Source organism: Sander lucioperca, chromosome 7, assembly GCF_008315115.2.
Source record: "Sander lucioperca isolate FBNREF2018 chromosome 7, SLUC_FBN_1.2, whole genome shotgun sequence".
Classification (NCBI taxonomy): domain Eukaryota; kingdom Metazoa; phylum Chordata; class Actinopteri; order Perciformes; family Percidae; genus Sander; species Sander lucioperca.
The window spans coordinates 13248401-13320489 of NC_050179.1; the positions used below are offsets into that span (position 1 = coordinate 13248401).

At 39.2% G+C, this 72089-nt stretch overlaps 1 protein-coding gene and 1 long non-coding RNA gene across 5 annotated transcripts; one reads left to right on the forward strand and one right to left on the reverse strand.

Annotated features, from left to right (window-relative positions):
• Positions 1-40434: 40434 nt before the first annotated feature.
• Positions 40435-46445, reverse strand: LOC116038326. 2 transcript variants are annotated; one of them, XR_004102089.2, is made up of 2 exons: positions 46051-46445; positions 40435-44150 (listed from the first exon to the last, which is right to left on the reverse strand). It is a non-coding gene; the product is annotated as an uncharacterized LOC116038326 (long non-coding RNA). The 2 variants fall into 2 exon arrangements; XR_004897793.1 differs by having other exon boundaries at positions 40435-42425; positions 46051-46423.
• On the forward strand, positions 45332-55229 carry nr2f2 (nuclear receptor subfamily 2, group F, member 2). Of its 3 annotated transcripts, none has more exons than XM_031282610.2 (3): positions 45332-45707; positions 50132-50659; positions 52791-55229. In XM_031282610.2, exons 1-3 carry the CDS (start codon positions 45671-45673, stop codon positions 53063-53065), a joined length of 840 nt encoding a protein of 279 aa, XP_031138470.1. In that variant the 5' UTR covers positions 45332-45670; the 3' UTR covers positions 53066-55229. The 3 variants fall into 3 exon arrangements, with proteins under 3 accessions (XP_031138470.1, XP_031138468.1, XP_031138469.1); XM_031282608.2 differs by lacking the exon at positions 45332-45707 and adding an exon at positions 47851-49116 and having other exon boundaries at positions 50114-50659; XM_031282609.2 differs by lacking the exon at positions 45332-45707 and adding an exon at positions 47852-49116.
• The last annotated feature ends 16860 nt before the right edge of the window (positions 55230-72089 follow it).

A 72089-nucleotide genomic window follows, 5' to 3' on the forward strand; every position in this document is an offset into this window, starting at 1 on the left:
TCAACCACTGTTCAGGATGTTTTTCCCCTTAAAGGTTCACTTTGATAAATGAACTTGTGTGTGTGCAGCACTAAAACTATGTTGAAGGAGAGATCTATACCATACAATCCTGTACAAACACCCCATTTGTCAGCAGCTGCAAAGGCCTTACATTATGTGTTTGTAATGATTTTTATTTGCTGCTGAAAAGTCATAATTGCATTTTGTCAAACTGACTCATACTAGCATGGCGCTGTGGCAGTCCGACACATTTGGCACAACAGATTACAAATGTTTACACCAAAGTCTTGGCTTAATATGGATTTACTTGATTCCCATAGTTTAGTATGGATTGCAAGGCTTTCCGATTCATCGTAAGTAAATTTCTAAAATAAGTCACAGCTTTGCTGGCATGTCACTGGTGATGGTGTTTTGTAAACACTGGGATGGAGGCAGGCGGGCCATGTGCCTCGGCTAATGATGTTGTAGGAAGGGAGGGAACACTATGGGAGGCCCCATGCTGCTGCTTAACTCTCTCTTAGCTGCCAGGTCATGTGTGATTAAGAGGTTTGTGTTACCTGGAGCCCTGCTGAGGAACTTTCCCCTGGAGGGGAGTTTGTCCCATCCACCTAATCTGAAGAGGCCACGAATGGATAAGGCACCATTTACCGCTAGTTTTATCACTGTTTTCCCCAGGGGAACTCTCTCAGGCTTCATATTCAATTTAGTAACCAGGCAGGAGTTTGCTAACCACTGTAGATTAAATGCTGGTTATATGTTGGACTCAATTTTACATTACAGATAAATGATCTGTGTGAGGTACATTTCTGTAGGTTATATGGTAAAAGGAAAGTGAGCATACACTGTATGATTCACTGTCTGAAATAAACATTCTACAATGTAATTAGAATTCAAATTGTATTGGAGTGACAAATCAGGAGAACATGAAGAATTTTCAAATGTGTTCATTCAGAATGCACACAATTAATCAAAATAGAAAAACACATAAAGACTACACGTGCAGTAATTACTATCTCAGTGATCCATTCATAAACCTGTCGATATGTTTCAAATGAACATCCAGAAAATGCTTGTCTCCTGTTTTTTACTGACCAAGGATAATAAATAGTCTTCAAATTGTCCCTGAAATTGTGTCCAACAGTGATTACAACTGGCATCACGCTGTTTGTGTGCAATGGAGCAGGGGTGGAGATGAGCGCAGGGTGGTGGAGGGGGATAGAGCTGAGACAGTAGTGGGTTAGGAGGTGGCATGCAGGACAAAGAAGAAGTATCACAGAGAGAGAAGTATAAGCATGACCATGCTCCTGTCCTTGTTTGCAAAGTGATGAATGAGAGGACTGTGCGGTGCTGGAGGCACCATGGTATTTGAGAGTCTTTTAAAGGCGCGATCTGTGATACATGTAGAGCAACGGTAGCCCCTCCTCCAATATTCAAAACAAAAGCTATGGAACCTGCTGTCCTTTTCAGAATAATTGTTAGTCATTAAAGTGTTCTGATTCTGTTTGTTTGCATTAGTAAAGTTTGTAATGGCAGCAGTAAAACAGGCATACGTTTCCAATTATGCTCCTTTGAGTAACACACAAAAGAGTGATTACCTATCAAAGATGTATGCTGTTCACTAATGTATGAAAATCCAGCACCATTTCATCCTTGCTTAACTTTATCAGTAAAAGTAAATCAAAGAGTCCAAATTACATGTTTTAAAAACCAAAGCAGACACCAAACAAAAGTTGTTTTTACATTAGTAAAGTTTGTAATGGCATGTTTGCAATTATGATCATTAGAGAAATACAAAGTGATAATTTCCTTTCAAAAATGCAAGCTTTTACCTGTAATTTTTATGGTAAAAAAAACAAGCAGATTGCATCTTTAAAATCCAGTGCCATCTCATCTTTGACTTATGAAATAATAATGTATCAACAAATCCAAAACAAACCGAACAGAATTTGATTTTTTTCAAACCTTTTACAGCCACTCATTTCTTATTTCTATTTTCTAAAGGCTGCACATTCTTACCTTTTTATTTTTAGGTTTAATGTGGAACACTGAATTGGTTCAGTGTAACAATGTCAAAGGAATAAAAATTAATGATGACTCCAACCCTTCAGCCAGACCTACTCTGCCTCTGTGCCAAAGTGGTTGTGGTTCAAATAGAGAGCATTGAGGAGACAACTGATATTGTCAGCATGTTGAGTTGTTGCAGTGTTTTGAGTGGGAGAGGGAGAACCAGGGGAGCCCCAAACAGGACAGGGCCACGAGTTCCGCCAGCTGCACCCTGTCTTTGAGGAGGGGATGGAGAGCTTCTCATTGAGGTTGGCAAACGCTGGCTCATAAACTTTCCCCTGTCTCTCCCTTTGATTTTCCTTGGACATCTGCCTGGCCCTCCCATCAGGAATGTGCAGCAGCTGTTTGCTGCAAGTGTCTTCGCCGTGTGAACTCGGGCTTGTGCACGGGCCCTGGCTTAATGAATTGAGCCAATTCAAACTGGGTCGCCTGGGACACTGGGCCCTGCTGCATAACTCTTCTCCGGGGATGACAAGCGAGCTCAGAGAAAGAGGCTGGGAAATGTATATTATAGAGGTTAACCATTTGCCCTCATACTGTAATTGGCTTAGATTGTCTAGCAACCAGATTTGCAGGGGCAGAACCTGCGCCATGCTGCAGTGCAAAAGTTCAGCTGCAGCCGACACGATTGTGTGATCTTATGAGAGAAAGAGAGAGAGAGAGTGTGAGAGAGAATGTGTAGACTTAAGTCAAACACATGGACAGACAGCAGATACACAGTAAGAACACAACAAGGTGTGTGAGGCAGTTATAGTTTGTTTTACATTGCAGCTTGTGCTAGAACTGGGTAGACAGGTTGTACAGTTGCCCATAAAAGTTGTAAAAGCATTATGATTTCATTTTCAAAGGCTGCAACTGTAGAGATCAATATTTAATCCATTGGAGCATCATAAGCGATTTTACTTTATAAGTCTGTTCTTGGGGATGGATTTCATTCTAACATTTCATGTCTCTTCTGCAAACTGACAAACGTTTATGCTGGCAGTGGAATTCTGTCATGCAAAAAAAGGAATTCCTTAAACCAAAGAAAGGTCCAGACTTTACTCACAATGCTCATCCAGACTTTAGACTACGACAGACAAGAGGATTACTGATAATGTGGACAGTCTTCATTCAAGAAGAGCTGGCAAACATGACTGAGTTGACCGACGGGGAGAAGAATCTGATGCTGCTTGTTTGTTTGAACGAGGAGATTAAGGAGAGTGAGAACACAGAATTCGGGGAATTATATACCACTGAGAGATTGCCATCTTTGTCAAGCAAGTGAGGCCCCGTCTTATGAGCAGTTGGACCTTTTGCTTTTTTGCAACTAGAAAAGGATTTCTTTAAAATTGGTTGAAAACTCTCTTGAGTACTTGCATAAAAAAACATATAAGCATGTAATTTATGATATTTCATGAAAACCATGTCTGAATACTGATGAGCCCTCCATGTTCATTTCTTTTTAGTCTTGGCGTTGTTATTTTTTTTCTTGTGTATTCCTGTATGACTGGCCATGCAGTGCATTGAGGGGAACTTCATGAGCCATGATGAGTTGTTTAAAATCTAATCAGAAACTAACAAGTCCCTGGTTATTTGTTTCTGCCTCAATACTTGAGAGTTCCCAGATGTTGTGGAAGGTAGGGAGTCGATTGTTTATACAGCAGCGAATCTCACCCAAACACACACATTCTATCAGCCTTCATGGCTATCTATCAAGGGAGGCACAAGTTACAGTTTTTCTGAAGTCAGGCAGGCACAAAAGCCCTTCAGCAGCAAATTACAACTCCCACCCCACCTGCTGAAGCCAGCGTGCTGGCGGCGCAGTGTTCAGACAGTAACCTGCCTCCGATCGATCGGTTGTTGTTGCAGCTGTGCTCTGGTTGATGGTTTATTTAAGCGGCTCCACATGCTTGTTGAGGGAAAGGCAGCTGAATACATAAAACAGGCTCTCAGAACCACTTTGTGGTCCGGCTAAGAGTAAATGGAATAATAAAAACCAAATGGTTTCATCCCATGTTGTAGGCTCATAAATCCAGGAAGTTGCTTTTTACCTTTATGATCCAACACATGTAGCATGTTAGGTTTTGTGGGATGAGTACTGACTTTAAGACTATATCTGTGCATTCAACTGGATGTGCACCTAATGTAGATCTAGTTAACTGTCCCGGTTTCATTTGTAATAACCTACTAATACTGTGTTAAATTTAAAGGCATCCTTATAAACAGAATGAAGTGACACCAACGGTTGTGCTTCAGTGAAGAGAATTTAAGATAATGATCGGTAGCTGCTTCAGTAACATTCATGCTGGCACGAATTTCAAACCATATTTTAGCAATCTGTATTAAAATATTTTTTTTAAATACAAAGAAATAATGAATAAATGCACAGTATCAGCAGTATCAGATCATAAACAAACTGTGCTGGAACTGTGCTGCTGATCCATGTTCAGCCCCGAGTGATTTAAGTCCTCTGTTTAGTCAGCTAGGCTTCAAGGTCAAGCCTTGGCTCTCTTCAGAGAGGTCAGTGACATCCCCTCTCCATTCACACTGTTTCCTTCCCTTCAGCCAGAGGGGAGGATGTATCTCTAACTTCCTGCTGCCATACACACAGACAGGAAATTAGCAATTTGCTGTGCTATGCCTGACATTTCAAGTGTGTTCAAAGTTACATGCTGCAGGACTGTAAGGGTTGCTTTACTGCACGCTATCAACTTAGAACTTTCTTAACAGAAACACAAATATCATCAATCTGAAAATTACTGTTTGAAAAAAGGTTAAAGGAGAATCAACTCTTCATTAGATTTTAGTCACTACTGATCGTTAGAAATCAATTGCTTTGTTTGAAATAGCCTTTCCTTTTTTAGCTATAGTACCATTACAGCTATATACCAGATACTAATATATGGTGTTGTAGATACAGCTGCTATGAAGCATTACTGCTGCTCTGCTTTCTGTCTCATTATTTCCTGACTGGCTTTTACATTATCAACACAGATTAACTTGTGTAGTGAGTTGATCGTGTTTAGTCGAGCTATACTTTTGTATAACAGAACAACCGGTTATTAATTAATATAAGTTTATTTATTTAAGTCCATCCATCCATCTTCTTCCGCTTATCCGGTAACGGGTCGCGGGGGTAGCAGCTCCAGCAGGGGACCCCAAACTTCCCTTTCCCGAGCCACATTATTTATTTAAGTGTTACAGTATAACAGGTAACTTTGGTTCTGGAAATTACATTGTCATATGTTATGTGACTGTTCTAGCACTTTTAACACTTGGATGGACATAGCTAAATCATCAGTTTAAATAGGGAGGGAACTGCATTGAAAAGCAGGACAGAAAGTCAGGTATAAGTCCTAAAAAAGAATTGCAGTTAAAATGCTAGAACTCTGGCTGCAGGAGCAACTCTAGGATGTATTGCCATTTAACTCACCAAACTGACCAGAAAACTTAATTTGTCATCTTCAAGGCCATCAGTCAGCAATGTTAAGAAAACTTGCTGCCATTCTTGCATTTTACAGGAGATCTACTGAACATGTGGAATTAGATGTGCAAAACTAACACAGGCAAATCTAATTTTAGTTTTTATGGCCCCTTAAATTGAATCAAACCCAGGGAAACAACAGTGCATACTTGTTCATCTCATTCTAAAGGTTACCATGCATAATTACAGAACAGCAGACGAATGTTCTGAACCAGATTATGTATCAAAATCCCTGGAAATCACACCTCAAGCTTTCATGTCCGATTACAGTAATGGCATTGTAAGAATGTGGAGCTTTAATTTGATTTTAAGGTAGATTTAAACTTTGGGTGAACACATCTGACATCTGGTTACTTTAACATGATGTGTGCTATCATTATAGACTCTTATTCGATCACTTAGATTTACAGTGTAGATGTATTATTATTATTTAATATCACTGATTGTACAATTGTACCTTGTATGATTTTGAAAAAATCAAATGGATTGATTGTTGTGCGGTTTAGAAACATTATATTTTTTGCCCATGAACAACCTATAAAGATAGTATGTTAAAAAACAAAAGGTGCAAAGTGCTGCCAATTCCAAAAAGTTACAAATAAGAGGGATTTCATAACCTTTTGTTGTCAGATGTTGAGTAGCTCAGGTTGACTTCTGTGGGCCTTGGAAACAACAAAGGTGAGCCTCAGATATAAAACAGCCACTCTGATATTGTGGATATTTCTGTAAACTCCCAGGGGTCCGAGCTTGCCCTAGAAATGGCTGAGGACTGAAAAATATTGTCGGAGCAGTGCTGTTTATGCGGAGCACAGGCTCATTGTTAAGGGACAGGGAATATTCAGAAAACAGTTTGGCCCTCTTTTACTCCAAGATATTTTGGCCCATGTCTCCCTGAGAATGACCTGAAAAACAGTGACCTACATTGTAATAATCCAATTAAATTAATTCAAGAAAACAAGCCTAGAAACAATAACAGCTGCCGTTGTATTTTAATGATGAATCATGCAGCACCATGTACATGTTTATTTACTTTGTGCAACGTTAAAACAGGGATTAAACTTGATTGTGCACAGAGTGGACTTTAAGTACTTTTATTCTATTAATGCATGTTTGTTAAGTTTAAAGTGCATTACCCTGAGATAAATCATGGGCCGGTCCATTTTAAAATGTCCACAAACTTGAGTTATAAGGTCATTAGCTGTAATACAACATATGGAATATATCTCAGCAAAACTTCAAAACCATGTCCCTGTCTATTTGGCACAGAGGAAATGCTCCATAGAAGCTCACATATATTAACAAAGCATTATTATCATGTTGTCTTTACACTGAAACAAATGTTTAGCATCCATACAGCATGTAGCATTTCTTTTTCAAAGTACTTCTCTCACTTTAACTGCAGAAAACACTTTGATCTTTGAATCTTCTAACTGTTGAACTGTATGATAACACTTCCACATCTGGCGCTGGGTCCAACAACACATCTGGCATTGGGAAAAATTCTTAAAACAGTAACAAACCAGTAATACACTCCTCAAGATGATCTAATAATCTGTTCTGCTCATTGAGGGATTTTGCCTAACACCCTTGAGATAACTTGGGCCATCAGTTATAGAATTGGTTGCTTTTTTTTTTTTTTTACCTGAACCAACAGCACATTTCTATTTTGACAGGCTCTCTAATTACCTCTGCTATTTATGGTGCACTAACCATCTGCTACTGATTCCTTCATTATCTTGAACATGACAAAATGATTAGGGCATCGTTGGAGAGAGTCATACCTGTGCCAAGGTTGGGCACTTGTCATCACAAATTGTTTATCAAAAGTCACCAAACACTCCCAAAATAATTAAAATTACTAATCACTTTATTGCTAAACTTTTTAGTGAGAGACACCCCCATTTGTTTTTGGTTATTGAGTGAGCCAGACACTTTTTAGCTTCCTAAACGAGGCTCACTTGGATCTCTACCTTGCTTTGCTTAACAGTCTTGAAAATGGTGTATACTGTTAAACCCTATTAGAATAAACTTATTTTTTGCTCTTAATGATTTACTTCATATTTTTCAACTCAGTTTTACTTGTAAAGTGGTTTGTTTTCCTGTCATCAGATGTATATCACTACAGTATATACTGTATCAAATTGAATTCCCTGAACTCTGGACACCATATGCTTCAAAAACTCATTTGCAGAAGTTAGAATAGTAAAAAAAAAGTGAAGTGAAAATTTGTGAATGTGCCATTTACACGTAATTGACAGGTTTGGATGCTAGTATTTTTTTTTTTTTTTTTTTTTTTTTATAGCAGTCACTGGTTTTTAACTGAAACTGGCAGTGTCAAAGTGTAATACATCTTATGTTTTTAAATGTAATGCAGTGTTTATTATCTTAGAGCATTCATAATACCAAAATCACAAGCACATTTGAATTGAAAAGTGTCCTCGTCATAGAGACAACAGCATTTGTCACTTCTTAAAACACTTAAAACGACACATGTTCATATTTTCCTAGTAAGCAACCTCTTGCAGTTGTGTGTAATTTCGAGAGACCACAGTCAACATTGGTTCCCTTTAAACCATGACTATGACTATTTCCCTCTAACCACCAACCAGCTGCTGTGTCATACTTGCCACAAGGATGATTTGTTGTTGTCAGGGCAGCTGTCATTCCTTTTGATCCTGACTGATGTAGCATGTAGGCATTGTTTCATAGGTTCATAAAGTAAATTTGCTTTTTTACCTTGTCCGTTGCTAATACAATGCAGTTTAAGTCTCAGTCTGCATCAGGTTGCTTTGCTATACGCAGGGTTTGTCATTCAATTTGCATGTTTGCTCTTATGTGTGCATGAACTTTCCTGACCTCTACTAATATGCTGTACAGTAGCAACAGATTCTGCCTGCGCTACCAACAATTAATTTGCTTGTCATGCTGGGAAACAAGTAACACAGCCTTCTGACTGCATCCAAATATGATCCGCTCAATTATCTTGACATGTTTAAGACCAAATATAAACAGGCCACAAATATCAGAAGAGGTCACACTGACACTACAGTAAGTGCATTGTTACTCATATTGAAATTCAAAAGGACACTCGTGAAAACACTTGAAAGCATGACCACCTATCAAACACTGATGTGAATTTTTCTGCCAGCTCTCATTAATGTTTGAGTATTGTATGCTTCAGCATCATTTTATCTCTATGGTTGACTGTTGTTTTTAAGTCTTTAAGTCTGGACATAAACAGCATGTTTGGTCTTTTTCCCAGAGAGGCTATTACCCATAATTTCACTGTCCTCTCTGGGCGTTATTGTCAGTATTCACATTTGATTAAATTCCTGTGGCATAAGTGACCAGCGACATTGATTTGCTATTCTCCTTGTTGCATTGACTCACCAAGCCACAAGAGGCTTTTTGAAGGCTGCTGATCCCCATTATATATTTGTAACACATTTGTTTTAATTAAGTGTTCACACAGCATGGAAATTGGATACTTGACTAAATGACTGGAACCAACAGTAATACGACTAATTGCGGTCACTGTTGCAGCCATTGTGCCTCACAGATCAATATTTAGAGTAGCTGGGTATTGATTTCCAAAAAGTGAAAGTAGTGATCAAATAACGGTGGAATTTGATAGCAGATTGTTTTCTACAGTAATCTGTGAGGACATCTGTAGGAATTTTTTTACTATTAAAAATATTTAGTTTGTTAGTTAAATAAATGTATCAAAATGTAAATGTGCCTTTTTATCTTTAAAAATGTATAGTTGGTCCGACAAACCCTGCCCTTTTGGATGTATTGTAGTTGAGCCAAAGCATATGCACAATCCAAGGCAGCGTTTTTAAACTACAAAACCGAATGAAATAAAACACTCAAAGGATTAGAACAATTTAGAAAGCAGACCCCCTTCTTTTCCATTGTGCCTCTACCATGCTGCGGCTATTTCTCTATGCCCAGCATGGGCTCCACTTTGTGGCTTTTAATAACCTACCCCTTCAAGCTTCTACCCCCTGAGACACATTTTTCCCTACTTTATTTGTGCCGCTCTGTTTCTACCTACCAGCAGCTGCAGCGAGGAGCAAACAGTGGAGGCAGCAGCAGCAAATTTCTTCCAGTTGCTCAACACGCTAATACTCCCCTTTTCTTTGCAGCTCAAGCATTATATTGCAGTTTCATTGACTGGGAGGTGTTGTGTTGCAGTGGAATCAATAGCTGAGGGGATCCCAGCCCAACGATTAGCTTGTCAGTCAGGCCTCTGTGGTTGAAAGGAGGGGAGGCAGCGTAAATCCCAGAATACCAGGGGCCACCAGCATGGAAAAGCTGGAATGCTGGGAGCCGCCGATCGTGCTGCACCACCTGTTGTAAGAGGCAACATGTGCTGAGTATATTAACCTTTCTGCTACTGTGGTTTAACCGCTGACTGCTACCACTGGTCCCTCCGTACAGTGCTGAGCACTTTTGCCGTGCGAGTAAAAGATGTTGCTGTTATCTAATCAAATTAGCTTGAGGTGTTTTAATACCAACTGTGTGCTCTTGTTTGGGTTAAGTGGGAAATGAACTCTAATAAGATTTCTCTTATACACCGATATGTCTCTCTGGTTGCTTACTGACCTCTGTCAGCTGATTGGAACCGGAGAATAGTTTAAGTTTTAGTTTAGATGCAGCAGAGAACTGAGGTAATCTAGGAGTCCCCACTTTGAAAATCACTGGCCAACACAATGTGAACATTCACTGAATTGAATCCAGGTTAAGGGTTTGTCTACATGATGCAACACCAACGTAACACCACTACATATTGTCCCTTTTTTAATTTCATTAATTTCTTTTATCTCCATTCTCTGGCTTTAAATTAATTTTATTAGAATATTTTGCAGTTTTAATACGGTACCATTATTTTCTTTGGAGCTTTAAATCAATTATCCAGGGTAACTCGCCGCTGACAGTAGACAATGTTTCATTTCCTCAAGTGCTGAGACAGAGCAATTGTAAACTGTTTGTTTTTGTTGGAGTCACTTTTAGAGAAAATTTAGACAAAGTAAATCTTTGACCTTTTTAGAAGGATTTGACTCTCGTCCTGGGGTCGCCACACAGTTCACCATCAATAGAAAGCTATGTGATATTAACAAAAGGCAGCATGCTGCTTGTGATGTTGCTTTAGCTATTATTCCCCATATGTTTCCTTGTGACCTTTTTTCCAGTAGCTCAGTTAGAGAATGTTTACTATCATATTCGTACCCATTTGAAATCTGGCCTTGATGATGAGCACAGCTATATAGCCGGTACTATTAGAGTCGTATTAGCAAAAAGACAACATATGTGCAATGCTGCAAACAACTGTGGTCTATAAATATTGGTAGTAAATTTTATGACCATGTAGTTGTATGCAGACTATTATTATTATGATCTTAAACACTTTATTTTACAATTAATATCTGACTTGCTTCTATTCTTCTTCTATTTCTCATTAAAAAAAGAACATCTGATTTAATCCTTGTTCCTACATCAGTGTGTAATTTCAGAGAGATCATTTCTTAATGGTATTACCTCTTCCATCTGTCCAAAAGGTTTATGGATGATAACATGTTGTTTTCAGTACTCACATTCTTCCCCTCATAATACATTGTCAACAATAAATGAAATCCTGACTCTTTAGTAGCCAGTCCTGAGAATCCACTGAAATACTGTTTTTTGTAAAAAGGTTTTAGACTGGGGTGAGAGAGACCACATCTTAGACTGTGAACTGATATTACACTGTTGAAAGTGTCATTTTTCACCTGCGCTCTGCAGTTGTTCAGTCTCAGAGTACAGTTTCTAGATAGCGGAAACGGAAGGCCATTTCTTCCTGTGAGCAATGGAGGATCACTAACAAGCCTCCCACTGGGGGGCGTGCTCTCATACCGAGACCGGTGATCACTTGATGCCCCTGTCGTCAGACCAGGCTTAGAAAAAGGCAGCTTAAGTTCGGGGCTTGGAGAGAACTGTCAACCAAGGGTCACACTAAGAGAGAGCTGATGCCCATCAAGCTGTAGCACCAGAGGAGGAGTCAAGGGCAGTCATGGACTGTTTGTCTTTAAAAAGGATGGGAGGGGGTAAGGGTCACTGCAGGAGGATTGAGAGCCCATTAGCAGTGTTACACTTACTTCCACTAGCTTAGCTTCTGACTTAAAGAGCAATTTTCCGGGTGAAAATCTGACTGAATTTTATTGATCTGGTTTTCTTCATTTTGGTTCTTTGGAATTTAATTTGGATATTCTGTTAAAAAAAATATTTATATACTGTATAGATTTTATGGGTACAGAAATACAGCAAAATGATCTAGACTGACAGCTGTGCAACAATGCCCTGTACATGTCGAAGATGAAGGTGAGACTGGTCAGTGGTGATTCAAGTGTTTTTTGCCACTTTGTGTTTTTGCAGAGAGACAGGACACTGAGCTCACACTTTTACCAACAGTTAAAGGAAATATGTGAGATATAGTTACTGTTTTGTGTGGTGATGAAAGGGGAATTTACTGCCACATTATGGATGAAAAACACGGTCAGGTGCAGCCCTCATTTTAGGAAGGAAATGTTTCCGGCTGGTATTATATGTAGCATAAGTAGGTTGAGTTCAATGAAAGCAAACTGTTCTATTTCCCAAGTGTACAGTAAATCCCAGTTTGCTAGATATTTGTAATTCTTTATAAATGTGTTTACTAAGTTGTCAACCATAGACTGTAAAAATAATGGATGTAGCATCCCATTGGTTTGTGGACTGCCTGTTTTTAGCTGGGAGTTTGTATTTTGGCTGTCGCTATCTTGGTATTTTGGAACCAGAAGTGACCATATTTGGACAAAAGGGCGGAGCTGGGGAGGATGACGCATCAAAGCCAGTGTTGTGTATTTTCTGCGCTAATCTATGTGCTAAAGAGGTGGAAAGAAGTGAATGTAACAACCACAATCAGAGTATTATAAAGAGAAGTTCAGTTTTAGACCGCTCAACTATGATCCTCTCTTCAGTCAGTGTAAAAGAAAAAACATTTGAATGTCAGTTAGAACATCAGTTATTGATTATTTATTTAGAGAAGATATAGTTTTCATTTTACTCACTGGACCGAAAGTCCAACTAGTGGCAACTATATCACAAAAAGTGTTGTTTGCCAATAACAACATATCTATAACATAACATCAATATATATATATATATATATATATATATATATATATATATATATATATATATATATATATATATATATATATATATATATATATATTAGGGCTGTCAATCGATTCAAAAATGTAATTATATACTCTGTGATTAATTAATCAAAATTAATCGCATATATAATTAACGGTGCCTGAACCGATACTTTTTAAGAAAGTAAAAAAAGAAAAGAAAAAAAAAGGGTACTAAACAACAGTCGGTGACATTAAAGAACGGCTTGTTTATTGCTATGGCCATATGGTCACAATTAAATGATTTAATAATAATGTATAACAATAACAATAACTTATTTCACTAATAAATTGCTGTTGAACGACAAAAACAACCACCAGATGGGAAAAGGACATTTACAATAACTTCAAATGCACCACGAGGCTGTAGTTTACCAGTTTCATTGAAATTTTTCCGACGGCAGTTGCAGATTGTTACATACCGGTGTTGAATCCTCTACAGTAAAATACAGTCAAACTTTACACCGTTTAGCATTAGCTGTCAGCATTTTACCCATGTTTAATCTAGCTAGTAGCTAGCGGTAGGCTAACGTTAGCTGCTGTTGAGTATAGTGTTAACTAGCTAGCGGTAGGCTAACGTTAGCTGCTGTTGAGTATAGTGTTAGCTAGCGTCATGTGCAGCGCTGTTTGTGTTGCCTGTATTGTCTGTTTCAGAGCATCAGAGAGAAGAGCAGACATATCAGTGGCACCAGATTTCGGTAGCCAGGGTTGGCAGGAAGAAGATTTTTACAAGTAAATGTTCCAATTAATGATCCAGGCAGCACATTCTCGTCTCCCTCCTTCATTTTACAGTCAAATGGTGGCTAGAACGGCTCCGGGTCAAACGTCAATATGGAATGGATTAATCTGCGTTATTTTTTCTCAGATTAATTAATCGAAATGAACGCGTTATTTTGACAGCCCTAATATATATATATATATAACTTTGTCTTCTGCCTTAATTTGAAACTGCAGAGTACACAAACAGGAGCACAAATGTGGCTTAGCTGATGACACATGTAAATCTCACTTTTTCAAAATAGTTTGTCTTTTTTTCTGTTGTGTGTGTGTGTGTTGAGCGTGTGTTTATGCATGTATGAGAGAGAGCGAGACAGAGGCAGATAAAGAGAGGGAAAGTCTTTGTAAAGAATTTGGCAAGCTCAACAAAGTCCCTCAAGAGTCCTTACCAAAGGATCTGGGAGAATGTCCTAGGTTCTAAGGAGAAAGACCCCTCAAGAGTGAAAACACACTAGCGTTAAGTTATTAGCTCCACTTTGAGCTGTGTATGTGAAACAAGCTCTCACAAGAGCTGGTGAGAATCCCTTAACTCACATTACTCCACCCCCTGGCTTTGTCTCTTTTTCAGAATCAGACTAGGAGGGTTATTCTCTCCATGTGGATAGGTCCTCGGGCCCAATTATCTGGCTACAATGCTCAATTAGCCATAATCCCTCTTTTGAGGTGACAAGAAAGGGGTTTTAAGTTTTAACTTATAAAATAAGTACCACCTTAACTGAGATTAAATAAGAAATACATAATTCTTACCTTTTTTATAAGGGGGAGTTATTCATTTAGTGTGAGAGAAGTTCACTTAATTTTGTGTAGATGACACAAAAACACTGTGTACTTAAGAAATATGTTGCTGCCAAATAAATACAATTGGATGCAGACATGCACACGCAGGAGTGGAAATATGAGCGCCATTAACTGAAAAAGATCAAGCAGCGATTTCAAACACTTATGCTTTTTTCTTTTTTCCCGTATTTTAGCCCCAAAAAGCCTGACCCATGGTTGGATGGAGTCGTTCAGGTAAGTGTCACCACGAGCAAGGTTGTATTCTGTCACCAGGTGCTCAATTAAAAGGAGCATTAACCTTGTTTACTAAATACAAGAGCAATGCGGAGAGAGGCAGTAAATTTATTGTCATTAAACAGTAGGAGGCCGCTTTCTCTTGGCCGCTTGCCTACGAGCCCCATAAGCTGGGCTGGTTAGCGCACACACACACACACACACACACACACACACACACACACACACACACATTCTCTCTGCATTTGAGCCAGCACAAGGGCTACATCTGGGGCACCCCTCCACCACAGCCAACTAATGACAAATGTTTTTGCTTTACTTTGGCTCACATCTCAACAAACGAGTTCAAGCATTCTTGAAAAGTAGATTTAGGAGCAGGAGGTGCCGGGAGCAGGGGAAAATATCTGCCTCAGCTTTATGATGTGGTAACTAAAGGCGCTGAATAAGGTGACTGCAAAGTAAGCCTCGACATAAAAAAGTAAAACTCTGGCACCTAAAATGTCATTGTGCTGCTGCTTATGAGGCTACCACGCACCCCCGCTCTGTTTATTTACGTGCCAAAAAGTACACATGATAAAACCTTCCTTGCGAGGTGAAATAAAACATTTCACTCTTTATTTTTTACGAGTTTCTTGTGTAGATATTTGGCCAGAGACGTAACCTCTGTCTGGCTTTAGTATTCCAAAAAGTCTAAAATAATTTGGATAACACATGTATGTGGAAATAGACCAGACTATCAGCAAGTCAAGGTGTTTAGCCAAGACCCCTAGCTCTCCCCTCTCCTGACAGTTCAAATCCAACATAATCATATACTCAATATCCAAAGGAAGAATGTCCCTGGTCCCCTCCCTTTCCATAACAACACCTAATTCCATGCCAAATTTGATACCAAGTGTTACTCCTAAGCTCTGTCACAGGTTTCTGCCAATCTAGGTATTACAACTGTCTGTGTTATTCTTAGAGGAATGGCTCTCAGTTAACCTCAAATCAAGGGCTGTAATTTGTGGTTGATGGCACACTTTAAGATCTGTCTGATCTCTGTGCCTCAGGCGTCGAGGCACAGGACTTGATTAGAGACAGTTACATGTGGGAACTACTGCGCTAACCACAGCTCGGAGTGAATGTCAGCCGCATGCATGTCATGTGTCTTTTGCTAAGATTTATTGGGGTGAGATCTGCAGTAGGAGGCTGCAGTATCTTTGTAGTTTTAACTACAAAGGTAAGAGGGGCAGTCACTTCACAAGGTATTTTGACTTTCTCTTTCAAGGTTTCAGATCTTGGAATACATTTTCTGACACAGAGGAGTTGATCCTAACAAACAAAAGATTTATTGCATTGAAAGGTTTGTATGGTTTCATATTTACACATCATGTTGTTCTTTGTAAACAGAGAGAAATTAATTTGGGAAACTTTTTTTCAAATGATTTGCTTTGAAGCTTTCTTATTGATGATAGACTGTTTTTTTTCTTTTAATGCATGTATGGTCTTTTTTTAACTTTAATGCAAAGTTGTCTTTTCAGTACAACAATACAGCTTATAAATAAGCTAATAATCATATAATAAAATATAATTTCATCAAATTGTCTTAATTTAAGTTGAAAAAAATAAAAGAAATTTGCTTAATCTCTAAAGTTAACGTTTTTTTCTTCATTTAACAACATGCAAGCTCTCCTAATTTTCAAAATTCTCCACATCCCAAAATCACTATTTCGGGACTATTTTTTATCATTAACGTTCACTCTCCTCTCTACCTCACAAACAATACAGATTTGAACAGCTTTATTTTGGGGGTTATGGCCACTGCTGCTCGCCCACCCACCCACCCCCCACTACACAGGAAAAGATTTTGAAAAGGGCGAAAAGAAAGAGAGAGGCACAAGGAGAATAAAACACAGCCACACCTTTCAGCGCCTGTGCTCTTGAGGAATTTGATGAGCGACAAAAGCCGAACATTTTGAAGCCCCATTTTGCCTAAGTAGCAGTGCATATAGTGAACAACTATTTACGCAGTAGCAGAGCGGTGGAGTTGCCTATGGATTCATTAGCCTCTTTGGGGCCTCCCCACTCTTCAGTCTCTACCAACTCTCTCTCTCAATGTCTCTTTTCCTCTCTCTCTCTCTAACGCCCTCAAATGCCTTACTCACGCTCTTTCTTTCTTTCTTTCTTTCTTTCATTGCTGTCTATAAGAGGTTTTTAAGCCTAGCCAGTGTTTGTAATTAGCTCCCAATGCTGGAATGGAACATGTTGAGGTGGGTGTTAATGGGTTGGCCAGGCCCTTACTCGCACAGCAGGCTGAGAGCAGAAACAGAAACCAGTCTTTGTTCCTTGGATAGAGAGAAGACAAAAAAGTGGGCATTAAAAGTGTGTAGAAGGACCTCTGGAAAAAATTAACTGGCATTCATATTTTAAAAGAACACTTGGACCGAAGCACAAGGCCGTTTATAATGACTGTCACCCTTTCTATATGTGCTCAGCTGGAAACTCTTTGGCAACTTGGTGTATACAATTTCAGGAAAATGATGAGTTTCCTAAGTATTGTTTTAAAATTTGTAGTGTTTTTTTAATACTTTCAAGCTTTCTTTTAATCAATTTTAATGTTAATTGTTTAAAACATTTTATTATTGGACATCACATTATCATGTTAACGCAGATGGTACAACTGCAGCACAGTGCTTTACAGTCACTTTCAAAGGAGAACAAGCAAAGATTGTAGCTTTGAACGTTCAGTCTTTCAGGTCAGAGTTCAAATGCACTGGGAAAGCAGTGGGCGTTATTCTGAAACCTTTCAAGATCTTCCCTTCTTTTTTTTCTGGCATCTTCACATTAAGCGGCTGCTGGAGCAATCCATTACTGTGTCAAAGTTCTTGTTCTGCTTTGGCCTGGAAGCATAGTGAAACAGCTTGTTTTCATTTCAGTAGGGGAAAGGCAGGGCTCTGTTGCAAGTCCTGTTCCCCTCCAGATGTGCCTTGATCAAGGAAAGTTGACTATGTGCTTTGTGTTCTTAAAGACACTAATGTGATTATGTCACATGTTTTCAGCTGATTCCCATTGCTATTAGTCTTGGTGTGGGGTCTGCGTTTCAATGGACTCTATCAGGATGGGCGTTGGAGGGATTTTTCTTTCACCAAAGTCAGATTCCTAGCCAACCAGAGAACACTAAGAACTGTGTGTGTGTGTGTGTGTGTGTGTGTGTGTGTGTGTGTGTGTGTGTGTGTGTGTGTGTGTGTGTGTGTGTGTGTGTGTAAATCTCCCTGTCTTACTATAGCATAATATTTAAGCTCTCCAAATTCAGTCTAAATAATTCACTTGTGTTTTGGTGCTTTGTTTCCCTTTGACAAAACTCACAAACAGTAAATTTCAATTTCATTGCTCTTCCTTTCTCATGGATCTTTAAATGTTTGTGATATATTTGCCTCCAGTGCATAGAGTGACCATGTGAAATGCTATTCATGCTTTTTACCTTTAGCCTACATAAACCTTACTGCTACATCTTCTTCTCTCTGTCACAAGCGCTTTAAAAATCTGATCTTCGAAATATAAAGAGAGAGTTAGGGGACCCTGTTCCAACAGCATCATTTACAAAAAAAAAAAAATGTATTAAATCAATTTTTAAATCACTTTTAGTGCAAACTTTGAATTCACTTCTAAAAACAGTTCAACTTTAGTTAACTTTGTTAAACAAATTTGTACCACTGACCAATTGCACCTTCGTTAAAGTGACAGGAGAGACTCCAATACGGAGGAAGACAACATCTAAACTGTGCCATCCATCCAATGTTATATGACCCTGCTCTGCTGAATGACAGGTAATTTCGATGAAGTGATCCTGACATCCGGCACGTGATGTCAGGCTTTGCCCCTCACCAACTTAGCGCCGCCCAAAAATATTGTGATTGAAATGCAAACCACCCACAGGGTGTTTTTCTCCTATCCTAGAATGTATGTGTGGTGTAGCCAGACCTTACTCCACAGCACTGTGGAGTTTGCCATTAACAAAACTAGCCACCACCAACCCTAGCCACTACATTACCTGTAAGTATCAGCAAGCTTCTAGCACCACGTGTTTTGCACAGATGCATGATTAAAGCTACATTGTGTAAGAATTTCTCCCATCCAGCGGTGAAATTGTATATGACAACCAACTGAATATTACTTTCTAGCCCATCCTCCTTCGGTGGCCGAACCCGAAATTAGCTCTCTCCATCGTTTACACGCAGCTGTTCTAGCCACTCCAATATTAACTTTGGTCTTGTTGCTTTGCCTGTCGCGTTGTCATTTTAATTCTCTTAATTCTCTTAGTAATCTCCCCCTTGCATACGTCACAGTGCCAATAGGTGTAAGAGGGCGAAATGCAGAGGTACCGTATGTCCCTCTTTGGCTAATGTATTTTAAAGATGGAGGCGCTACATGGCTGCCGTCATTCGAGCGAGTCGCTCCTATGTATTCTGAATGATTCTGAATGTCAGATTCTACGCTTAGGAGAATACTGTGATTAGTTAGTGCAAGTAATTACACATGAATGAGTACATATTTTTGAAAGAACAAAGTTTTTTTTGCTAAGAATCAACTCAAAAAATTACACAATGTAGGTTTAATGTTTGCTGTTTCAAAAGTCTAACAAGCTGCCCCTATAGACTGCCACGTGTATTACACCCCCGAACACAAAGTTGTTGGATAGAAACAAACAGCACACTGACACCTTTGCTATTCTTGGAAATGTTCTTAACACATTACCAGACTTCATTACAGCTCCAATTTCATGACAAAGGACACGAGATAATCCAATTTGTTGAATGCAGATTAGAACATTAACTAAGGAATGAAACAAAACTTCAAACACGTTGGACACTTAGTTATAAATACTGTTTACAAAACTATAAGTAAATGTTTTAAAAATGCTGTCCCTGCTAACTGGGTGCTTGTTTCTGGAAGAAATCACCTCACTTTGTGCTGAACCGGCAATTTGAGGACATGCAAGGATATTACTTGAAAGTCCCTGGGTCAGACGCAACACCACTCTGCACACTATGGCTCATCAGTCCGGGAGAGACAAAGGGCCACCTCTGTGCTCTCCATTGCCAATCTATCCAGCCATTAAAAAGAGGCAAAATCAAAAAGGGCCTGTCACAAACAGCAGCTAGTTTATGTAAATAAAGAGTATTAATCTTGCCTCTGCTTCTTGTGAATTGTCCATTAACCTATCCGCATGCTGCAAACAGGGTTTCCGCGGGGTCTTAAAAAGAAAAAAAAAAGTCTAAAATTTAGAAAGTCTTAAATTCGCTGAAGCATTGTGTTCTAGGTATTAAATAATTTTGAACAGGTCTTAATTTTCCTACATCAATGTAACACTACCTCTGATGCTCATTGAAATGCTACCGCAGCGCTTTAGAATGTTTTTTTTTTTATTCTGTGGTGTTGAAGTTCTTTCTGTCGCTAGTCCAAATATAATTAGCTGTATTACGACTACAAATTAGACCAACATGCAATTTATTTTGCAGCCAATCTAGACACCAGACCTATAATACCAATGAGGAAATCGGGGAATTGTTTCAGACAATGTTTCCGGACTCTGACATTTTTTTGATTTTGTAATGTAGGTCTTAAATTTCATTCATAATGGTCTTAAAAAGGTCTTAAAAAGTCTTAAAGTTGACTTGGTGAAACCTGTAAAAACCCTGTGCAAAGGAGAAGACATGATGTCAATGGGAGAAAGCGACGGACGTAACATTAAATTTAGCAGGCTGTCCTCAAATGTTTCTGCTTACTGTGTGGCAGGATGACTGCATATTATAGAGAGTGGCACCATAGCTACATAGAGTACTCTCACCCGCCGTTAGATTAGAGGCCAGCTGGGAAGACAGCTCCATCATCTGCGAACCCAAATGGTGGACCCCACTTTCCCTTAAGCTGCCAGTCTGGGTAAAAACAGGATTATGCCTCCTGCTCACCGACTGGGCCTAGATTTGGTCCCTGATGGCTGCCAAACTGTTTTGTGACAGGCCGCCATCATCAACTCCCCTCTCCAAGCCCAAAATTGGGAAGGGTCCTTTAACCATGAGTTTTAGTCAGGCTTATCACGGGTACTAAAATGACAGTAAGATTTCCCAACGTCAACCCAGTCACTCTCTCTGGCTAGAAGAGCCACGGGGAGGGAGAATGAGATTACAGCAGATAGCAGCATGGAAACACTGCATCCTCCAGACAAACACCTTCAGATCTACTGCAGAGTGCAATGCAAGGAAAGGTATGGTTTGGGATAGCTACTGCCACACTTGGCCATGTTTTCATTACAATATAGCTCCATTGACAGCATCATGCTCATCAAAGAGGCACTGCCATGGAGAGTCAACTGTCGCAACCAAGACGTTGCAGAAATAGAACAATTGTGAGCAGTCCTCTAATTGAGCCATCATTTGATAAGTTGTCACTGTTGCTGGCAGGGTTGAATGGGCTAATTGGCTGAGCGCAAATATAGAAATGATCAGTGTCCAGATACATAAAAATGAGAGGCCAAGCTTATAGATCTCTGCTAAAGGATACAGTCTGCGTGAAATAAAACAATAGGATAGGTGCATGCACAGGATGGAGTGCACTACAGTTTCTTGCTCCAACAGATTGTAAACCTCCAAATATCGCCATTATGTGAATGAATGCCGGGTTTTCCACTGTAGTGTCTTGCTAATTGTAGGTTCAAGGCCTATCAAGGACAAGACACATTTTGTGAGATCATGCAGAAAGTTCTTTGTTTGATAGACACCGTCTCTTTTCAAAAACTAGTACCTCATTTGACCCCAACACGCTGACTTTGTCTATGATAATCAGCAGTGTTAGAATGGCCAAGTTTCAATCATAAATTCAAGGATTTTAACGGATGAGGTGTGACAGTATTGCAGATAATGAATTGGATCGTGGAGTTATGTGTTAATGCATGCTCCCACACTTCAAACTAAGAAACAGCACCTTTAATTGTGCATCAGTGTGTGTGAGAGGGTTAATGGTGCAGAGTCTTTCTTAAGTGGAGTTAAGTTTGTAAAAGTTTAAGAAAGACATCAAGGGAAATAAGGAGGAGAAATATTTTGAAGTTAACCCAAGTGTCAGAAATTATTGTAAAAGTGTCCCAGATGTATCCTTGAATTATTAACATTTAGCCAATTTCTTTAGAAAAAAACAATGTGTTCTTTATGCAGAGTGTGCAAAATGATGTACACAATTTCTGGAACATAATGAGAGTTCAAATGAGCTGTTCAGTGTGAACAGAGAACATGCAGACTCCACTGAAAAGACCAAGGACAAGACTGGAACCAAGGACTTGTAGCTGTAAGTTGCCAATGCTTAAATAATTGCACTAAAGAATTGTTGCCCTTTCCTTGATTATGTTTAGCAGACATACACAAATAGTATTGAATCTCTAAAGCTTTCTACAATTTTAAAGAAACTTTAAGATTGTTGTTAACGTGTTTTATGCTGAAAGGAGGTTTGCATTTGTGCTCACAAGTGTTTTGTCTAAAGGAAAAGAAACGTTAGTGTTACACAATAATTTAAAAAAAAAAATCTAGTAGCTATAGATAACCAACACTATTGTTTTTTATTTGCAGATACAGTAGACAGTAGGGGTCTTTTAAGTCTTGCTGTACATCTGTTTGTAAAAATCACATAAGAGTTTAAATGATCAAGCTGAATCATAATATATAGCAGGATAAGTATCAGCACAGGTTTTGTTGAAAATAAATACAAGTTTACTTCAAGAGACATGCACTTATGGTGGCATTTCTGACGTTTGCATTGCCACAAACTGGATAATCCTGCTGTCAACAGTTTGTTAAATGCAAGAGCCACTTTCTGAGTTCATCACTGTTTGGAGCAGATTAGTAGAGGGTAGTGGATCTCATATGGCCTGGTCAGAGGCCATCATTGAAGGGCTTAAGGGATTAATGTTGTCTCGCGCTCTCACTCTGTCTCTCCAATATTCAATCAAACTCTGTGCTGTGAGAGCGCATACAACACAATTTGTACAAACATGTCTTATCACTGTAGTTTAACAATACACATCTATTGGCTGAAGTCTGTACAAGAACATATTATGTACTTCTGCCAGATGGTTTGCTTAAGGATTTCCCTGAGTCCTGTTTAACACTCAGACATAGTAGTATTACAGCATAGTGTGTTGCAGTGCAGTATAAAGCTATCTATGGCAACTGAGTAGTGATGTAGTTGTGTCCATGGGCTTGAGGAGGATGGGTCAAAGGCTAAATCCCTGCTTAAAGACACCGTAGTGAGCCTTTTCTATCAACAGACAGGCCATTTCAGTATGTGTTGGATAAGATGTAATTTCCCATCTGCTTTATGGCTATTTCTGATCCCTGGGCTCTTGTCAGCAAACTCCTCAGGACAGATATCATCAGTAATATAAGGAGGACTCTGGCAATACTTAGGGCCTTAAAAGGCCCTTCACTTCCCTCAGTCATGTGGATGGCTTAAGGAGTTTGAGAGCGCAGGTCACAAGTAAACGTTTCACAAACACTATCAAATAGCACAGATTTAAGTGGCTTAGGACAGCTTCCTCACAGAATGTTGTTGTTGTGTGCGTGAGTGAGGGCAATGGTGTGTATGTACATGTGTGTGCTTGGCTGGGGGAAGACGGGTGGGGGCTTGATTCAAACTTTTACAATCTGGAGTTGAATTCTTACTAGTTTGTACAGTTTTCTAAGTCATACACAAGTGTTCACCCTATCATGTTTATATACAGTACAACTAATTTGTTTTGCCAATTACATTTTAAAGGTACTATAATTGCTGCCTGGATTATGTTCATTGGTAGCTTTTTTAGAGTAAAGTGTTTCATTCTTGTACATCACGCAACTCCTAGGAAATTACAATTTATATACTTGTTTTGTAGGAATTACAATTAATATTCTTATTTTCCCAAATATGTTATGTTAAGAAACATTTTTGCCTGCGTAGTGAAAGAGGTGCTATGTTTTAGGGGGGAGGTCGGGCTGGTTGTTAGATATACAAAGTACAGGCATTTTGTTACACTACGGACTGAGGCTTGCAACAAGAGCACTTTTGTTAAGGTTATAAAGATTATGGTTTTGGTCAAATATTAATGTAGTAAAGACATTGTGTCTTGTGCTCAAGCCACTCTTGATAATTTTCCCTAGTTGCCTAAACATCTGTATTTGTGCACAGCACTGCTTTGTGCTAAATGCTAATATCAGCAGGCTAACATCCTCACAATTACAATGTTGATGTTTACTGTGTTCACCATCGTAGTTTTGCTTCAGAGCTGGAAGATCAATCGGTTTATGAATGAATTTGAATTTTTGACTTAGGACGATGTTAAATGTTGTTGTTAAATCGATTTTTACTTTAACTTGGTTAATTACGTTACGGAACCCCTTGTTTTCCCATAGTGCATTGTAACATAGTGTTAGTGTTTTTGACACCGGCACGCCTGCTCTCATCCTTGGCTCTCTGAAGCTCTGTGCACCGCCGACACCCCCGAGGCACGGAGGTCCCGGGGGGAGCTGGCGGCTGGATAGTTAGCTAGCAGGTTCGCCATGCTTTCATGCTACACTGGTTACAGAAAATGAGCCAAACAAAGTTATCACTCATTAGGCGACAGAAATGTGCTTTCCTGTACTGTGTCAGGAGTGTGTGGATGAAGCATTAAGTTGTTAAATGTTACTCTTTTAGCGGCTGGCTGGCTGGCTAATTAGCTAGCTAGCTCATGCCTCTGTCTTTGAAAGGCGCGTCACCAGCGTAACTACAATAGCAACCCATGCACATACAGTAGGTTGGTAATGTCTGGACCATATTGACACACAAATCTGATCACTTTCAAATGACAGTGCGGACAGTCTGATTAGATCTTTGTTTCTTTGCTTCTGTTAATCATTTTTATTGTTAAAATAAAAACAAAACTTATTTGAATAATTACTTTGTCTTCTGTTTTGTATAAGAAAAGAAAAAAAAGAGTAAAATCGACAAAATCTCCAATCATATCGGCCTGCCCTGTTTTGCATGTATTTGGCTATTAACCGACGCATAATACAAACTGATATTTGGACCTGCTGATGATGCTGGATGAAAAGTTTGTTTGAGGGGAACATGAATGTGTGTATCAAATTTCATGGCAATCCATTCAAGAGTTGTCGAGACATTTCACACCAAAGCTCATGGTGGCACTAGCGGAAAGGTCAGTAGGATTCATTCTCTGAGGAACATGGATGTCTGTACATTCATTTATGGCAATCCATCCCATAGTTTTTCAATCTGGATCACAGTGATGGACCTACTGAATGACATTGCCATTCCTAGAGCCACGCTGCTAAAAACACAATTCAGTTGGCCTTACATTCCAAAGCCAACATATTCCCTGTTAAGTTAGCAGTAAATAAATATAGTTTCTAGGAGACAGGGTTGAATTAGTGGTTTATATTCCCACAAATAAGTAAGTAAAATCTGCTTTGCTGACTAAGCTTATTCTGTATGGGGTAGGTAATGGAGAGACCATAAATAGGGGCTTTTTTTTCAGGGCACATGGTCAAAAGGCAAATACAGCCTGGTCATAAATGATTGTGAGCAACAACAAAAAAAGCTCATTAGAAGGACATTTTAGGGAAACACTAGTTCACCATTCAACCAAAGCACTGCTGTAAAATGGAATTCCTTTTTTCTGCCTCATTATGGGCAAACAGAATCTTGGCATGTGAAATGAGTTATGAACACACTCTTGAGAGGGATACAAAACAGCATGAGCCTTAGTCTGGCCAGGAGTGCTGTAGTTATAATATAAAACATTAACTTGGCTCCACCGCATCATCCCAACACATGTTAGTGTAGCTGCCAGGTGCCAAATTTGAGTTAGAATAATTGTCAGACAAGTTGATAACATATGCTTAAATCCCATGTAATTTTGAGGTACTTTGTGGTAGAGAGAGGTGATTTCATTTTCTCCAGGCTAATTTATGTTAATAATAGTGTTCGCACATAACACTTCTGAACCCAGTTTGACCTATTATTAGAGATGGCATCTTTCTTCTAAATGAGCTGCTGTTGATTGTTGCACAACCGATACAGTGTATGATTTACAAAGGAAACGGTGTCTCTGATCATTTTTGTACATCCTTTAGATAAATTGCATTCCTTTTCTTTGCACTAAATCCTAATCCTTCTATCACTCTTTACGAGTCTTGGACTACCGTTTTATCCTCCACTCCCACCACAGTACCACAGAGATATGCCTTTGTGACCCAACCGCCAACTATACTGCTTTAAAAATCCAGCTGTTTTCCTTCGCAATAACTCCCTCTTTGCTTCATTCATGAATACGTATCCTCCTCGCTTTGAGAAAACTGACTGTGGGTGGATATAAGACAATGAATTGTTTTCTCTGAGTCACTCAATGCACAGGGCCCATATCCAGCTGTGTTTCCTCAAGCATGATACACTTCACTTGTTAAACACGATCATTAGTTAGTCAACACTTCTTGGGCTGTCTGGCAAGGAATTAGTGTTGACAGTCTCTCCTTCATGCTCCCTCCCACACACCCAGAGCCTCCCACCATGAGTGTTCAGTTCTCTACCTGCTCTGCTCATGGGAAAGTCCCGGTGCTGGTAAAGTTGTGACCAGGGGGAATGATTATGTAGGAACTGCAAAATTTTCTTTCAATGGTTTATGCTCACATAACTCACAAGTAGGACCTAGAACTGCTGTCCAAACAAAAATCAGTAAATGCGCTTTTATTGTGCCTTGAATAAGTTGTAAAGCCTGCAATATTTTTATTGTGTTCTTACAACAATACAATACCATTTCCTGGAAAGCAAAGGGGCAATTCCATTGCAATTTCCACTCACTGATGATCCTTTAAAGCAGCTGATAATGCCAGGAAAAATCTTCAAATAGTCAAATGCACACGTTTGTCTTAGCTGTCTATTCTGTGAACATGAAAATCACATGTGGAGCGCTGGTATTCCAGAAGGGGAGTGTGCTTCTTTGTGACATTGAGACAACCCAGGACCTCCATAGATCAAACATGGCCTGCCTAAATAAGCCATGTGTAGATGACCTCGACCACCATTTATTTTAGCATGCAGAGCCGAGGAATGCTTGTTATCAAAATTATCTCCAAATTGCTCGAGTTCACAATTTCATTTAAATACAATGTGCGATAAAAGCTAAATCCCACCCGGAGTTGTTGTCACTTGATAACAGTCGTTTGACTTCATTAGGGCTGCACAAAGGATATTCTTTGATGAAGTAATGTGATACACTTTACTGTATAACTGCTGGGTTAAAATATCTTCTCTCTGTCTCTCTTCTTTCCCACACACTAACACACATCACATACACCATACATACTGTATATATTTAAAGTCACTGAAGCTCAGTACACACCAGTGTTTCTCCTTGGAGTTTCATTTCAGGAATGCAAATGCCTTGGGCCCAGACACTCAGTGATTTATCTCCTTATTTATCTTTGCACACATCTGCCTGTGCCCTTGTGTCTGCCTGTTGCTCATTCCTCCCTTCTTTCAGCCAGCATGTCTCCCATGAGACCTGAGACTCCCCCTCTTGCCCCTCTCTGCCACTTACGCACACGGCTTGTGTGCATGCATATACACAAAGCACATGCGCGTGCAGATGGAGGGTGAGAACATTCAGCTGCGCTCACTATCGCGGTGCTTTACCCTCACCTTGCTACTGTCAGCGTTGCTGGGGCCCAATAATCCAGTCTGTTCACGACCATGCACAGAGGTCTCTGCACTTAGAGCATCAACAATCTGCACGCTGTCTCTGCTGAGTTCAGAACACTGTGGTGGTGCATTACTGGAAGCCATCGAAAGTGACCTGATACCCACACTTGCTTTCTGTCAACAAAGATTACACTCAGAAAAGCGCAATGGGAGTTCCAGGCAGACCAACCTGCTGCTTTATGTCTCATGCGGACAAATAGAGTATGAGCAGAACGGGTTGGAGCTTTGTTTTTCTTGTCAGAAACAGGTATGAATAACAGCAGGGCCTGCCACAACACCCCCGAGTGAAGTTTCATATCTTCACAGCAATGCCATAAAGTAAACACCAGTAGTGCAATTGCACTATGTTTCTTGACACGTCTTGCTGCTCATTCAGACGTCCCTTGTCCTCTCGTGCTATGCCCTACACCTTTCACCTAAAGTGCCCCACATTCTGCCTTGATTTCACATTTCCTCGTGCAGGCTTGTCTCAGGCCCTGCAGAGAAACCACCGCCTGGTGTGAGGTCAGGTGTTATTTATCACAGCCGTCTGCGCGGGGAGTTGACATTCGTACAGGCTTTCTGCTCTGCTATTGTAATTGACTCTCCTTGTCTTTTCGAGGACACCAACAGCTATAACTATGTCAGGACACCTCTCAGCTATATATTACCCATCTCACTGAAGAAGACAACTGGTGAGTTATCATTCTGCATCAGCTAAACACAAGATGGGCGACACGGCTGGTCACTGGGAAATGGCAGGATTTCACAAAGCCAATAGAAATCTCAGCCAGATTCAATTTTGCTTCTCTATTAATCTTCGCTTTTTTCTTTCTCTCTTTTTTCCGTTCTTTCTTCATACATTTGTCCTAAATTGTCAATATAAGTAATAATACAACAGCAATCCCAGCGCTTGGGAGTGAGCTGTTTTCAAAAGAAATTGGAAACAATTTGAGGAGAATCAAATCTATAAATTGAGGGTTTTATCATACTAGCCCAGTTAAATTGTTATAGTCCAAGGTGCAGCCACATTCAAAGAAAAAGAAATCAGGCCAACTTGTCTGATAGGGCTTACATTTGTGGGGCAAAGGCGGCATGCACATTTTCAGAGGTCATCGGGAGGCAAACACTTATTAATGGTTACCTGCATGACAATCAGATAATCAGGTCATGGTAATGATTAAGCCAAGGTTGGCCAGGTTATAGGCCATGTGTGCACACAAGCATGTTGGATGAAAGCAGGTTCAAGCTGGTGCTAAAGGAGTGAATGTAATTGTTCTAGGACAGTGATCTTTGACCTGTGATGTGTGTATATAGTAGACAGAAAGCTCTGAATCAGTTTGGTAAAACAGTAGAGGCGCACAGGCCCCTCGATTGGCAGCTACACCCTTTACAACCTTAAATATTTGAAAGCCATCCAAAGTGTACTGACTGTATTGTATGGAGAGATAGCTGCTGACTGAGTGAAATGAAAAGAGAAAAGAAGAAGCAGAAAAAAAAACAAAAAAAACATTCAACCCAACTTAAGTTCACAAGGTCATTTCCAGCTAAGGGAATAAGTAAACTAAACAAAACTACACAAGCTGCAACTTATCAGACTGCTTGCATGCCAGGACTTTTTTATCTCCCCCTCATGTTTGTGAGTGTGACAGAGAGGGCTCACAGTCCTCAGCATCCAACCATTGGAAAGACCTTCAGTATGCTAAGAATTCATATTTTTTCCTTATTAATAAAGAACAATAAATAAAAGTTTGGATTTTATAGTTTGTGGGAAAATTGTAATGGAAGGAGTCAGTGTATGTGTGATTTTTGTCATATGTTGCAAGAATCGCCTATTTGCAGCATGCTCATGTTTTTTTTAATCAGTTATGGATTACCCAGCTGATTTATCACCTTTTTTACTTTTTGTTTTACTGAAAGAAATGTGTTAAAGGCAAGTTAGCTGGTTATTCAGTGTCAGAAATAGTTACAGTGAACATGGTCTCTAATCACAGCTTTGGCTATGTAGGAAATAGCATCGTTGAATTGCTGTGAGGATCATTTTGTTTATTTTGATGAAATGCAGAGAACTATTCTTATTGCTTTCTCACATTCCTCTGGTAACTAAGCAGAGTTTTTACATAACTTATTTCTCTGTGAATTGCTTCAACATGTGATCACTCAAAACCACCAGGGTGCTTTGAACATGAATCCTAAATACTTTGCAGCTTTTTAAAATACAGAAAGGCAGTGTGGTTGTTTGACCTTTGGACTTCTTGAAATGATTATTTATGAAATCCTTTGGCTACTTTGAAATTTCTCAGTACGCATTGTTTGCTTTAGTTTCCAAACTTTATAATGGTGGTTGCTGTATAACATTTTCAGACAAGTTTCAGAGCGGCAGTTCTAGAAGTCCATAATTTGCGTTGCTCAAGTTATATTAAGTGGAATATTATAATTTTCTTACTTCCACATAACTCCTGAAAAAACTGAACTTTGACCACCATGGAAAGTTTACTCCCTCATTTATAACTTTTTTTAGATAATTTTGTTTATATTATCAATGGGACAATATAAATTCAGAATAGCAATCTGTGACCTACTGTACTTCTTTGTGCACTTATTTTAAACCTATCTGAGGCATTTGGGGTCAAATTAAGTAAAGCAAGTAGTTGAAATATATTTTCTGCTTCTTTCTAACAAAAACGGACTGCTAGAACATATTTACAATCATTTATCATTGATTAAGAAATTTCAAAATGAAGATGAGACTTCCAATGGATTCTAACATAATTGTCAATAACCTGATTGGGAAACAGAAATGGCTGGTCTGAAGAAACCACTTTTTGATGCAGAGAAAGATTAAGTAAACTTGTTGAAACACTTTACCAACTCTCTTCACAACACGTGTGTACCTTAACCACACACTCTTTTTGACAGGACATACTGTATTTCGCAAACACTTCTGTTGATTAAAGTTATTAAGATTAATGATTTGAAATTTTGCAAATGCTAATAAAGTTGATTTTATTTTCAAATTACCAAATGCCTCTTCTACTCTACACATATATCAGAATATCCAGATAATAAAGTTTATTTTTGTTTGCTTAAATAAATCCTGATTATGATGAGCATGTTTAGAGGAGGTGATCTGTCGTACATCTTGCTAAGCTGATAGGTATGCTTTGCTCCAAGGCTAACACAGTGTCTAAATGATTGGCCGAAGCCAATGTAGGTAAGGTGAAATGAAGCTGCCAAAAACCCTGGCATAGATTACATAAGTGAGAGAATAATCAGAGTTGGTATCGCCTCAAGAAAAACTTCAACATTAAAAAAAGAAAGAAAAGAAAGGTCATCTGGTTTCCATTAAGAAGATAAAATGGTTCACTCGGAGCCTTTTACTGGCCGCTTTGTTACTGGGAGGCGTCCATGCTGCTCTCTCCATCATCATCCAGTTGACACAACATTAAAGGCTTCAAACAGCCGCGCAGGGTTCCTTAATCAAAAACTAATTGTAATAGATATTGAGGAGTGCTAACACTCTGACCGCTCAGCTGGTATCAGTGGTCCAAGGCTGGAGATACCATTAAACACAACAAAGGCATGATAGCTGAGACAGGGCAATGCAAGTGTGAAATACAACATGTGGCTGAAAAGGCACAGATACCTTGATACTATAAAGCAGTGGTCCAAGGCAAGCCTGTCAAGCTTGGTTATTTAGAAAGAAAACAATGGATCTGGAAAATTCCTGAAAGTGGATACAGCAGGGAGATTTAAAATCACTAAAAGCTGTGGCATTGTGCCAGACTTAGAAAATTAGGAACATGTCAGACCAGATAACAGTTTGGTGAGTTTTTTGTGACTTTGCGTTAGTGCGTCTTTGTGTGTGTGGGGTGTATGGGCATGCAACACAATATCTAATTCAGCAAATGAATTCTCTTTAATTTGATTACTTATTATCATTAACAATAACTCATGTCCAATCGAAGGCGTTTTTTTCCTATATATTAACCTTTCAGACACACTCCCACTTAGCATATTAGAATTTGAGTCCAAATTCACTAACAAGGTGAGTGGAGCTTCTTTATCAGAATGATACATGGTGTAATTCTCATCCTCTTGGATGACTAAGTAAGGAATTAAGGTGAAACATAGACTTGTCTTCTTCACAGTGTCACTTCCTTTGACAAGGCTCATTCTTTTCATGTTAGAGAAGAAACTGTTTGATAAACCTGTCCTCAAATGAATCTTAACAGACTTATTGAGGTCAGGACTGGAACAGTGGGCAGACTGTTAATAGGAGCCACTTTTTAAAGGCATCTAATCAGCTTTTTGAGTTTGGGAAAGTGGTGACAATTCAGTCAGATGCTTAATTTGCATTCAGTGCCAATGCAGGAAGTAGGGTAAGGTGAAAAACACAAAAAAACATTGTCATTTATCTTATTCTTGGATTTTGCATGTTCGTCCGGTACAGACGTTCTTGACAGCAGTGTTGGATAATTTGACGTAACAGCATTTAGTTTAAATTAATAACACAGTTGCACTATTTACATGTAAACCAGCAGTAAATAATCATGTGAGTGAGCACACACTCAGATCATATACGTGTGTGTGTGTGTGTGTGTGTGTGTGTGTGTGTGTGTGTGTTGGTATAAGTGGAAAGGATATTCAAAGTCTAAATTGTATGTCACTTTGGCTTTAGCATAGTCAGTTTTCTCTGGCCATAATTGTATGCACGGTAACTGTGTGGAAAATGTATGCAGCCTCCACCTAGCATAACCACCCCTGCTGCACTCCCCTGTGGATAACAAATGGGCCTTTTCTCTGGGAATTGAGGCTAAATGATGGTTTCACTTAGAGAGCAAAGTGACTGTCCATCTTCATAACAGTGCTCTCCATCAAAGAGCAATGAATCCCATCCCGTCTCACTGGCTCTGATTAAACGCAAGCAATGGATATCCCCTTTATGAAGGCCTGCAAAGTTGGCCCGCATGTCAGCCTTGCACCTGCAACTATCAGCTTCTCCTTCTCTTGTAATAAAAAAAAAGCCTCCACACATCTGGTCAGGGGAGCAGCATGCAGCCTTAGCAGGGCTATTCAGCTGAGTCTGTTTGAAAGTGACACACCCCCACTTGATTTAAATTACCTAAGGCATTTCTTATTGGTGGGGTCACATGGAAAACCCACAGGTCACAAAGTTCACTGGCTGAGGGACTTTCACCCTTGGTTGTGCTTTGAACCTTCCTCTTGGTTTTTATTCCTAATTCTTGTGTGATAATATCATGCTAAAGCAGTGCCCTCTCTCATTCACATAACGGTATGATGTGTAATTGCACTATGAAACTATCACGGTTTCATTTTTGTCCATTTCCATTTAAACAAAATCATTGGTGGATACATGTCCACTATGTAGCTATGACATGCTACTTATCAAACAGATCTGAGGCTGGTAAACGCTCTTTAAATAAACTCATGCTGCCCAAAAGCCCTTAAGATGGTTCTGTCATTCATTTGCATTTTGTTTTTGCAACCCCTTGAAAACATTGAAGAAAATATAAAAAAGCTACATTTACATACATTATTCTGTAAAAAATAATTACATTTTGTTGTTAAAATTCCCTTCTTTAAGTCTTAGCAATGAAAAAACTCTAAATCAAAAATCCCCACATTTGTCCCACCGTATTAGAGTTGCAAACAATGTAAAATTGTAACATGTACCAGCACTAGCTCTTATGGGTTACACATGGGGGCGGGGGGGACCCAAAGGTCTTCAATAGGTCACATTAGAGCAACAACTTGAGGCTGTTAACGGCATATCCTCATGTAAAAAAACATATGCAGTACAGCATCAGCTCAGGAAAGAGAACAAGCTGGAGGTGAAGGAGCTACTAGCATTTGATTAGTCCTGCCATTGTCAGGTTAACATCTATTTACAGGGTACAGTGTTAAACCACTTGTGCATTAAGTGTGACCCACTAATAGCACATACTGTACGTGATGAGAATCACTTGCTGCGGTGAGCACTTTTAAGAAATTTGCACTAGAAAATAGACTGCTCTGTCACTAATACAGTCCAGAGGACAAACAAACCTTTGTTTTTAATTTGCCCTGAAAAACCGGTTGCATATTAGGTGGAAATGGTGATGAATGCCTTTAGCTGATCAGATGGAGACAGGGAATTCAAAGCAAACTGGATGAATCCAGAACAAAGTGCTCATGTGTCTCTCTCAGTGAGGTATCAGAATGCACACAGAGGTATTCTATTGTTCATACATTAGCTAATGTCATTATCTTGTCTGTGAAGTCAAAAGGGCTAATCTCATGTTATAGGATTTGCAGCCACCTAGACTGATCTCATTGGGTAAACGTTTGGCACAGTGACAAAAGAACAGGATGAACATCCAAGTTCTGTAAGTAGTATCGATATACCAACAGCAACCTGACCCCATGTGAGTGGAATAGAACAGATGCAGATGTGGCCATTTTTACACGTCACTTTACACTGAAGTTGGACTTGTAAATAACATTTGACACACAAGTTTTTTTCCCTTGGGTTTCATGTCAAGTCCAATGAGAAGCATTAGAGATGTTTGATAGAAATGTGAATGCTATCATTTTAAAAGGGAACCCTTGTAGAGAGGGAAAATGTCTTACCTCAAAATAATATAAAAATTGGCCTGGACTCTGGACCTGGCAGATTCCTACAGTAAATTAGCAGATGTTAGGTGGATTGTACAAATTGATATCTACATGAAATGCTCTCCAGCCCTTCGGCACCATGTTAAACTTAAGTTTGGTGAGCTATTATCATTGCTTAAGTACATATTAATGCCTTCTATCTTGGCCTGATGTCATTTACAGCAGTGACCATGAGTACTGTACCACATCCTGCCCTTGAGTGGTGAGTGGATTGGTTATGATTGATACATCCATTTTAAAGGTTGTTATATGATTGTATTGATCAAGTGTATTGTATTAATACGTACACTGAACTGTGTCGGAATAAACTAACTTATTTTGGATTTCTTATTTGCGCTTGCTTTTTGTTCAGTCAGGTGTAAGTAGGCAGTTACCCAAAACAAAATAGAGAAAGCAACAGCACTATAAATACAATGTATCAATTACCTACTAGTTTGATAATCATGATCGGACACAAAGACGGACACCAGAGTCAAAGACACTAACACTAAAGCTTAGCAGCTTAGTTAACACTCCATTTGTAATATTTCAGATTTTCCACCTTCTCATCTTCCAACAGTGTGGGAAAGCAAGGTCACAATAGTTGACAATAGTTCCTTAAATCAGTCTTAAGATGTGTATCTTTTTTGGTAATCCTTAGACGGGCCCAGCTATTATGATGATCTTTCCCCTGAGCTTCTTTTGTATTCATTAGTCCCATAATGCCCATTTGCCATATTTGTTAACATGCTGGGTCACCTGTCTCACAGCTGTCCATGTTGACTAGATCTGCCTTTTCATCGTTGAGAGCTACCTGCCATAATGACCCCGTAATAAAGTGTTATTATCTATCCACCCGGTCTAGTGTACCATGCACAAAGCCAGTGGAGGAATCCCGGCCCCTTCTAATTCATTTCTGCTGGGTATAAATGTCAGTGTCCTTTTGTTAGGATTACAGACATTCCCACATTAGGGCCGGACTGATTGTTCTATACGGAACGGTGGGAGTGAAATAGAGCATTTGATTTCAGATACTGTAGAACAAGACAAATGCCACCGGACCGGATGAGGCTTTTTGTCTAAACTTGGCTGCAGACTTGAATCTGAGACTATAACTGTGTCAGGGAGAGCTTGAAGAGATGAGAATGACAGTGGTGTGGATTACACAGTCCGTTATTACAATTTGTCAGGTTTTATGATGTCAGTGACGGCTGGAATTTATCTCTTCAACCTTTTATATTCCACCTCATTGTGCCATCCAAAGCCATCTATGGTCCTAATTTGTCACTTTGTACATCAGTCACTGGTGGGTTCTGTAAAAAGGCATAAATAGATTTAGATTGCATCACAAAATCACTTTAATGACAAATAGTCTTCTTTGTTTTTGAGTGTAGAGATTAATGTGACTAGGACTCTTGTTCAGCTAGGTCTCATAAAACCAATTTAGGATTGTAAACATTAGATTGGCATTTTAGAAAATTATTTGTTGTGGTTATTTGTTCAAATCTGATTTTGAGTATGAAATTGTCTTTTAAACATCAGCGTAAAAGGTAAATCTGTGATGCACTTGCCAGTGACGTTATGATTCACACAAAACTTCAGAAAGCCTGGAAATGTACAGTATATAGTTTATAAAGAGCATTGCTTTGCTGAACATGTTTAATAACTTGTTCAGTAATTGCTATATTGATTGCTAATGTCATCATGATTTAGAAGAGAAGCAGTCATGTGGCAGCTTCAACAATTCAAGGGCCCCTTTGTCCATTCATCAGCACCCCTGATTGGGCCCATGTCATGGTTAGCTGCAGGCCCAGCAGATAAAGATCAGTGGATGATTGGGCACACACATTCTTAACATGGCTGACCCGTGACATCTCAGGGGCAGGCAGGGAGCCTGTCATTATGTGTACAATGCATCGCTTTCTCCCCTCTTATCTTAGAGATGACATTGAGAGTTTTTGCATTAACTCATTAACGAAAAGACTCATCATTAAAGGCATCACGGAGGCATGGTGCAGCAGTGGTGACACTGCACCACCACTGCAAGCAGGAATGTGTCTGAGTCTCTACAGCAACATGCTGACAGCATGAGACCTTGGCATTGCTTTGTTGGAGACGTGAAGCTGTCGAGACATGTTTCTCTCATTGTTGTGTACACTGTGCAGTGGATTTACATGAAAGTATGTCACATGATATTTTGTTACCAGTTTCTGATAAGGCACCCTTTATGTATTTTATAAGTGTTTAGAAGTTGTAACCAATAGCTTTATCAATGTTTAATAAATCATGTATTAATGCTTTATAGGAGGCATTAATGAGAACAATGTTTGGGTTGCCAGATTGTGAAACTTCTCTCTGGTTGAAGAGGATAAACCCCTTTCTCCTGCATGACACTTTCTTAGTGAGCTTTTAATTAATCAGAAAGACCATTCTGATAAAGGTTTGCACAGCACCTGGAACAAAATCCATTTATTAACAACCTATTAACTACAGATTGGATGGCTAATTAGCAAGTGTAACTCCTGACCCTTATGATCACTTTGTATCATTTATAAATACAAAATGTATGGCTTATTAGAAGGTGAGAAACATGAGCATTTATTACTGGATTACCAACCTTTGTAATAGTATTATTACCATATACAAATGTAATTACTTGTTTCCAACATGTTCTTATTACTGGCTAATAACTTAATTCATAAAGCATCAGTTAATTGTATATTAACCTTTAATAATACCATTAGTTACCACTTATAAACCCTTTATTATAAGAAAGTGGTACCAAGAGTTATTTTAGGGTACGAGTCTACACATTTTTGTAACTAACTTTTGTATTTGGCATTATTTTGATTCAGACTAGTGAAATGTATTAAGCCTTACAATCCTCGTGTGCCAGGAAGAGGTCTTGATAACACTATTTAAATTTCAAGCCTGTGTCACTCCATGTATGCCGTGACTATTCATTCCACCTTGATGTGTGTGTGCACAATCACGTGCACGGCGAATGGGAGTGCTTATGTGCAGCTCATGTGTTAATGCTGTCATTTCCACAGATCAGTCACAGCAGCCTTTTCTCTGTTGTTTATGGTTATGTCACCACAATTACAAGAGAGAAGGGGGGCAGAAATAAAGTGTCTGTGAAAGATTGATAGCTTTGGTCTTTAGTTCAATTGTAAATTAGAATAGCAAGTCCCTCTGGGATACAAGAGCTCTATTTATGATTAAGAAAGAGCCTCCATAATACAGTGGTGGTAGAAAAGTTTGCTCCCTCTCACAAACAGGCAATTAGCTTGATGAAATGGGTCTTACTTTTTTCTTGCAGCCTGGTTATGTGAACCCATATTATTATGGGCAGCCTTATAGTTTATGGTATTATTTTCACCTTGAGCTGCAAACAATATGGTGTTTGAATAAACTGTAGCTTTTATGTGTGTGTATTAAATCGCAGACACTACCTTTTTATCACTCCAGATGAATTTGGGCAGAGCAACTTCAGAAGTAAACAGAGATATTTATATCATGTGATGAAGGTGACAAGTATCACACCATTGGTAGTTTTGATACTGGCTGAAAGGGCACATAAATCACACGGGTACAGGCATAGAAAGGACATTTAATATATTGATCTAAATTAATCTCGCTTCATTATAACCTGCTACAATTAATATTATACATGTACTTTATATACTGAATATACTAATTTACTTGTTCACAACTGTTTATTTATGAATATAAATACATCATGTATCCATGTATAAAGTTGGTTTAACCTTTTATGCTCCAGACAAATATTTTAACATTCATATAATGACTTCTCAAAAGTGACACAGTCCTGCTATTTGAGCCAATGTTTCCATCTTGCTTCATAATTGTCCTCCAGAGGACCTAATCCTTGCCTTGTGGGCTCACTGCCATGCCAGTCATACAACCTGACTGCACAGATTTGTCCCCTACTGTATTTTTCTTGGAAGAGATCAATCACACCCTTTTTTTAAAAAACAGGTTAAGCTTTACTAATGAGCCAGAAGTTAGTGTTAGTTAACAAGACTACAGCCGTCTAATGATATATTTATAGCTAAAAAGCTATAAATCCTCTTCTGAAATAAGCTGTGTAAAAGATTATTACCTTAACCATTATAGTTAATGACTTTATGGCTGACAAATGATCAGACTGCAGATTATTGAAGCAATAGAATAGCTTTGGTTCTATTGTAGTGACTGAGCAAGTTAGTAGGTGAGCCGGTGTGTGACTGTATCTACTGTACATACAGTATGTACCAAAGTGCACATGTCAAGAGTTTGACATGTAGAGTTGTCTGTGGAAGATTCATCTGTTGTTTTGCAAGTGAATACAAAGATTAATTAATTTGTTATTTAAAAAGTATTACAAGTATGTTTAAGATGTTAAGATCAAACTGAAAACTTCCGAAACTGAAAACTGCTTTCTGTATTTCCCAAGACCAACGAGTCAAATCGTGGGTTACTGCTGAGTAACCCAACTGCTGCTGCAGGGCATAGTGCAATGCACTAACCTATCAACCCAACTACGATCAAATTACACTAAATGGACAAACCATCAGATTGCCTTTAATCTACTTACTTCATGAGGTAAATAAAAAAAACATTATTTATTTATTAAAACACAAAAGATGGTACTTTTAGATAAAGTAAGGCAAGGTTTAAGAGTGAGAGAGGAATTTTGTGGATTGCTCACTATGTAAATACCACTTCAGTACACCGCTGCCCCAAGCCTTTTTTTTACTAAAATAATAATATAATTGACACCAACTGAAGATGTGTGTTTTTTTCCCGCCCTTCTGATATTTTCTTTCTTTGCAAGCCAGATGAGGCTTCTCAACTTCAGACAACACAAGATGTGGCTACCCTCTTTTTGAAGATTTTTGCCCAAGGGCACATACTCTTGTGCCAGCTGTTTTAATGAAAATTACACCTGTTAATAACATTTATTTTTATTACAAAGACAGTGCTGATCATCCAGTAGCGCTTCTCTTGCTAGTGTTTACACTCAGTTAATACGTTCATTTTGTTTGTTTGCTTTAAAGCCTTCCAGTTTCTCTATGCCAGATGCTATGGCTGCACAGACAGCGCTCCGCAGCCACCATTGTTGTTTACAACTGTTACCCCTGTCGATTGATCCATAAACAGATGGAATTTTTTGAATGTGATTCACCAAAGCTGATTCAGCCACAAGTGTTTTCTGTGGGTTCACCACATTTTGAATTGCCTTGGATGTCAACGCCCTGTCTTTTAAGTTTGCCTGACTTCTTTGTTTTAGTTTGTGCTGAACCTGTTGAACAACGGATTCTGATCATATCGTCTAGGCATTATAAAAAAAAAAGATATGCCATTGTGCAAGATTCTAATGCAATGTGAGTGTGTTGTATGTGTAGCTTATTGCTAAGTAAATCAAAATACATTGTCATTGCACTGTAAACAGCAAAACCAATTGCCCCTTTGGGACATATATAGTTCTACTTGACTTGACTTGATGACTTGATAAACAGTATTGATGCTGTGTTTAATAAGAAGTTAAAATACCTAACAGGTTTACATTAGTATATGTTAAACCATTTTTATGATTTAACATGTTAAACCATTTTTGTATTTTTGTTCATTTTGTTTTCACTTTGCACCTCTGCAATAATGCTGGTAATAAAGTACAGTGGCTGTTATCTAAACTCATTCCTCCATAATAAATCCTCACTACTTCGGGACATGTAAAAACTCATTCAAAAATCGGATAATTTAGTCTATAACTTGTAGGGGGGCCATCTTGGAAGAAAATTATGTCTTAAGTTATATCTAATTAATCAGACTCATGCCAATGTTGTTACTGTTAGATAATACTTCTCACACATAAGCACATGTCATCAGGTGCTTTATTTTGTTGTTGTAACACATGCAAGGGAGGAGAGTTGGTTACACCTCCTCTTGATGTCTTTACATTTGAACATAAACCACCATGGATCCCTTATTGACAGAAACCAAATGCTGCGGCTACTTTTAGCTGTGATGTCATCAGGCTGTGAAGTAAAGAGCCGCTTCAGAGATAATGACTTAGAGTCCCACTTTGTGGAAAACATTTACGTGGATATTTATTTTCAAGTCAGCTTCACATTACAGCAGTGTAGCATTTTATTTTGACAGTTCACATTCAGAAATACACATTTATCTTTGTACAGTGGAGAACACATATTCCTCATGTGCTCTTTGTTGACCTCTGCACTGGTATGACACAATATCAAGTAGTAGACTGTAACTGTCCTGATTTGTCCTAATGTACATGGATAACATTCAAATACTGACATTTGGTTATTGAATAGTCTGGTATTGTCTCACTGTTAAATGCATTTTAGAATAAATCTGAATAAATACAAATTGACTGTAGTGTTAATGAAATGTGGTTGCATGATATAAGAACTGCCATTGAAATTATGTGTTTAGAAAAGTGTTGGTGAACATAGTGAAATATGACACAAAAACAGACAAGTTTTGTATACGTTTATAATAACTGCCTTGCTGACTATGGTAGTTAATTAGCAGGACTACACATCACAAACAAATTCTGTTTTACCTCTGTTTACACCTGAGAAAGTATTTTAGAGCACATCAAGTCATGTCTTTGTCTAACCTCTGGGCACTATCACATGTCGTCTCAATTTATTGTCAGTGGAGCAAGTCTAAGATTTGACTCTGATGACATCATCCTGGGAGTATTGACTCTCATGCTGTTAGCTCTGGAAGCAGCTTCTGCGTGTCCTCATATGACGATATAGTAACCAAGATCCTGTGAATAAGTGATTCCTGTTTATTTAATGGCTTTTCCCCTTGAGGTCATCTTTGCACCAAGAAGGAGTCATCACTTTTGTCAAGGTGTAATCAAATCCCATTCGCTTTTTATTCCCTCCATCAGTTCACAAGGACCATTGATCACATGGGAATGTGTGTGATTGAAAAACCTTAAATGGCAATATTTGCTATTATACAATATGTTATGCAGCCGCTATTATACAATACGTTCCATTCACAAATGCTGAATCCGTACCTGTGGAAGTAGAGATGTAGTTAACAGCGTCAATATTCACAGGCTGCTGGTTTTGTTCATAGTGATGCAATTTATGTCTGCAGCACTTTCACAGAGAAATGCATTCTTAGGTTAAAACATTTCAGCTTGATTGATTTCTCAGCCTGCAGTCTTTATGCTTGGAACTGGTAGAAGCGCCTGATATAATATGTTACTGTTGTTAATTTTAGTGTTAACTCCAGTTTCAATTTCAGGAAACATGAGTACTGTACTCTTATTTTTTCACATATTTCTAAATCATGCACATTTGCACCACAGAAAGATGATATCATTATACAATGTAGAATATAATATTCTTATTTTCAATAACTTGCAGTACCCACAGGGTATTCCTAAATTTTCACTGTATTGCAGAATCAGTGAAGCCAAAGTCAAATTTAGCTAAACAGAATAATTAAACAAATAGGGAGCTGCACTCTCACTGTTTCCAACCTATCATTGTAGATTTTAACAGCATGTCACATACAATTGAATAATTCCAGTGAAAGAAAGAAAGCTTTAATAACACATTTATTGTAAACTACCACAGTAAAACTGGAAAAATCACTTCTTGAAATGTAATTGCACAACATTAGGTGCCGTGTTAAGAAAAACAGTTAAAACACAGCTCATATGATGTCTTAAAACTTTATTAGTCATATATGTGGCAGGTGTGACACTGCAAATTGCAATTATACACAGCACATAAGAAACACCGCTATGGTTTTAAGTTGATCCAGCTGAGTTTTAAGTGTTTTCTCCTCGTACTACAAACCATGTCATTCTCTACCGTAAATTAACACATGAAAATCACAAAACCCAGAGATACAAGGTTTTCACATGGCAATAACAGTTTGATATAATTGGTAGATGTAATGATAATGAGACATTGATGATCACTATAGAAAGTATGTTTGCCTTTTTAACTAATGAATGGTTATAGGTGACATGTAAGAAAAATAAAGCATGCAATTGAACATTTTATAGCTGTAATAGAAAGCTGAAGCTGAAGTTAGCCTCCTCTACATCCGTTTGTGTAATTCTTACATATACCATAGTGCTACCACATTACATCTTGAGTTACAGTAATTCAATACACTGTCTGCTGCCTTTGGGGCCACATGTGAACTGTGTCTGGCTCAGGACTGAATGCTGCCACAGCTTTCTTTCTTGTGTCTTCTCCAAAACTTTTTCACTGTCTGAGTACATGAAAAAAAAAGTGTGAAGCGAGTACACTGCCCACTCTCCCTCTTTAAAAAAAAAAAAAAAAAAAGGGAGGGTAGGTCACACTCAAAGAGACACATCTCGCAAGTGACCAGTAAAACCGCAGTCTTGTACTGCCGGTCGCTGTACAGCTCCACTGGGACAGATGGGGTTTAAGCTGCTTTGCCGAAGGGTACTTCAGCAGTAGCTCCTAGGGGTTAGAGTGCACTTATCACACAATTGCCCTACCCAGACTTTCCCAGCGAGTCCTTGGAGTTAAACCATTGACCTCTTGGTCATTGCTGCTGCAATGCTGCTGCCTCTAGTAATCATCATGTACGCTCCATCAATGCAGTCTTTAGCAGCCAAAACAACACATCATTTATCACTTCTCATATCTTCTCTCCATTCTACAGTTTTGATCACTTCAACAGCCGCGATTCAAACAACCAGCATTTACAAATACATTAGGAGCATGCTGGCAGTCAGCCTAAGGAGTTATCATTGAGACAAATTGATCCCTATCTGTTTAAATTGGCACTATAATCTATCATTGGCAAATTGAACACAGTGAGCTATCTGGGATCTATTGCCTTTTTAGATAGTGGCCCTTGGGGCACGCAGACGGAGAGAAAGTGATCTACGCCACTGAATGAACTCTTTATGTCTCATCTAAGACATATGTATGTCTGCTAACACTGAAGCATAAAAAGGTGAATGGTATGAACCTTTTTCTCACACAATACATGCCTCTATATAACTTACTTGTGCATGCAAACAAATAAATCGCTTACACACAGACACACACCATATTTACAATAAGGGGATGTTAATTGTGATAATGGAATGCAATTTTCTGTAATTACATATTATTAAGAAGCCTGAAGGACAAGACATAGTTGTGTCATTAAAGTCTGTAAAAGCCATGCTTAAGAGTCACTTATTCCACCACGAAGTAAGTCATATCAAAAGAAACTATATGCTATAAGAATACGCACACAGCATAGATTATCAGGATGAAACCCGTATGTCAAAACATTTTTTTAAATATCACTACTTTTGAGCTAATCATTTTATGCCCACACAATTTCCAAATATTTTATATTTATATTTTAATCTAAATGTTAAATATCCTTATATATGAGAATATTTTGCTTATGTTACTTTTATTTCTTCCTGAATATCTTGCTATATGAGTCAAAGTAACTTCTTGAAACTTAAATTATGTCAGCAAATATTCTTTACCTAAATGAAGCCACATGTTTAAGCACATATTTGAATAGCTAATTGGTCTAGTTTTTTCATCTTTGCATATAAGCAACATTACAATGAAGCACTGCTGTAAAGAGGGGAGAGAATAAAGCCTTTAGGTTAGGCTACTGATTGATATTATGCAATGCAGCAGATAAAACTGCGATGACATATGGGGCACAACCACCATCAATCAAGTGATCTTTATCAAGCAGGACAAAACAATTTGTGGCTGTAAAAGAGAGTTTTGAATATTGAAAGCGTGCTGTTTAATTTTATATTAGAAACAGCTGAAACCTGTTGACGGTTAACTAGTAAATCATCTCTTTAGTTATCTGAAATGAATACCTCTATTTTAACATGTTATGTTAATTTAAATTGAGTCAGTTGTTAAAAAAAAAAAAAAAAATCTCTTCATGGTGTTTTTTTAAGTGGGGGCAATTTAGTTTATGTCCTGATTCCAGTCATCTAATTCAATCAGACTCTTGAAGTTGATTAGCATGGTTAACATTGGCTCCTGCGCGGGTCTGGAGGGTTAATTAGGCCGGGAACTTGGAGACCTCCGGGTCAGTATCCCCCTATCTCAATGAAGGACTTTGTGAAGGCAGCGATGACATTAAAGTCAACTTTCATCCCAGTTTTTACACAAGTGTGAGAGGAGTGTCTTGCCGTCAGCAGCACAATCCTTTTTATAAAAAAAAAAAGAAAAAAAAAAAAAAAGTCAGATTAATATGCAATAATTTTCACTCAATTCACCCTGGTAGTTGCGAAGGTTTAGTCTACAATATGTTGCCTTTACCTTGTTTTGACCAGTGCGCGCGCGTTGGCATATATAAAAAGAATTACCAATCGCAGTGCACCTGTCAGTTTTAACCTGATACATGAATGAAAGCTTTTTCTTTGCACGCTCGTAAATCTCAACTATTATCTACTCACTATCGATTCATTTAACTGCACTTATCCCAATCAGCACATCTCCACTCCTGTGTTCCAGAACGTGTTTTTTGTTTTACTAACAATAATAAAGTGATTTAGTCCTTTCTCCCAGCCGGAGCATGGGAAATCGTTAAAGATCCAGCTATTTGTGTGTGATCAGTAAATATTTAGTGCAGGCGACATCCTCTGTCTCGTCTTAATCGATACTGGTCCCGTTGGGCAGCCCTATTGTTGTGTGCATGCAGGCTTGCTGAGCATATAGTGCTTTTATCCTCTGCTTGAAGGGAGAACAACTACTAATCACACAGAGGAAACTTTTAAACCCGGGAAATAAAAACTGCAGCACAAGACTTTCGGAGGGGGTTTAATAGCAAATCAATTGTGTTGGTGTGGAAATGTTTATGCGTGGATAAAAGCTGTTCATTTTTCAACCCAGTATAGATTTACGCAAGGTTAATTGAGGCTATTATCATATTATATAGGCATTCTTATTATCTGAATTGTGTATAATTGCTAGAGGCGTAGCTGTAAAAAAAAAGAAATAAGAGAGATACTGTTTATTTAGTCGCTTATATATTTATTTTGTACAATGCACACAGTAATTTTATATATTTATTATTATTATTATTATTAATAATTAATGTCAATTAATAAAAGTAAAAATTATAATAATAATATCACAATAGTCACTGCTGATATAGGCTCCATTTAAGCACATTGTTTTTTTGTTGTTGTTTTTTACAATAAAATTTAAATTTGGCTGTTTTTAATTACAGCTCTAATCATAGGTCTTATTGCATCTTTACTTCCAATCTCCATATAATTTGTTATATGGAGAATCCCACAATGCATACTCGCCACACTTAAAGACAGGTGTCTGTTCTGACTTCACCCCCTCCCTCTCTCAGTAGCCCACACAAAGCAGCGGCGTACAAGCGCGCTTTGGCCATATTACTGTAGGAGAGAAAAGGCGCACAGGCTCTCTGCTTTGCTGTAAAACCTGCCTATCATTTCCAGAGGCAGTCAAATGATATTCTGCTCGGAAGGCACTTATATTTCCAATTCCTCGCTCAACAATACATTGACGTGAATCAGTTGTTTGTTCCGGCTCTCTAAAGTTTTCGCATGATCAGACATTTACAGATTCTCCAATAAACAGCGTGCTTTTTATGTTTGCTCCCGTCTGTTGGAGAGGAAGCTTTTGCCAGTTTCATTCTGAGCACTGTGTCGAAAAAAAGAAGACAAAATATATTCTGAATAAGAGAGAAGATGCATCCCGCTACGGACGAAGCCACATATGCATTTGGTAGGTGGTCTGTTACTATAAGAATACAGCCTCCTTCCTCTCTATCACTATCACATAACTTTATGAATTGGTATCTGCAAACTTGATGGGCTTATTGTGATCACCATATAAATGAACACTTGGATAATACGCGAAAATGACTGACAGAGTCGCCCGTATTCAATGCGCACTAGAAACATCGTATATGTACGTTACTAGATTCTCTGTCTGCAGCAGTGCATGTCTTTTATTTCAACAGATACGTCTGTCCGCTTATTTAGACGCTATTTAATTTAGAGTTGAGAAATAACGCAGTGCTACTTTGCCGATTTATCCTAATAAAGTTTGCAAAATGTATACTTACCATTTGAAGCTGGATCCTCGGTAAATGGATACCTTTCGCAGTTTGTTATTTACAGACTCTCCGTTTTCACGGGTTCGGTCAATAAAACCGACAAAATAATCATGCAGACAAAATATAATCGGCTCATTTGTTTTAGAATAAAGACATCATTGGTCTAAATACCACCGCTGGGACTGCCTGAAGTGGCAAAAAGTAAATCCAACTTTGGCAACTCTCAAAGCTTTGCCGTCCAAGTCATGTAAAACAGAATTTAAACAAACAGGCATCAGTTTAAAATGGTGCTCGTTAGTTTGGTCGATGCGGGAGAAGAGACTGAAGCAGTTTCCGTGTCGGATGGCTCCTCTAAATTGAATCTTATTTGAAGCAAAAACTTCATACGCTAGGGGGCACCCATATACTGTAATACATCCTGCGACAATGCATGCTTCTGCTGCTGCTGCTGCTGCTGCTGCTGCTGCTGCTGCTGCTCTCTATAGACTAACACACAGCTCAGACTATATAGTTCATCTGTATGGCTCCGTGAAGTTTTACCTGCAGCTCAACTTTGATTGCCTCCGGGCATAAAGTAAACCAGTCTTTACCGCTATTTAAATACAAGCCTAAAACAATATAAACCATGCAGGCAGCAAATCTCAGCAACCACTGACCCCGTTTTACATGCAAGGCATCCTTCACTGTTTGCCATCATCCCAAACTGTAGATTATCTTTATTATAAAGCAACATCTGATAGGCATTATAAAGCATCTAAATGACCACAACCGCTTTTATAGTGCAGTTTAGTGGCTTAACTCTCATCCTAACCTTAATGTGAAGGGCATGGCCTTTGACCTCAAGGGACATTTTTAAATGTAGTCCCTGTTTAAAGCTGTAGTGATTTCACGTTTTGACCACATACAGAAAAAGATCTGACTTCTGAGACCCAGATTTAGCCTTTCTGACCTGGTATGTTAGGGATATTTGCGGTCGTGGGGGATTAGCAGGCTACAGCGGGTGCCCAGATGATGTCAGTAGCCTATCATAACATTTTTATAAGAGGTGTGGATTGTGAAGAATGGTACCTGGTGTGATTAGAAGCGCTATTAGGTATATTAGCCTGTACAAATACGGGAACTTGGACAAATGTGGGGGGAAATGTACAGATTGAGAAGACATGGTGTTATTATTGTGACCCTTTTCAGTGTGTTGCTTTACATGTGCATAGTCCAAATAAGTCTCCACGTGCTGTTTTATTCACAATTATCCTTTAATGTCCACAATCTTAATTTAGAGTATCATTCAGTAAGAGTGTCTTGTTTTGTCTCTTTTTCTTCTTGTGTGTTTTGCTCAAATGTGTATTCTGTCTTTTTATCCACACACCTAAAGGATAAAGATTTGGGTACAATAGACAGTTTTATTGTAATGAGTACAGAGCATGTCCAGAAGGTGCACCTGTGTCTCAGGGACAAAACCTCTTTCAGCTTTAAGGCTACGGATAGCCTATGTACTGTAACGCAATATGAGGCAAATAATTGAATAAAGATTTTGTGTTTTCTTCATGCAATTGATAAGGCTTTACCAGGAATGTAAGTATATTCTATAGTCTGTGCGATTTGAGTGACTAGAAATGATTCCTTTTCCCGAAAATCGTCTCTTTTTAGGACCAAGCGGCCCTCTCGACCTCCATGCTGGCTCTGGCAAGGTACCAAGTAGCACAAGTACCGACTAGCCAATGGGGTTCAGGGGGAGGTCCCTGAGCTCTGACCAGTCAAACACACTCTCCTTCCTTATATGGCAGCTGATCTCCATGGTAACGTGTGCTAAGTTGCAGCAGTCGTGTCAAAGTTCACTATATAGAGAGCTCAGTGAGCTGATCAGAGAGAAAGCATTCTGCCAGCCCGGCTCCTACCAATCGCAAATCACTTCCTAACCTCCGCCTTTTTAACATATTTGATCACTTTGATTCTCTACTCCTTTTTCCTATTATTTTTCAGTGCACGGAGGAGGTTTGTAGGTTGTGATCTTAGTTTTTTTGTTTTTTGTTTTTTAGTGCTTTCGCTTTTTTTGGGAGAGTTGTCTTCATATTTCAGGCTCTCCAAAAAACATTGGCTTCAGCTGCGCGCTTGCTGGCGCTACCTCACAAGAAGAAAAGGAAGAAGACGCAATTTTTTTACCCAGTTGGTGATTTTCTTCTTCAAGACTTGTGCTGGAACTTGATAGTAGCTGCTACAGTGTGCTCACCAATTGTTTTATGCTGCTGCAGGCACGGTCTTACCAACCCTGCTCCATCATTCACTGAATAGTCCATGCTACCTCGGCTGATTATTTTAATATTTAGCCTACATTTCCCATTGATGGGTGTACTGGATGGCTGACTGTAAGCGCCCCTGGACTTGGCCTTTAAGCGCAAGGCAGCGACTCAGCTCGCCATCGCATCAGTTTTGAAAACGTGCTTCGCAACGTCTCCAACAGCAATAAATCGACAGTTATCAGGAGATTCTGAGTGGATTCAACGTAGGCTAGATTTGACATTTTGTGTGTCCGGCTGTTAATCACAGTTTACCGCGTTTCCTTGAGATATTATTCACCGCGACACCAACACGGCAGACAAAAAGTTTCTTTACGTTGACTGATAGATATGGCAATGGTAGTGTGGAGAGGCTCCCAGGACGATGTGGCTGACACCCAAGGCACCCTTTCCTCGCAAACCCAAGGAGGACTATCTCTTCCCACCCCTCAACCAGGCCAGTTGAATCTGACAGCCTCTCAGGTCGCCCCTCCGACCCCTCAGACTCCGGTCCAAGGACCCCCGAACAACACACAGTCCACGCCGACGAACCAGACGACGCAGCAGTCGGAGAAACAGCCACAGCACATTGAATGCGTGGTCTGTGGGGATAAATCTAGTGGCAAACACTATGGCCAGTTTACTTGTGAGGGCTGCAAAAGCTTCTTCAAACGGAGCGTACGACGGAACCTCACTTACACATGCCGTGCCAACAGGAATTGTCCAATCGACCAACATCACCGCAATCAGTGTCAGTACTGCCGCCTCAAAAAATGCCTCAAAGTCGGCATGAGACGGGAAGGTATTGGGACTTTATGTTTTCTTATTTATGTATGTGTTTGTGCTTGTAGGCTTCCAGATATGAAATCATCTTATGTCGCCCCCATAGCCTGTTCTCTCTTCCGACTGTTCCCTCCCAGGCTGTGCAGCAGGAGAACGCAATGGAGCCGCTCTCTGCTGTGGTCGAGACGGGGCTCGCCGGAGCTCCTTTCAGCCGTTACATTATAGTATCCAGCTCCAGCGCATTATAGCTCTGCATTTCACAAATACGATCCGACCCCTGGCCAGGCTAGGGCTATCGAATTTTATATTTAGATAAAGCCATGAGCGTAGAGACACATCTGTACTGAATAGATTATACAATAGCCTTCTGCGCTATTATGGCGAGTATCGAATTAAGAGATAGCGTGTTCAGGCTACATCTCTAAATCTATCCCGCATGTCTTGTTCACTGTGTCTAAAACTGGACATCAGTGTGAATTATGCACACAAAGCCTCCATATAACCTTGAGAATTTATTTGAATATTAGTCGAAAACAGGCCTGCGTGTATGGTAAAACGAGATGAATTGCTAAGTAGGTTAAGGGTTAAACATGCAAGGTCTCCCTTGCCCTCTTTGTGTTCCTTCACAGCCAGCTCATGTTGCTGTTGCCGAATAACATCATTTTAAAGCTAGACATGTGGATGTGTTGTGTTAAACGTGTTTAAAGCCCATATCTGGTGTTTCAGTAGCCTAGTCTACATTATCTGTCTCTTTGTTATATGCAACCTTTTTAAACTCCTATGCAATAACATTGCGCGCGCGTGTGTGTGTGTGTGTGTGTGTGTGTGTGTGTGTGTGTGTGTGTGTGTGTGTTATGATGGCTATATAGCAAACATGCTGTGTGTCACTTGTTTTAGGGTGTGAGCTTTTGATTCAGTTTTCTGCACTGTTAAAATGTACAATGTTTGACAGCAGTCTCTATGCCAAGAATGATATAGTGTGATGATTTGTAGAATTCAGGCTTCAATATCTGTAGTTTCTCTTTTTACTGCAGCCGTGCAAAGGGGACGGGTGCCACCCACACAGCCACACCACGGTCAGTTCGCCTTGACAAATGGAGACCCACTGCACTGCCATTCCTACTTATCCGGATATATCTCTCTTCTGTTGAGAGCGGAGCCCTACCCGACGTCCCGGTATGGCAGTCAGTGCATGCAACCCAACAACATAATGGGCATCGAGAACATTTGTGAACTAGCAGCCAGGATGCTCTTCAGCGCCGTGGAGTGGGCCAGGAATATTCCCTTCTTTCCAGACCTTCAGATCACCGACCAGGTGGCTCTTCTGAGGTTGACTTGGAGTGAGTTATTTGTGCTCAACGCCGCGCAGTGCTCCATGCCCCTGCATGTGGCTCCTCTCCTGGCGGCGGCTGGCCTTCACGCCTCCCCCATGTCTGCGGACAGAGTGGTGGCCTTTATGGACCACATTAGGATCTTCCAAGAACAAGTGGAAAAGCTCAAAGCTTTGCACGTTGACTCTGCTGAATATAGCTGCTTAAAGGCAATTGTGCTCTTCACCACAGGTAAGACAATAGACTGGCACACTCCAAGTTCAGTCTGTGTGAATGTCGCTAACATGTTCACTGACATCAGCTAAATCAACGCTGACCTAAATATATACACTGACTATAAAGGTTGTTGCTTGTCTTAGATTAACACCCTAAATGTCCACCTACATGTTGCTTTCATGGTCAAGGGAATTTGGATAAGTTTTAGGCTACTTAATTATAAAACCACCTGATTTATCACACACACACACACACACACACACACACACACACACACACACACACACACACACACACACACACACACACACACACACACACACACACACAGTGCTAAACTGGAAATTGTGGCATTACCACGCAAGGGATTTTTAAATTAAATTGACAACAAAAGAGAAGGAAGTGACTGAAATATTACAACATAATATCGAGTTAAGTAAAACCGATAACTTCATAAGAATTACCTTAAGCATCATAAAATATAGCTATTAACACATTTTGGAGAATCCAATAGCTTACAGATTAATTGCTACACTTTCATATTTTTTTTCCGCCATTTATCAATGTGTGTATACCCCACGTCTTGTTTGTAGGGAATGACAGATATAAATGATGTCAGGCTCCGAGGGGGAGGGGAATAGAAAAAGAAAGACAAGCCTAATGTCCCATTTGCACACAGTAAAAGCAAAGCGCAGGTTTCAACGCTCTCGTGTCATTTAGGGGACAGACGTCCGACAAAAAGGACCCATGCACACCCTGTAATTGCAAATATGTCCGAATCTCATAGTATTCTGTGATATTGAGCAGTGCCAGGGGGTGCGGCTTTAATTTTTATTTGCAGAAATATTCTCTGCGCCTAGTAGGATTCAAGACGTCTCTGGACTCCAGAACTAGGTCATGACCCAAACTTCCCAGCTATTTTGTTACATTAGCTCCACCATTAAAGGGAAAAATAAAAATCAGTGGAAGAGATTTACAAGGTTTCACCATAGAATGAATGCATGTCTTTGAAATTATATCATACCTGCAAGACATCAGCCTCTGTATTTCATTTAGCTCTATCAGCCCACTATGGTTTGTTAGCCTTTTCACACACACACACACACACACACACACACACACACACACACACACACACACACACACACACACACACACACACACACACACAAAAAGAAATCACATTTCAGGTCATTGGATTTTATTATTAAGCCTTTATGGGGCCACGATGGCTTAATTTGTCTCCTCCATACCTGAGTCCCGGAGGCATGAACATGAGCTGTGTGTTGTAGCTTGAATGACACGCCTTTGCTACTTTGGTTGTTTGGTTGTTGTCATGCATAAACTTTACAGACTTAACCAATGCGCGTACAAGCGTTTTTGGCGCATAATCAGCTGCCGCCCACATGCAGCAGCAAAGATAGTGATTATGCGACTCTGGTGGTATAGTATGACGGCAACTCCGTAGGCTATGGGCCCTTTTTTCCAAGCTAAATCTCTGTTCACTAAAGGTCAGTAGGTCTCCCTGTCTTTCCCTCTCTCCCTCCCCCTCCTCTCTTCCTCGCTCTGCCACTGACTGGGAAAGACAGGCCCATCTGAAACACAGTCTTTAGCTATGAATATGCTTAATTATTTAGTTCACTTTTAAGTGGCTTTTATCGAGGGAAATAACCGAGTTATAGTAGCGATGAAAGGAGGAACACCGAATTAAGATAGTGGCAAAGCAACACTCACATTTTCCTCTGCCTCTTTAAGTTATTTTGTCTATATATTTATATGTTTTAAATAAAATATGATATAATTGTTAAATCAATAGAAGTTACCACAATAGTGCAGAACTATATTTTTCATTTGTGGTGTGGTAATTCACCTATCGCAATGTTATTATTAAATAATTTTCATACACTGAAAAATATGTGCACTAGTTATTTATGAAAACAACCCTCGAGACAAATACACTCCCCTTTTACATATAATGGGATAAGAATAATTTCCTAAAATAATTGTTCCCCCCCCCCCACACCCCTAAACGTGACAGGCTATCAATTTCCGCCAGTATATCACCACAGTAGGGAAAAAACTCCTAGTGAGAGAAACACTTTAGGTTACACTTTATTAATGTTTATTTGCTTTCCCCCCCTCCCAGATGCTTGTGGCCTCTCAGATGTGGCCCATGTGGAAAGTTTGCAGGAGAAGTCCCAGTGCGCCCTGGAGGAATATGTCCGGAGCCAGTATCCCAACCAGCCAACACGGTTTGGGAAGTTGTTACTCCGCTTGCCTTCCCTCCGCACAGTCTCTTCCTCGGTCATAGAACAATTATTTTTCGTCCGATTGGTAGGTAAAACCCCAATTGAAACTCTCATCAGGGATATGTTGCTTTCGGGGAGCAGTTTTAACTGGCCTTACATGTCAATTCAGTAAACCAAGAAGGAGACGAACAAACAAAAGGTGGGGTTGGGGGGCTGCGAGACTACAATGATTATAGCTGCTTTTGTGGAAGGAATTAAAAACCAACCGGCTGTTACACGGGGCTGGCTTTCATGAAGAAAGACATTGACGTAAATGACTGTGAATTCCCCCCTACTCCAAAAAAAAAATTGAGACATCCACTGAACTTTCAAAATGGCAGATACAAGCTCCCAGTGTTCATGCAGAACAACCTGCTCCGATTCATTTTTTTAATGAAAGAAGAAAATGAGGAAAAAAAGGAAAGGGGATTTTGTTGATCCTTATAAGGAAAATTTAAGTATTAAGTGCATTTAAAAATGATAATTTGGGTAAAAAGAAAAAACTGGAGAAAGGGAAAATAAGAAACGTGAATTTTCATTTCTCAAATGACTTGTCCTGTGTCCATGTATAGCTGTGTTTTGTACTTTCTTTGTTCCTCCTTTCTGGTTCCAAACCGGCCTATGTGATTTCTGTAGTACAGGTGTTGTTATTTTCTAAGACAATGATTTATTTTGAAAAGGTGTAAAAAAAAATAATAATAAAAAAAAGTTCTAAAAAGAATTAAAACCACAGCAATAGGAGTATAGGCTAATAATCTATAGGCTTAATGCTGCAAGCGCACTTATATTCTTAGGATGACCAATACCATCTGGGAAAAGGGCGTTTTTGTTCAACTTTATGACCCAGCGGAAACATTTTTGCTCTTTATTAATATGACGTTACACGATCCAGTTTGTTTTCCAAATTGTTTGCAGAAAAGTCTTCCCCATTTCATCCAGCTTTGAATAGTTGGCATATGTTCCCCAATTGGATACAATGAAATAAATCCTACAAGTTGCCTATCCCGCTGTTACAAAGGTATCTACAGGTTGCTCTTAATGTGTTATATGTGCATTCAAGGGCGTTTGCAGTGGCTCAAACTGCACTAAAAAGCATAACTGACTTGTTTAAAAAAAAATAAAAAAAAAGGGAGAGGTCAAGGGTCATAAAAGTTTGAAGCCTAGCCAGAGTAGTGTTTAATAGCAGTATTATTAAAGCGTCCCTGAAATGTCAACCTTTATTCACTTCAAGCATTAAGTGCCTGACAAGCATGATGTGATTTCTTATCAAAACGTTGTTAAAGTAGGCCGACAACATTTTGGAGGAACACAATTAGATTTGAAACTTCAGTCGTGTATTTCACTTGAAAAACACTGATTAGAGGCAGTATTCTTGTAAATATAGGTCAATTCATTTCAACGAGTTTTTCCTTTATACAAAGTATATGTGATTAAGAAAAATCTGTGGTTGCCATTTTTTTCCTCGGTAATACAACGTCTTCAAAATTGAGTGGCAGACTTAGCTAGTAGCACTGAAATTTATGTTTTTAATGTATATACATATTACTACAAATGTTTTCTTTTTCATGTATATTTAGACTGTGAATGCATGGCCACAGGTCGCTAACCTATTTTACCTTTGATATATAAATGTAAATGTTTTCTCTCTCTTTTTTGACTGTATAGATATAATCTGTGCATTCAGTACACTAGCCCTTGTATTTAAAGAAACAAAAAAGAAAAGAAACGACGTTCATTATTAGGCTACAGACTTAAACAGGGTGAGCAGGTTTGAGAAAAGGAGTTGATATTTTAACTTTAGTGTTATTGCTCCTTTGGTCTTTGACAGGTGCCGTGGTGTGCGTGAACGTGTGTGTGCGCGCGCGTGTGTGAGAACGTGTGCGTGCGTGCGTGTGTGTATTTGGAAGCTAGCAATTTTGTCCTTGTTTTGAGGCTTTTCTTCAACACACACAAAAACACCATGTTGTGGTTGAATTAAAAGGGATCACTGATTGAACACTGATCTTTGGCTGTTCGTAGCCACATATGGACCAGAGAATGATACATGATTGTAATTATGAACAGTTTAAACTGACCCACGTTTTTATATAAATATATAAAAATATATGACTGCAGGGTATTGATAACGTATAGATACTTTTTTTATGATTATTATTATTAATTGCAAGTGATATATGTGAGTGTGTGAAAGTTTATAGTTGAACACAATTCTTGTTTGTTTGTGTTAGCTTATTGTAAACAAGCATTCTGCTGTAAATTTGTTCTTGGTATTAAATTATAATTTATGAATTTGAAAACACAAGTTTTTCCATGTTTTATTACTTCCCAAACGTATGTGTGAACTTGTGTGTGTGTGTGTGTGTGTGTGTGTGTGTGTGTGTGTGTGTGTGTGTGTGTGTGTGTGTGTGTGTGTGTGTGCGTGTGTGTGCGTGTGGTGTGTGTGTGCTCGGTTGTAGGGGGGGAGTGGAGTCAATTTGCTGTGGCAGGATGTTGCCCTTTTGCCCTATGAAAGTGATTAATGAATTACAAAATAATTAATCAGTCAGCCAACAGGCCCGATCAACGCCTTCACTTTTTGCTACAAGGTTAAGATTATTTTCTATAAAAATGCCGATCAGTAACGTAGCCTACTAGACTAGACTGAAAATAATGCATTGAAGGCTGATGTCGGTTAAAATTCAGAAATAGAATACACCAGTTGTAATAAGGCGCTCTGCCTCAACAGATAATAACATTTCATAACAGTAGACCCCCCCCCCCCCACACACACACACACACACACACACACACACACACACGGGACATAGTGGAGAAATACCCAACTCGGCTTCCCCACCGCAGAGAACAGTTTCACCTTTGGACGCTCACATGAATATTGATGGCATGAATTCATAAAGCATAAACAGTAGCATCCAAATAATATAAGTTATATTGACAGGAAAAAATTTTTTTTAATTATTTTTTGAAAATCCAATTGCTTTCTATTGATATAACTGGCTGTTCTTTGCGTTATTATGGTCTACCTTTTATTTTTAACTGAATCACTGAGCTTGATTGACAGGAAGTTGCTGAAAGCTACACATTTGAACTTTTCAATCTTAAATGTAGAAATGTGTGAATATCCAAGAAGTGGATGTGATGGGTTTACATGTCAATTATTTACGCTCGTGATATTGTAATGCTATACACCTTTGGCCTATCCTTAATTATTAGTAGTATTGGCTGATTTGAGAGTTAGGCCTGAAATAGAATTAGCCTTGTTGTATAGAGGCTTAATCAGGATGGGTATGGAAGCCAACTTCACCACGGTTTTTGCTGCTGCTGCTGCTGCTGCTGCTGGTCTGTGTGTGTGTGTGTGTGTGTGTGTGTGTGTGTGTGTGTGTGTGTGTGTGTGTGTGTGTGTGTGTTTGTTGCTGTTGATAATGATAATGATAAAAATGATGATTATGATGTGACGCTGATGGTCTTTCATCCTCGGCTTCTCGCTGAAAGCGCTATTTATCCACACAGTGCTGCTTCCACTGCTTGTCCAACCAAACTGTCTCTGAGGTATATCACACTGAGGCCAATCTGAACCTCATATTGATAATTAAAGGTAAACATCCCACTACCGTGAGCCAATATGATTTCATTGGACCAAGTATTTACAGTATATCCATAAAGAAAAATACACTTCACCATCCTTCAAAATATCAGCACACGACGGCTTGCTCTAAAACACACTGAAACAATAAGTGGAGCTTCAGAATGGGTTTGGATGGATCTCGACATTGACCGGGCTGATTTTAGTTGACAGAGCGTGATGTATTTGCTGGACTCTATGATTTGTACTTCTGCTCATTTATTAGCATTGTACAAAAAGACTAATGAGGTGTAACTCGCTGCGACGTCACTTTTATTTACGTCTGTGTGACGTGAGAACTCTTTGACACACGAGCTGGTAGCCCTATACCCCCACCCAAAAAAATCCTACCGGCTGCAGGATGATGCTGCGGGGCCGAGGCGTGCGTACAGTAGAGTCTGTGCTGATGATCGGCGGTTGTTGGGGTTTACGCACTGAAGCTGAGAACTTATTCCTGGCTCACGGGCTATTCGTAGGGCTATTTGTTTAATAAGATAAGAATATGGTTTGCAGTCTCGTTCTTCCTCTGTCTCTTTCACACAGACACATACACACAGACACACATACGTGTACTCACACATGCACGCCCGCACAGTTAAGCGACAAATATGCACATTATGTGCACCTTGGCACTATCACGATGACAAATTAGCCCATGCAGCATGCGCTTTATTGCATATATAGGTTGAGACACCGCAGCTCATTTACAATGTATCACATACAGTAAGTCAAACGCTTAGCAAGATGGGGCACCTGTTCCTTATGTTAGTACACCGGCTTTAAAGAAAACATATTCACATTATTAATATTGTCATTTCTCGTCTCTAAGAAATTGGCTACAACATAGTGATAATGCCTGAATCCACAGCAAACGTGTTTTTCTTTCATTTTGAATTTGTCTTTATTTTTAAACTTTGCATTTTTTTAATTTTCTGAACATTCTTCCACTTTATCTTTCGCCATTAAAAAAACTGTCCCTCACTTCTACTTAGTGCACAAGGCTTCCTACATTCTGCCCATAAATGTAAGAAAATTGTGCCATCTACCCGCTAACCCCGGAACTGTAGCTCCAAGACCTTGTAGACCTCGGCTCACTTTAACACAAAGAGAAAAGCGACAAGCGCTGCACACGCTGGCGCCTCCTCGCACATCCACGACAGCAGCTGCCGACTGCTATTAGGCTGTAACTTTACAAGTAATGTGTGTTTTAAGCACCTGTCATCCACTCTGTATCCCACTGCGTCTGTCTGTGTGAGTGAAGAAGGTAGTGTGTGGCCACTGAACACGAGAGTCCCCATGTGATGTTGTAGTTTTTAACATGATCAGAAGGAGCAAGGGTTAGAGAAAAAGTCAGGAGTCTATTTGGGAGGCTTGTATTAAAATAAAATAACATTAAGGGATAACCCTGGATTTTTCTCTAAATTGTTGCACATCAAATGTGACCCGCGGCTATAATTTATAACGCTGAGCAAAAAATATGACCATGTTGTTGACAACATAAGCGCCTTTTTGTCCCTTGATATTGGATATAAGCGGGTTTGGGAGTTGTAGAAAAAAATATTATAGGCACTGCGTTCGACCTCCTGAGTGCATACTACACACTTGTCTGCAACACACCGTCCACATATAAAAACTAGTGATCATTAAAGCCCCTTTAAACAAGGATTTGTCCTATTTAACAAAACCTTTCCTCTTCATGGAGTTTTCATTTGCGAGGAAGAAGAGAAATTGAGAAAAGAAATTGCAGAACGAAGGACCAATCAACACCAACATGGCAAAGTTCAGTTGAAAAAAAAGAAGAAAAAGAAAAAACACTGCCAGACTTTCAAAAGGGGCACAGCGCTTTGTGATGATATAAATAGGGGAGATAAAGACAACTGCAGCTGATGTAGTGCAAGACTGAAATTACCCCATGTTGAATTTCCCCCCATTTTGAGGAGCCTGTTTCAGTTCTTAACCCAAGCGCGCTCACGGTGAGCCTATCTCAATGCCAGTGAAGCAGGCAACATTTCATATGATAGCTTGAATATTGCACGCCAAATAAATCCAAACGCAAGCTACTATTTGACCACTGCTTGATGGCTGGTGCTTATAGTTTATTATATTTAAATGATATATGTATAGCCGAAAGACGACTAAAATTTCCTGGAGAAGCGGGCCAGTGGGGGTGGGAATCAAGTAACGATATGCCCAGTGCTTTAAAGCAGAGAGACAGAACCTTTTTAAAGCATGTAGTTTGATTTGTCTTAATATACACGATCACACACAGAGAGGGGAGGACCGAGACGAGTGGTGAGCCAGAGGGATGATTTGAAGAGACCGCAAACACTCTCCTGGATATTAGACAGCCCCCCCAGCCTCCCAAAACCCGAACGCATTATTTCATCAGGACTACTTCATAGGTATTGATCGATATAGGCCTACATCTTGTATCGATTTGTTACTTGGGGTACATAGATACTTTATTAAGATCCCCATTAGGTGCACCGCAGTAGTTGTCAGTCTTCCAGGGGTCGCAGTATTCATGTTACAGGCTCGTCACTCTCAAGTAGTATGGAGAAGGACCCTGAATGTGACCACAATTCAGCTTTTACGCACACATTAAGTCAGAGATCACGTGCGAGGCCCCTGTGTGTGTGTGTGTGTGTGTGTGTGTGTGTGTGTGTGTGTGTGTGTCACTAAGAAATGCCTGAGTAAGACATCTTAATTGACAATGTCAGTTGTGCAGGTCTGTTTACTCATCTTTCCCCTCTATACACATGAGCGTGCAGGTTCATGCCTGCTTGTGTGCGCTTGTGTGTGCGCGCAGATCAAGCCACATGATGATGATGCTGCTTGCCTCTGTTATGATGATGATGATGAGGGGGATATTGAAGACATTGGACATTAGCTTATGCGGATGTAAATGCCGCATAAATTGCTCAAATAAGTGCTAAATGTGTAATCAATTTTGCATTAATTAGGCGGACAGGCCTGCCTTGCTTCGCTCGTGTCACTCCGCTCACGGCTCTGCCCTCACCGCGCCGCTGATGGAGATGTTTTCTATTTTCTTCCCTGTAACTGCTCTCTCTCACAGTGTGTGGGGGTGCGTGTGTGTGTTTTACCGAAACTTCAAACACGCACTTGGCAAAGCTCCCTCAAACTGTGAAATTAATTTGGCGTAATTCTGGTCGATGCTGGTGGTAGACTGAAGGTGCTTAAACAAAACAAAAAACTCACACCCTGAGCGTTATCTCTCGTCCAGTCTTCATCACCATCACTGTTATTATTATCATCATCATCATCATCATCATCATCATCATCATCATCATTTCCACCTCCAACACAATGAGCAACAGCCTACATGTTCACATATTCCACAGGTGAAAAAAGGCAGATCAAATTAATTTTTAACTTTTCCTGATAATTAATAGAAAACTCATGTTTTCATGCGGATTTTTTTAGTATGGCAAACAAGTTAAGCCTCATCATTAGAAATATTTCTATCAGAAAGCAGAGTCTCATGAAGTTTTATTTATTTACTTCCTTGTGGCGGTTTGTTGTTCCGCTCCTCGGTGCAGACACTACACCGTTCATTGAACTCTGGCACAGGGGGTGCGCGCGCCTGACATTTCTGCAGAACGGAGCTTACTGGGCATCTTACTGGGAACTCTGAGCGAACAGCAGACGTATGAAAACATGCAAATACAAAGGCCTGCGTACAGTTCAGCTCAACTTCTGTACGTCTTTGACCGTGTTTTTACGCATAATTTAGTTGCGTTTTTTTCTACAGGCTGTAATTGTTGCTGTCTTGATCAGATTTTGTTTGAAAAAAAAAATGGCGCGTTGTATAGAACATGTTTAAATAAAGCTTAAATACATAAATAAATATTGAATACATTTATTGTTGACCTTACATCCAACCGCCACCCACTCATATTTTGCAGGGAATCTCCACAGCTCCGGTAATGCTGGATTGTGTTACTCCTTTCTGTATTTCCCCCTTCAAATGTGTAAAATGTTTCGCTTGTTGCAGAAACAGTCCCCATAATGTTGAAAGTTGAAAGTGTTTCCCCTCATGTTCAAGCTAACCTAACGTTGCATTTTAAGACAATAAGTGTGTGAACAACTCTTTTCATGCCATGTTCGGGCTCTTTCGCTCCCAATTCATGAGCTCCCGCGCAGAAACGCGCTGCATGCCACCCGCTTGATACCCGCTTGATAAGCTTTTTTTGTCACAGGGACCCACATCTGCACTTTCTGTGGCTTGATGGGATTTTGTACATAAACAGACAGCAGCCGAGAAGCTGAAATCCAGGATCACCAAATGTATACATCCTGTAAATGCACAACTGCAAACCAATCATGACCCACAAGAGAAATGAAATGAGTTCTCTGATTTCTGGAGGACCCTGTTCATCTCCCTCGGTGACCCACGAGCGTCCCGGGACCTCAGATTGGGAACTAGTGTATATGTGATCATATTGTTGAAGAAGATTACAGTGAAATGACAGTATTGCTCAAGTTGCTGAGGACGCGCTGCAGCCACCCCCCCCCCCTCCTCTCACTGACCCCCGCAGGTCCCGGGACCGCTCCGGGACCCCCTGCACTAATGAACAGCGATAACACACATAACTGGTGGCCGCCAAAAGACAGCAGCATGCAGGCTGTTGTCATAGCTGGCTGTGCACACAGAAATCGGTCAACCTTATGAGAGGACAAATCTTCACGGAGGGTCTCAGCAGAAGGAAGGTGCAGGAATATCTGCCGCAACAGCGAGATGGCGCTGTTCTGCACGTTTAACCTCAGCTGTGCTCCGGTGCCCCGACTGGCTATTACAACACGGTTATGTGTTACATGTCTAATGTTCCTTTAGTTTTACTGCGAAATGGCTCCATCAAAAAAATGTAAAAACATATTAAAAACATGCAGCGGCAGTGCGGTGCGGCTGTGAGCCTGTGTTTGAGTTGGGAATTTCACTTATTTTATTGACAATTTTAATTGACATTGTACAAACCATTTTTTAGATGATGACTAAGGCCTATTCTATCACTTATTGATAATTAAAAATAACAGATAAAACACAAAAGTGACAAAGGACGGTGGAGATAGTTGCACAATCAGCTCAAAATGTGAGTCTTGAGATGTGAGTCAGAGCCGGCATTATCATTATCGGGGATATTTTCATTTTTTAAATCACATGCTCTTGGTAATTATTTTGTGATAACAGTCTGATCTGTCACATGGGTCTGTGTCTCATGTATCGAATATTATTTTACACGTCTTATAGATCTGTTTTAGACCATCGAACACTCTATATGTTCACTAATACGAGTATTGCGCAAACACCTTTGAAATATCTGACCTTTTTCCCCACTGAGTTTCCATATTATCACAGCTTTTTTTTCACGCTGTACAACTAACACCATGTTCTGCTGTCACCAGTTTCTAATACTCTTTTAATTCACTTATTTCTTTATAAGGAAATGTGGTTTCTGATTTCATCTGTGACCCTATTCTCTCTGTTGGAGGTGATCGTGACCACGGCTTGTTAACGACGTTATTCGCTCATCAAACACAACGTAAAATCAGCACGATGTTGTTATTAATTCCTAATACTGATATTAATCCCTGTGCTACAATAATAGTTTTGCTCTACATTACTGAAAATAAAACAAGGTAATTCTGATATAGTTTTCGTTTTTAATTCACTTTTTATTGGATGTTTTACTCTACTCTTTCTGTATAGTCTTCAAAAGTGTTAATGTAATTAATATAATCGGTTGTATTTTAATTGCAGCTAATTTTTTTAATTTTATTATTTTTACTACAGCAAATTGCATTATAAATTGAAGCTCCAAACTCAACTGAACTGGTTCAATTAACCAAGGTGATAATGATTCTTAACCCGAACATGTGAACTGAAGGATGCTAAAAGGAATCTCCCGCAGGCTCGATACATTTAGTAGTCTATAACAGATTTAATAATAATTAACAATATTAGGTATAATTACTATAACTACTCGGTATTACATATACATACACTCCCAACTGTACAACTACTATTGGGTTTACCACAACATAAATACTTTTTTAATTTAATAAAATGAACAAAATCACGTGAAGAACGTCTTCATTTTCTTAAGAGAAAAACGTTCCTTTTTCTAAATAGAACTTCTGTACAAAATGTTAGGAGAAGGAAGGACTTTTACTGGAGCCACTTCATAATGTGGACTCGGTGATCAAGCTCCCTGAAGCCTTGGCCAGTCCTCTGAAATTTGCAACTATATGTAAGCAAGTTGTCAGCTTGGGAATAATCTTCTTTACTTTTTTATTGGAATGAAAAGTAAGTTCTTCTTCTTCTTCTTCTTCTTCTTCTTCTTCTTCTTCTTCTTCTTTTTTTCGTCCCTTGTCATTGGTGGGGCTGGACTTTGGTGGACAATAATGCGGCAATTGTTGATGCTTTGTGACCCATAAAATTTGAGGGTGGCTATTCTGGCTTTGGTATGTAATTATGCAAAACACTTTGCATAAAGACTTGCCATCCGATCTAATGATAGAGCCTGCAGTCTCATTTCCAGAGAGGGAGGCACCGGCAAAGCCTGCACTCCGAGTGACGGAGGAAAAGCTGCCATAATAAAACCAAGACAAACTGCACATAAGAATACATTCTATTGTTCAGGTAATTTTGTTGTGGTGTGGATATTTATAATCTAACACAATGAGAGAGTGTATTTAAATGTAACTGCTACTTACAGTATGAATGTATTTTTGCAGATTATCTGTTTTGTACCATGTTATCATACAATGATGCGCATTTAGCTCATTTCTTTTTTCTTTAGACACCCTCCGTGGTTTCTGGAGTTGTAGTGGTGTACAATATTTTGCTTCTGACTGTGAAATAATAATAAAAAAGAAGAAATGCAAACACGAGGAGGAAGTCAACCTCATTTTACTTGATGTGTCTGCATTGAGGAGCAGATAAGCCAGAGGACACAGTTCAGGTTCATCGTTGGTATTAAGGAAACATATTTCATGGATCACACTCCGTTTCTTGACTGCATGGCTGTGGAAAGAATACAAACACGAGTAATATTAACTCGCTTTAAGTTTAGCAAGAAAGGAGATTTTTGTGCAATAAATATGAGGGGGAAAAGCTACGTAAATTACTGTAACACATATGGTGTTTTTCTTCAGAATTTCCAGGATGTTTGTTAAAAGACTGCATGCCTTTGAGGTATGCACTATATGAGATATTCTGTGTGTATGCACATAATAAACACTTGTGCTGCCTGACAGAGGTGTGAATCTCAGAGCTTTTCTGCCAAATGAAGTGCCAGCAGAGAGAGAAATAAAGAGATCTGCAGCTGTCAGGGGTCAATCAGGCAGAGATTGCTTCTAGAGATCTTTTGAAAAAATCACACGTTTGAAGGCTTAGTGCTTTGCTGTCTTCGCATTTCAAGCTCAGATCAGTGGAATCAGAAAAAAAAGGGAGAACATGGGTTGGAGAATTGTGATGTTGGGATGGACACGGTACGAGTGTGCTTTGGAAGGCAGGAGACGAGCCTTTTTACCTGATCCCTTAGAGGAAGGAGGAGAGCCCAGGTTTTTGTTCTTACATTAAAACATGTATCACACAATTAAAGCAACAGTGTCTCTAATGTCTGTCTGTCTGTCTGTCTGTCTCTTCTCTAATTTGCTGTGTCGACAGAAACGAGTGATGGAAAACAACTCTGAAGTGTTTCATGGCTGTTGGACAACCTTTATAGTTTAAACGTGTAACCTCTTTTACAGCATTGGAGACTTGTGAATCATTTTGGCACTGTTTGGGCACAACAACAAAAAAACATAAATAAGGATTTAAATTAAGACTGTTAAACACTTCATTATTAGCTTCAATCCCTTTGCTGAGCAACTTTAGATCCTTTTCTGATGCCTGAGCCAAACAGGATGTCTTGCTGTAGCTCAGTTGATATTTTGTTGTGCTCACTTGCTGAGTCTGGGTCTTATTTGAATGATCAAACTTTTACGTATGATTGTGAAGTTGCTTTATTAGGAGTATTTTGTATTTCTTTGTTGACTTGTGTTGTCAGAAATGATGAATGAGAAAATCTAATACCCACAATTTGATTTAAGGATATTTAAGGATACAATTATATAAAGTTTGTGAGCTGCATGTTAATTTAAATTTAAAAAAAAAGTCATGAAAAGGTTATTGATTTGAACCTAAAACAGCAGAAATGTGTTTTTTCACACACACACACACACACACACACACACACACACACACACACACATATATATATTGCATCTGAAGGCTGTATATACAGGCTGAAATATACATTTTACATTTTATATTGTCAAGTGAGGAGGAAGCTTCCCCTCCCCTCCCCCCCACATACGCCTAAACTTTGTCATTACAGTCCAGGAAAGTTCCTGCTCTTAAAAAAAAAGGAAAACCCTAAACTAACATGATTCTCATCAGCCTTTTAAGTTTTTCTGGCTTCCTCCTCTACGTGATATTACAGTAATGATAATATACTTACTACCAGCATGATTCACATCAATACATAGACAACATTTGACATGCTTTTCTTTAAACACACAAAAACAATCTAATCCTTAACCTAATAGTAAAACTCCCATCATAGCATAAGAGACAGAATTTGACACTTTGATTCCTAACTTGTCTGACAGTGCTCCCTCAGCAAGGACTAACATTATTTGACAGCCAAGATTTCACTGTATTTGGCTCTTGAAGCATTTTTTGAACAGTGTAATGAAGTAAATCTGTTGAAGTTGAAAGAAGAGAGGAGTGAACTAAAGAGAAACTATTATGCCCAAACAGAAAAGGAACAAAGGTCAAATAAGCACATTGTGACTGATTATTTGATTGATCATTTTCTTGACTTTGAGTCTTTCAGATACAACAATAAAAAATATATTTTCTTCAAGAAGCTTTTATCTTAAAACCCTCAGTGAGTTCTGGAGAAATATATCCTTCATAATGTGAACCCTAACTTCTGAGTGTGTTTTCTAACCGCTTCTCTTTTTCATATGCCATGTGATTTCTTTTGCTGGCTTCTTGCTGGGGGAGGCAAAATATGCAAATCCCATCAGATTTATAACACTTGGTGCCTTTCAGTTGTTCATGTGCTTCTGCTGTGGTGTATTGTTATTTTCAAGGGTTCTCAGCAGGACATAAAAGGATCATAAGTTATTCTTCCACCTGACAAAAATACTTCATTCTCCCTCTGTTTCAAAGATGGACCTAAGTAAAAGTGATAATGACGTGATTTATTATCATCTGAATGGATGACGGCGAGCTGATTGCTTTCGACTGAGCGTCATGCAATGCTGCATATGAAACAAAATATAAATTGACAGGGAATGCGTTCGATGAAGTAAAAATTCTTTCATGTGACAGCATCACGCGCTCATTAAATCATCTGCAAAACAGGTGATACAAACGTTTTCATTCAAACGACCACAAAGGAAAACCACTGGACTTCATTCATCTGAAACTGGAAATGAGAGCTGAATCCTGTCTGAGAGAAAAGCCCCTCAGTGAACTCTGAAGCTTCTGTTTTTGGCGTTAATAGTATTCCTCAAAGTTTTTTTTAAAACTTATTAAAACGTGAATTACATGTGTTGTTCATTAAGAGCTCATTGCATCAATCTCTAGTATTCATGTGGCTGTTCCCACTCTATGTTCCCAGTTTTGGATTAGTAATGTTTTTGTTCCTTGTCAGGATTTTATTTTCTTATAAACTGGCCTGTATTGGGATCCACTGTCCTGAACAGAAAGACCTCTGATAGGCCTGGTGTTAAAGAGCTCTGATCTGGGCCGTGACAGCTTAGTCCAATCAGCCTGTTCAACATGCTGGTTTGACTGTCACTTTCAATTTTCACATGACCCCTTGGTCCTAGAATGGGGGATAAGTGGCAGAAAGTAGGACTGAAAGCCCATATTATTGGTCTGACAGCTTCACTCATCTGAAAGTAATGCAAAATGCAGTTCATATTTATACTCTGACCTTATGCTCAAACAGGGAATCTACTGTATCTGCATGTTAGGTGCTGAGACAAAGGCCAAATTGGTGGATTCCTTCAGCATAATTTGTCAAATTGCATGTTATTTTCTTTCTAATTATTCAGCGGATGTAACTGAAAGAACAAGAGAGCAACTCCTTTAACAGTTGCTTTACAACAACGAGTTTGACTAAATGTTGTTTAGACCAAAAAACATATGGAGCGTTTTTAGGTGCGTTTCGCTTCATGGATCAAGTGACCAGCAGGTACATATACAACATGTGGCTTTTTTTTCATATATAATTATGAAAACATGATGTTGCTGCACATGCACAGCTGATCATATTCTCAATATCCCTCCGGAAATGTTTTATCTAAGTCGTATGTATGCTCATGTAGGTCATAAAAGAAGAGCGCTATCAGTGGTGGTGGATGTGGTCATTATCAGACATGGTGCTAGACAGGAGGGAGGGGTTCATTGTTCAGTGTGCTGCCTCTTCCCAGTGACTGAGTAAGGTGTGTTCATTGTTCATTCTCTCTGTGTGAAAGCCACAGGCTCCAGTTTTTCAGCCAGTGTTGTTACTGTGCTCTACAACGGCGTCGCACACAATGTGGCAACTATGAAATAGTGTCATTTGTAAAACAATGAATAAATAAATGAACAAAAAAGGTTGTAAATGAGAGAAACTGAAATTGCTGGATCACCTCCCACCATGAAAACAACCACAATATTACAGTCATTTACATAAAGACTGTACATGAATGATGGTGTTTGGTTTAATAAAAAAACATTTTCTCTCATCAAACCGAGGGCATTAAAAATGTTAAATATCTCTCAAAAGAACATTCAGCTTGGACATGATGGACATGAATAAGTAAAAACACTGTCAGCCACTTGTCATAATTCGGTGACATCACCGTGTGGCTTTTTGTCATAACTCCAGCAGCAAACAAGGAGAGTTGGGTGATGGAGCAGTAAAGGTTGTTGTTGGTGTTTTATTCTCCTGTATAATCCACACTTCATGTCCCCTGCCTGCCCTCCTAATCCCTTGGCATGTGTTGGTGACATCACATGGCTACTGGCTCCAAGTTCTCGTCCCCCTGCAACTGTCATTAACTCTGTGAACAAATGAATAATGACTGGGAGACTCGCTGGCTCCCACCACTGACCCTGGGTATTATTAGAGTGACCTCTCTTTGGCTTGACCAAAAAACCTTTTTGATATCATTGCTGGAAGTACACTAGGAATGATGGCCTGTCTGCTGGAGGGGGGAAAGCCGAGCATTACACATGGGAGGCTGTGTGTGTGTGTGTGTGTGTGTGGGGGGGGTGATGCCGTCGGAACCACCAGTGTCGTGTAAACCTATACTTTGCTCCCACTGCTGCTTCATGAATACTTAATTAGAGAACATAGCCTGAAATACACGACTCACAAGTTGCCTGACCTCTCTTTACCAACAATGCACAATATTTGGGTTTAGCTTGGTGACATGGTCAGATGACATGTTTCACTGTAAAGGAGAGCCATTTGGGAATCTTGTCGCAGTTAGCTGTGTGATATCATCTGTGCAGAGAGAGGAGAGGATCAGTCAGGTGTGGCTGTGGGAGGAAGCATCTCCATATGTCACAGAGATGGTTCTCATAAGAACATGCTGGAAAGCACATGCTGATAGTGATCACAGCCTGCAGACACATGAGTGTGATTTATTGTCAGCTGCAGTGGTGGAAAGTAACTAAGTACATTTACTCAGTTACTGTATTTAGGTGCAATTTTGAGGTACTTGTGATCATAACAATGTACTTTTTACATTTATTTCACTGCATTCATTTATCAGCTACTTGCAGATGTAGATTTTACACACAAAACATGTTTATATAATATGCTGCATTGTTTTAGATTAAACAATGCAACAGTGTGCAGTCAGCTTTGCTTCAGCCAACTACAACATAAAATGCTGCATCAATGTTAATGTATCAGTAATTATAATCCAATAATATAATAATCCATAATACGTAAGATACTTTTGCTTTTGATACTTTATGTACATACTTTTATTTAAGAAAATACTGGTGTAAACAGAAAGAATGAAAAATTAGATTTTGCATAAACACAGTTTACATGTATAACAGTGATGTATACCATTATGATGTAAAATGACAGTGTAACATGGCTTTGACTATACAAAGCCGTGGTGGAATGTAACTAAGTATATTTACTCAAGTACTGTGCATAAGTACATGCTAACTTCCACTAAATTTTGAGAGGGACATATTGTACTTTTTAACTGCATTTATTTGACAGCTCTAGTTACTTCACAGGATAATAATCCACATAATACATGAATGCATAAGAAATGATAATCCAATTGTATAACAAAGACTATGGTAATATAACATAGTCAACAAAATATAAGGGTCTTTTTCTGAATTATGAGTACTTTTGATACTTTAAGTGCATTTTGCTAATAACAAGTACATTCTTAAATTACATTTTCAATGCCTTTTTCTATATTGCAGTATTGCTTTTTATTTTTTAAACTAAAGTAAAGGACCTGAATACTTGTTTCACCACTGGTAACTTTGCATGAAAACATCATTTAGTAACTTTTGAGGAGGAGCCTCCAGCTCTTTAGAAAAAAAGGGTAGGCTACTTGGAATATCTCTAATTACAAAGTTCTGCAGCAGCCAATAGGAAACGAGACATGCATTTTAACGCGTAATGTAAGCACCTGGACACATTTCAACGCCTACTTTGCCTGTTTTCTAAATAAACACTAAGATCAATAAATGAATGAATAAATGAGCGGAATAAAAACTGTCAGATTGTTAATCTTACCGTCTGTAATGGAGAGTCCGTCCCTATATGAACAATTACAAAGACGTATAGAGTCTGTAGCTATTTGTGGACTGCGCACAGAACGAATAAATACCTGAGATTAAAGTTAGACAGAAGCTGGCTGATGTAATCAGTGCTGCCACATCGAGGGCTCTCCATCATTACAATCTGTGGATTGCAATAAAAGTTCCCAGAATTGCACTGAGCAACCCAATCTAAACCAATAGACAATCACAGCCTCTGATCTCAGTCCCAATTGAGACATATCCCAGCTGAATGTCTCAGAAATTAGACCTACTTGGTGTGTTCATGATCCCGAGATGGACAGATAAAGGCAGGTGATTTCCCTCGCTCTCTCTCTCTCTCTCTCTCTCTCTCTCTCTCTCTCTCTCTCTCTCTCTCTCTCCTGCATCAATCAATAAGCTTCAAAAGGTTTGTTATTTACAACACTTTATGCTTGGACAATTTTACACAGCTTTGCACGAGCTCGAAGGATAAAATTAAGTGACAATTAATGGTTTGGTTATTTTGAAGTCACTAAAAGCCGCGCGACAGAAACGGACGACCTCTGGCAGCGGAAAACAGCAGAGAGGAGGAAACCCTGCGTGTTCACCTGGGAGACTGATGCTGTCGGATACAGGGCGGCAAAGCATGTGTGTTACACAGGGTTTGTAAAAGTTCCGTTTCGACATCGTGAGAAATATAAATACATAAGTAAATAAATAAATACAAATATATCAGTTCATATATTGAGAGAAAGGACATTCCGTCGATTTATCGCAGTGGATGATGACATAATTCAAAGATGTTTTTTTTTATTTAATTTTTTTAACTACATAAAGGCAAAAATAAAGACATTTAGGCACCACTTCCTCATTTAGTTCTTAGTAGTTACCTTAGTGGTTATAATCACAATCCGGAGGTGTCACAGTTTAGACATGTGATCAGCTTGCGCACATGGCCACCACCTACATCATTTGTCAAGATTAACAGCTTCATGTAGCAAACCGTTTTTTTAAATGCATGTATTTATGAATTATTTTAATCACATTTAGAAGGCTGCAACCGGAATCTAACAGATCTTAGCCTGACACAACCAATTTATATTCTAAAATACTTTAATTTTACTATAGGCTATATATAATTCGATGATAATAATAATAATAATAATAATAATAATAATAATAATAATAATAATAATAATAATAATGATGATTATAATAATAATAATAATAATAATAATAATAATAATATAATTATTTCAATTATAATTCAAAATAATATAAACACATTATTATTATTTGCTCCATTTTCAGTATTGCAGTGACATGAGTCAGTTTAATGTGTATCTGGGTGCAACAGCAGGGAGAGCTGAAATAATTCCCAGCGCACAGACAGAGTTCCTCAGAACCAGATTCTGCCTGAAATGAGTCGTGAAACGCGGCGCACTTGGAAACAGAAAACAGCAGGTTTAATGTCCGCCCAGCACCTGCCATGCCTTGGATGTTGTTGACGAGCACGACGTCGAAGAAGAAGAAGAAGACCTGCGCAATGAAAAAGAAGGCCAAGGATGTAAATACAGTGGGCGATAAATGTGTATGAATTTGACCTGTCATAGAAAGTTTAAATGTGCTGGGCAAAGACCACATGTGCCCGAGGTGACTAAGATGATAGAAATGAGCAGAGTGATAATTACAGTATAGTTTATGGCTGGCTGCCTTTGCCAAAAACAGTAATTGGAGCACATCCCTTCTTTTAACCAGAGAAAGCATTCAGCTTGGAGGATGGAGGCAGTTGTGAAAGCAGTGATGGGTACTATTGTCCAAAATTTGACCCTCTATTAACATCTCTTGGCAGCATCTGGATGCTGTCACCATGGAAGAGGACAAAAGTCATTTTCTCAACATACCAAATCCCCTCTTTTTAAATGCCTCCCCCACCAAGAAATGGGTGGAGGCCAGCCCAGAAGGCCAATCTCTTCCTTTATCGCTCTCCACACTACCACCTCTCCATCCTCCCCTTTGTTTTGCAGGTGTCTCCAATTAACTGCTAATTTGCCTCTAATCTTGGCACACTTCTTGATAAACATGTTTATCCCCCCTAAAACCAAAGTCGCTGTAAATCTGAGCGAGAGCGAGCACATAGTGGTGACATTCTCCTCCGCTGTGCCATTAAACAATGCTGATTTATTAATTCCGGTGTAAAAGTATTGCAACCCATGTAGGAAGTGAGGAGTGTCTCTCTGTGATAGATGCAGGTTGTTGGGCGGCATTTCATTATGAATTTTCTTGGTGAAAAATGAGTGCCAAGGACCAGTCAGTTCAACACAGACACCAAGAGAGAAAGAGTGTTGCTAAGAGACAGGGATGCTGCACAACTTCCATCAGGAGCTTGACTCTGACCTTATGCAAATAAGCTTTTGCCAAATCTTTTGTGTGAAAGCAACCGCAATGTCACTAATACCTGGCCTAAAAAGATGCTTTAATATCTAAATTCCTCTTAGAATGAAAAAAATGCACTTTAGAAAGTGTAACAGTGCGATAAATCCAGACCCCAGCACACTTGTTACGGTTTTAATTGAAATAAAAGGAATGACTGAATGAGGTATACAAATGAAGACTGGGGGTTGCTGCTATAAACCTTTAATTAAATTTGTCTGTCTGCTATAAAAGTGTTTTTTTCCTAAA

Coding starts and splice junctions, on each gene's coding strand:
- nr2f2 (XM_031282608.2), top strand. CDS start 48,666: ATGGCAATGGTAGTGTGGAGAGGCTCCCAGGACGATGTGGCTGACACC. Junction 49,117..50,113: donor AGTCGGCATGAGACGGGAAG/GTATTGGGACTT, acceptor CAATATCTGTAG/TTTCTCTTTTTACTGCAGCC. Junction 50,660..52,790: donor AATTGTGCTCTTCACCACAG/GTAAGACAATAG, acceptor CCCCCCTCCCAG/ATGCTTGTGGCCTCTCAGAT.